The sequence below is a fragment of the Schistocerca gregaria genome, chromosome 3 (genome assembly GCF_023897955.1).
Source record: "Schistocerca gregaria isolate iqSchGreg1 chromosome 3, iqSchGreg1.2, whole genome shotgun sequence".
Classification (NCBI taxonomy): Eukaryota; Metazoa; Arthropoda; class Insecta; order Orthoptera; family Acrididae; genus Schistocerca; species Schistocerca gregaria.
The window spans coordinates 312,004,546-312,076,634 of NC_064922.1; the positions used below are offsets into that span (position 1 = coordinate 312,004,546).

General features: G+C 40.4%; 1 protein-coding gene across 1 annotated transcript; it reads left to right on the plus strand.

The window, feature by feature from the left end:
• Positions 1-7,299: 7,299 nt before the first annotated feature.
• On the plus strand, positions 7,300-46,134 carry LOC126354683 (ribosome biogenesis protein WDR12 homolog). The gene is made up of 9 exons (XM_050004486.1): positions 7,300-7,439; positions 7,539-7,624; positions 7,702-7,915; positions 14,569-14,709; positions 14,788-14,963; positions 16,808-16,887; positions 28,813-29,059; positions 44,058-44,190; positions 45,764-46,134. The coding sequence occupies exons 1-9, from the start codon at positions 7,390-7,392 to the stop codon at positions 45,909-45,911; spliced, it is 1,275 nt and encodes a 424-aa protein (XP_049860443.1). The 5' UTR covers positions 7,300-7,389; the 3' UTR covers positions 45,912-46,134.
• The last annotated feature ends 25,955 nt before the right edge of the window (positions 46,135-72,089 follow it).

Consider the following 72,089-nt stretch of genomic DNA (forward strand, 5'->3'; position numbering starts at 1 on the left):
GTGGAGCATAATGTTTGCTTGGAGGTGACATCTAACATATGAAAAGACATGTAGGATTATATTTTATGATAAGACAGTTGGGATTGACTGTTTAACGTGCATGACCTCCAATGGTACACAAAAAATTTAATTATGTTTATGTGCTTATTAAAGATTTCAATGATTTAAACTTTGAAAATACGCTGTTTTCCTCCTTTTTCAATGTTTTTGAGCATTTTGCAACATATGTACTCATTATAAAATTACTGGATTTGTCATGATAGACATGGCTGAATGCTATAGATACTGGTTCGGCCAGCCAATTCTACAACATCTGCTATCAACATCCAAGACTGCAGCACACCACCCTGATTACCTTGATATCTGATAACAGCAGCTCTTCCATTTCCAACTGGGTGTAGATGCCAATAAACAGCAAGAAGATGAAGAATGAAGATTGCAACCAGTCACGATATAGCAGCAGTAGGAAACCCAGAATGTGAAAAAAAATGGTTCTGAGCACTATGGGACTTAACTTCTGAGGTCATCAGTCCCCTAGAACTTAAAACTACTTAAACCTAACTAACCTAATGACATCACACACATCAATGACCGAGGCAGGATTCGAATCTGCACTGTAGCAGTCGTGTGGTTTCAGACTGTAGCGCCTAGAACCACTCGGTCACCATAGCCGGCTTCCTCAGTCTTGTGTGATCTGTACCTGTCTGTAACTTAGAGCTTAATGAATCACAGTCACCAGAAAGCACATTTGCTCTAGGGGTTACAGTGACTGATGTTCTGTGCGAAAAACATCAGCGTATCGTTCCCTAAGGAATGTGAAACAAAAATAAACCAACATCAGGAAAAGCCTCTGGGCTTCTCCAACAGAAATGAAGCTTTGCTATTTTCTATCTTGGTTAATTTTTTGTATACATGTGGAGGCTTTGCTGAAGAAGCTCAACAAAACAAGCAATACTAAACGGTTTTTAAAAAATTTGTGAACTAGAGCTAAATGTTTTATGTAACATTAGTGGATGAGATTACTTGAACACTAGATATGGAGAAAAAATTTGTGTGTAGCTCAATAAAGAGTTTAATATTATTTTGCTAAACAGATGTTTGCAACTACTGAGTGGGCTTGATTTTCAATTTTTTGAGGATGGAAGCATTAAACTGAAATACTAAAGGAAGAAGCACCATAGAGGAAATTCATGACACTGAATTCTTGACATAAATACTTCTTTTTTCTTCTTTGCTTCAAGTTGGTTATTTTATCTCTTAAGAATTCTTATTTTTCTAAAAGTGAGGTAAAACAGTAAAAAATGCTTAAAAAAGGCATGTTTTTTATTTTGGTAAAAATGTTTTTGTGGTATTTTTGCTTTATTTCTTCTCGATTTTGCTTGAACTTTGACAATTTTGCTCATTTTTGGAAAAGTGAGCTAGAATATACAAGTCATTTCAAAGATATTCCCCCTAAACCTATTATTCCAAATACCTTTTCGTCATGTCTTCACCCCAGAAACAATATGTATTACATTGCTTTGAGCACTCTACATATCTGCCAAGTTTGATCAAGATTGTTTACTTACACCTGTGAGTGTTTCCTTGTTAGTAGAGGAATCTTTTATGCAGTGATTTTGTATACTTGCTTCTAAGAAATCCCTTAACTGTCACAATTGCCAGAGACCAGGTGACTTTTTAGTTTTTGTTTGAATATAGACAGTGTTCTTAAGTTCTTGATGCTGCATGGCAGTTTGTTATAAAATATGCATCATGCCATTTCAGGATCTTTGTCACTTAAGTTTTTTTGGTTATCCTCAGTAATATCCTGAGTATATTTTTTCTGCAAAGCTGTAGAGTTTTTTTAAAATAACATAGTTTTTCACATGTCTACAGAATAGGCACCGTCAGTTGTTTGATTTCCTTAAAGTTATTTCTGTAGAACTGGTTTTTATAAATTTAAAGACATGAACTTCTCCTTTGAAAATGAAGTGTTTATCAATAGTTTTATAACCTGTCTCTTTGCAACTGCTGTTTGGGCAAATTTTTTGGTGAACTGTTGACATATTCTGCTACTGTTGTTTCGAATGATGTACAAGCTATATAACTGAACTCAGTCAAAATGTTGCATGGTTCCTGAACTGTGCTTGATATACTAGCAGCAGATAAAACAAACATTCCTTATATTATCACATTCTTGGACAGAAAAAAAATTGAGATGAACAAACTATATAAATAAAAATTTTATGTTTGTTGGTTCAAAAGCGTTAATTTGCAAAAGTTATAGACTAATTGCTTAGAAATTTTGACCAATGTTGCATTCTAAAACAGGGGTGTTTTTAGGATCTAGTTCTTTAATGTATGATGTGTACTGTACATAGACATAACTTTTGAGATTTTTTGTAACAACATTTCTTCATTATTAAATTTACATAAATATATGTGTTTAATATATTTAAAATATAGGTACATAAAAACGTGTGTATCCCAATAGACCACTGTGTCAAATGATAATTAAATCAAGAATCTATATTGCTGACAGGCGTTGATATACATCAAATGGGACAGTTGAAAATGTGTGCCCTGGCCAGTACCCGAATCTGGGATCTCCTGCTTACATGGGAGATGCTCCATCCGTCTGAGCCGCCAAGGGCACAGAGGACAGGACGATTGCAGGGACTTAACCCTGGCATGCACCACTTGAGACCCACATTCCAAATTTAATGTCCACACACTTCATTCGTAGCTCCTGTCCTTTACACTCATTACTCATGGCAGACAATCTTACCAAGTCGTGTAAGAGTTCGGGCAATACATGTGTATCTGCACAGAAGAAGAAGGTCAATGATCGATTAGCCTGATCTATATATGAAGATGGTATCTGTTCTTTCTGACATGTCCAAAAGAACAAATACCATTGGTGACCATGCACCACTCCAGATTGAAATGTCAATTAAATCAAGACCCTACACTGCCGACAGGTGTTGATACACATCAACGGGGACAGCTATTGGCTCTAACTACCCTTTAATGATAATGGTTATTCTTGTTCCAGGCCGAGCTGGCCCTAGTAGGTCACATCTGCGCAATGACTATCCATTACAACAGACGCTATGAACACACAGCAGCAGTAATGCACTATGACTACAATAAAGCCTTTACATTGAATGAACACAACCAAATGCACATTTGCAATCAATGCACAGGGTAATCGCTTATGTGAACCATCACTGATTTGTACCTGCAAATAATAATGTTCACTGGGGTAATATATATGGAATATACACTGAAGACCCAAAGAAACTGGTACACCTGCATAATATCATGTAGGGCCTCTATGAGCACACAGATGTGCCACAGCGACATGGCATGGACTAGACTAATGTCTGAAGTAGTGCTGGAGGGAATTTCCACCATGAATTCTGCAGGGCTGTACATAAATCCGTAAGAATACGAAGGGGTGGAGAGATCTCTTCTGAACAGCATGTTGCAAGGCATTCCAAATATGCTCAGTAATGTTCATGTCTGGTGAGTTTGGTGGCCAGCAGAAGTGTTTAAACTCAGAAGAGTGTTCCTTGAGCCACTCTGTAGCAGTTTTGGATGTGTGGGCTGTATCATTGTCCTGCTGGAATTGCCCAAGTCCGTCGAAATTCACAATGGGCATGAATGGATGCAGGGGCTCATACAGGATGCTTACATATGGATCAGAAAACCACTTTATACAATTTGAACGGAGACCCATCCTACCAAACAACATGTTTCCAGTCATCAACAGTCCAATGTCAGTGTTGCTTTGTATTGTGCAATCCTGAAGGGTACACAAGTAGGCCTTCAGCTCTGAAAACCATATTGATAATGTTTCGTTGAGTGGTTTGCGTGCTGATACTTTTTGATGGCCCAGCCTTGAAATATACAGCAATTTGCAGGGTTCACTTCTGTCACATTGAACGATTCTCTTCAGTCACTGTTGGTGCCATTCTAGCAGGATCTTTTTCTGGCCGCAGCGATGTTGCAGATTTGATGATTTACAGGATTCCTGACATTCACAGTACACTTGTGAAATGGTCATATGGCAAAATGTTCACTTCATTGCTACCTCGAAGATGCTGTGTCCCATCGCTCGTGTGACAAGTATAACACCACTTTCAATCTCACTTAAATCTTCATAAACAGCCGTTGTAGTAGCAGTAACTGATCTAACAACAGTGCCAGACGCTTGTTGTCTTATATAGGCGTTGCCGACCACAGCGCCATATTGTGCCTGTTTACATATCTGTCTATTTGAATATGCATGCCTATACCAGTTTCCTTGGTGGTTCAGTGTAAATATGTATGGATTGAGCTTTCAGGTGTACAGAAGGAGAATTTTGTTCACAAACATCTCCTGCGGTTCAAGTCAAGTGATTTTGGCATGGCGCACTTCAGTCCATATAGCGCTTGCCACATATTGAGCGTTATTACTTCACTATTAGAGATAGGTCACCTTCAGAAGTTCTGCAGAACTTTGTATACCTTTTTCATAAACATCTTAACAGTCTGATATGTGAAACTGAAGTCAGCTTAAAATATGATGGGCAAGATTGTTGTGTTTTATCACCACAATGTCTTAGCTTGGATTTCTCTTTATCTGTGTTTTTTTCAGTTACGGGAAGATTTAATATCCAACAACATTCTTTTATGTTGTTGTTGGACTTATTTATACTGCCAAATCTGTTTTCCTGAATCACCTTACAATGACACTGTACCAGACATCGAAATGGCACATAAAATGCATTTGTAACCATGAAATTGTTATCGAAAATAAGCTTATCACACTACGTGTTTATCCACTATTATTTTCAGATATTTGACTCTTTATTCATGCTTCAGGAAACTAGAACACAAGTAAACCATCTCATGCAGAACTTCTTATATACACATGCCTGCATAATTTGGAAGAAATTAATAAGACTATCATTTATAGAATAATAAATATAAACATAATAAAATAAATAAATTTTATCTACATATGAACAAAGCACAAATATGTATACACTTATTGGCAGTTTACTCAAACACATTTGAAAACTTTGTCTAGCGCTTGTCTCAGACATTAGCTCTACAGTACAAGACTTTATAGTAACATGTCTTGACATTTTTGCAACATACAAAGTGCATCACATCAGTGTAACATTTAGAGTTATGCGTTCGTTGTACATAGCTATGAATAGTAACTAGTCTTCTTTTCACATACTTGTATTTACATCCACTGCAACAACAATATTGCATCACAGCTGTCTCTAATAGTCAAAAGTGCAGTAACAGATATAAAATAAGGCGAATACATATAATATTAAAGTTTCGTGACTACCGCAAAATGTAGACAAACAGGCATGTCCCAAAATTACGTGGCCAGCACGGTTTGATGTTGAGACCATGTTTCAGCCAAGTAGTATATATATCTATGGCTTTAGCTTAGCCTACTGTGCTTGCTCTCAACATCAAACCAGGCTATTAACGTGATTCTGGGATGACACAGCTTGTCTACAGTTTGCAGTAATGTCGAATCTTGAATGTTAAATGCATTCTTCTTGTTTTATGTACGTTTCTGCATGTTTGGGTTTTAGTAACACCAATAGTACAGTACTGTTGTCGATATAGATGAAAAGTATGTGAAAGAAGGACCAGGTACTTTTCGTAGTTATGTATAACAGATATATATTTATGAATGTCATATTGATATGAGACATGTTTTTCGAAAAATATCGAGATATGGTACTATAAGGTCTTGTATTGTAGAGATTGTACTGTATTGTATGGAACTGGGGGCCTAGAAACGACGGAGAGGCTTCACCCCTGCTGTAGCCCTCAGTGGTTCACAACCCCACAACAGGCTACAGCAGACTACTCATCCCACCATCGCCCCACACCGAATCCAGGGTTATTGTGCGGGTCACTCCCCCCCCCCCTCCCCCCAAGGTATTTATCACACCAGATGAATGCAGCCCCAATGTTTGTGTGGTAGGATAATTTTGGTGTATGCATATGTGGAGAATGTGTTTGTGCAGCAATCGCCGACATAGTTTAACTGAGGGCTGAATAAGGGGAACCAGTTGCATTCGCCGAGGCAGATGGAAAACTGCCTTAAAAACCATACACAGACTGACCGGCACTCCAGATTTCGACACTAATCCGCCAGGCGAATTCATACTGATGATTGGCACACCTTCCCGGCCAGAAAGTAGTGCATTAGACTGCACAGCTAACCGGGTGGGCTATTGTAGAGATAATTTGTACTATTTTGTGGCCTTGTGTTTACGAGACTAGTGGTAGATAAAGTTGGAAGTGTGTTTGAGTAAACTACCAGTCATTGTATACATATCAGTGCAATGTTCATATGCATGTAAATTTACACAATGACATTCTAGTTTCCTCCAATTTATGTAGGTTCTCAAATTCTTGTGTCTCTAAGAAAGTTTCCTGTACAGTGTCATTGTAACATACCTGATTAGCACAGATTGTACAGTAGGAATCAGTGCAATAGCAAAAATTAAAAAAAAATGTTGGTTGTCACTTCTTTTATTACTCCAAAATGCCAGCACTGATCTTGTATTTTTTTATTTTTTTACATAGTATATGGTTTTACATTTCTGATGTGATGATGGAAAAATTTCATACGTATTTTACTTGTGTATAAAATAATATAATAACCGACAGTCACGTGGTGCAAATCGTTTACTATGTTTACTGTAACAATTTCTTTGTTCCAGATGCTTTGTTTTTTCCGTGACATTTCAGCGCCGTCTACAGTGTATTTGTAATGTAATTAATTACTACAGAGATTGGACGATATGAATAAATGCAACAGAAAACGTAACAAAAATATTGTTTACTGTCACTTCTTTTCCCGTTACCGAAAAAACGAAAATATAGCGAAACCTGCACTATATACTGTTGCAAAATAGAACAGTACCATTGTTCTTCACATCTGTAAGCCAACACCATTTCCCAGCATCAATTGTTAAGTTGACTGTAAAACGCATATACAAAGTTTCCCTGTACTTCCGAAGCTTATTTCTCTATAGCATCGAAGTAATAACATTCAAAATATGCTAAGCGCTGTAGGGCTAAAATGAGCCGTCCCGAAATCACGTGACTTGAGCTGCAGCAGATATTGCGGACAGAATTCTCGTTCTGGACATCTAAATGCTCCATGGAGGTATTTTTACCTCCATGAAATGCTCACTCCATAATTTTTTTCCTCTACGGTTGCAACCATAGAGTACGTTGCAATCAGAGATAATTGACGGCAACATTAGCTAACAATTTGGCTGGGGTATGTTTCTTAGCAAGTGTTTTGAAGTTCGTAGATTATTGAAGTAACTTGCGTTCTGAAATGAAAGTCTTTGGATTGGTTTGTTAGTGGTTTAAATGATGGCTGTGGCGGAGCTGCAAGTACGGTTGTTTACGAAACAAACTCAGTAAGTACAGGTGGTTTACAGGAAAAAAACATTTGTGATGTTAATATCAACTAATATTTACCGTTGTAAATGCTACTGACGCAATGACACATTGTGCAGGTATGCAGTTCCAGACACGCCGTTTTCTGTTGCTTCCAATGTAACGTGCGTCGAACTAAATGCATTGGTCAACGAGCTACTAAGAGGTTTGTAAAATATGCTTTGGATATCCTAGTAATGGCATGAAACAGTAATTAATTTTTCTGTATCCTTCGCGAAATAGAAAACAGGACGTCAGAGTGGCATGATGTAGAGTTCGATTTCTTGCTATCCGGAGAATTCCTTCGTGTTTCGCTTCTGGAACATCTTGAAGAAAGAGTTATATCTAGTGAAGGCACAGTTGACATAGAATATGTGGAACGCTTCCCAGCGCCAGAACCGAAGGACTGTCTTCTACACGACGACTGGGTTTCTGCTGTACAAATTAAAAATAAATGGTATGTCATAAACATGTAGGTCTAACTTCGTTATGCATAAGCCAGGAATCTCGTCGTTCAGATAATAAATTTTAATGTTAATTTCTTCCATTATAAATAATTTGTAATGCCCAGTACAGCATATAGGAAGAACCAAAACTCCACTGACAAGATTTCGAAAGTTGTTCAGGGATACTTTCTGAACGTTTTGGCTAAAGGACCCCTGGTAGTTTTTCATAGAGTAATTTCTTACTCATGTTATTCTGAGTCGCACTGGAAATATCTGCACAAAAGTGCATATGTCCATTTTATGCACTGTCTGTCTTGTGCGGAAGGAAAAAAAAAACAGTGTTCCATTCACGATTGATACTTGCTGTTAACAACAGCAATGTCCACTTTACTCTCAACTTGTATTCTGAGTTCTTTGGTTCCATCTTAAGTTTATTTTCTTGTCATTGTTAGTTAGTTGCTCATTAACAGTGTTTAAACTTCCTGTCATCTTAAAACTGCATGCTGGACTTGGGCTCAAAACTAGCATGTTTGCCTTTGACGGGCAAGTGCTGTACTGACTGAACTATCGAAGCACAACTTTTACATGTCCTCACTGCTTTAATTATAGTAAGCACCTCTTTTCCCACCTTCCAAGAGCACTAGTCTCACAAGTTTTGCAGGAAGATTATGAAATTTGGAAGGTATGAGATGAGGTACTACTGGAGGTAAAGCTTATAGGAAGGGTCATGAGCGTGCTTGGTTAGCCCGTGAAAGGCAAAGATCCCAGGGTCATGTCCAGATTCCATAAAAAATTTTAATCAGTCAGGAAGTTTCATAGCAATACACATTTCACTGCAGAAGGAAAAATTTATTCTGGTTAAATGTGTTACTTAATGGTATGAATAGATTTACAGTGAAGAGTTGACACATGTGCACCTTGTGATTAGGTTCACAGAATGCGTTGGAATAGCAGTGTAGTGACACAGTGCTGAGCTGTTCATGCAATCGCTGGAACATCATAGTACCTTCACGAATGAGGCTTGTTTAGTGTTGCAAATTTTGTTGATTGCATATTACAGGTTTTTTCACTGCTGTGAACATATTTCCACTGAAATAAATGTAATTGGGGATAGCAAACCAAGTAACTTCATAATAAGCCATAGGAGACCACAGTTTCTTATACCAAAACATTCTGGAAATATCCCTGACTAATCTTTTGAAATTTTGTTGACAGAGTCTGAGATCGTCTTGGGTTTCTCGAAAGAATTCGAACAATATGGATTAAATTTTGATATTTCTAGCAATTTGAAAGGACCTTGTTATTCTAGCAATTGTATAATATTCTGCTGCTCTCAAGTTGGGATGTGAGAAGTTACTAAACGGGTCACCTGTGCTCTAACTTTGTGGCATCTGTGGGGAGAGCGTAGGTATCGTCGTGGTAGATATTAGGCATCAGTTACCAGTTGTCCAATCACAAAGAAAACAGATGTCGACAGGTGTGAAATGTACCAAACTATTGGTTTAAAAGGTCATGGCTGCAAAATACTAACACAAATTCTGAACAGAAGAATGGAAAAACTGGTAGAAGCTTAACTTGGGGAAGAAAAGTTTGGATTCCATAGGAATGTTGGAACACTGGCAATACTGACCCAACAACTTATCTTAGAAGATACATTAAGGAAAGGTAAACCTATGTTTCTAGCATTTTTAGACTCGGAGAAAGCTATTGACAGTGTTGACTGGAATACTCTCTTTAAAATGCTGAAGGTGATGGATAAAATACAGGGAGCAAAAGGCTACTTTCAATTTGTACAAAAACAAGATGGCAGTTATAAGTCGAGGAGCATGAAATGAGAGCAGTGGTTGGGAAGGGAGTGAGCTAGGGTTGTAGCTTATACCCATTGTTATTCAATCTGAGCAAGTGGTAAAGGGAAAAAAAAGAAAAATTTGAAGTAGGAATTAAAATCCATATAGAAGAAATACTAACTTTGAGGTTTGCCAGTGACACTGTAATACTGTCAGACAGAAAAGAATTTGGAAGAGCAGGTGAATGGAATGGACAGTGCCTTGAAAGGATGATGAACATCAATAAAAGCAAAACGAGGATAATGGAATGCAGTCGAAATGAAGTCAGGTGGTGTCGAGGGAATTAGATTAGGAAATGAAACACTTATAGTAGTAGGTGAGTTTTGCTATTTGGGGAGCAATATAACTGATGATGGTTGAAGTAGAGGAGGATATAAAATGTAGACTAGCTTTAGCAAGGGAAGTGTTTCTGAAGAAGAGAGATTTGTTAACCCCGAGTATAGTTTTAGGTTTCAGGAAGTCTTTTCTGAAAGTATTTGTATGGAGTGCATGTAGCCACTTATTGAAGTGAACATGGATGATAAATAGTTTAGACAAGAAGAGAACAGAAGCTTTCAAAATGTGGTGCTGCTGAAGAATGCTGAAAATTAGATGGGTGGATCTTGTAACTAATGAGGTGGTACTGAATAGAACTGAGGAGAAGAGGAAATTGTGGCACAATCTGACTAAACGAAGGGACCGGTTGGTAGGACACGCTCTGAGGCCCCAAGGTATCACCAATTTAGAATTGGAGGGAATCGTGGAGGGTAAAAATCGTATAGGTACGCCAATACACTAAGCAGACTCAGAAGGATGTAGGTTGCAGTAGTTACTTGGAGTGAAGAAACTGGCACAGGATAGTGTAGCATGGAGAGCTGCAACAGACCAGTCTCAACTGAAGCCAACAACAACAGCGGGTGGCTGCAAGGTTCTGGCAATCTCTTCAGACAGACCACAATTCATTATAGACCCTAGGAACTTGGATTTGTTGCCACACTATGTGAGGAACACAAAACCATGCGACCAAGTGACTAGCAGACACTTTCTCCCTTCAATTCCTGGTTTGCACCTGACCGGATGGAGAGTCCTTTCTTTCTACTAAGCCTCTGTTCTTTGTGGAGAATATTGGCAATGTATTTGTGAACTCTCTTCCCTAAGTAAATTTGCGAAGTCTGTCTTAATTAAGACAGCGAATCCTATCCAGTCCCAGGCATTAATCTCTTATAAACACCTTGGTGATGTACCATTTACCATAACCTCACTTATAGGTACGTCCAGCTGATTTCTTTTTTCTGTTCAATGTTGTGCATGTGCAGACATATTTAACAGCAAAATTATGCGTATGCATTTGTTAAAGTGTAATTTCGCGGAAATGGAGGCTATAAGTAAATCCCATTGCTTTCCAGCTTCGGTTGGAAAACGGTTTAGGTGCATATTGTCCATTGACCCGACTGAAAGCCCACATACATTTACAACTGATTGCAGACAAAGAAAACTCTTATGGAGTGTCGTTTCTAAAGATTATAATAAAAATTTGATATGTAATGCTCTGGGTGTCAAGTGTTAGATAAAAAATCTCTGATCATATTACTGTAAGTTTCAGGGAACAGAGAATATGAAGCTAGAATTTTACGAGAATTGTATATTGAAATTGTGGGCGAAGATTCATGCTATGACGACTCAATAGCACAACAGCTGAGGAGCCTGAAATGTGTACAGAAGAAATGATGGGGATGAGTAACTCCTCAAAGAAAACACTAGAAGTATGAAGGAAGGACACTGATGATGCAAGAGATATGAAATTGGAAAACAACCTCCATTTTCTTTCATGATTAAAAGTTGTATAAACAACTATGTTTATAAAATAAAATACAAGTGAAATATTGAAAGTCAATTGGCCTTCACGTAACGACTAAGAACCCCCCTTAAGCATTTTGTAGTTTCAAAATTAATCACTGAAATGCTTTCATTTTGAAATATGAATTAAATAGTTAGAACTGATACCAGCATATAAATCACAGTCAGTAGCTAACGATATGTTATCATCAGTCTTGCTGCTGCAGTTTCATTGGCAGAAAGTCTAAAATCTCACTGTGACCTCCTAAAATTTGGAAGCAAAACATTGTTTCTATTTCTCATACCTCTGTTGTTTAGATACTTCTTTAACTACAATTGCTTTTGCGTTTCCTCTTTTTCTGTCACCTTTTCATTAAATAAATACAGCACGAGCGAAAAAGAGAATCCGTAACAGACAGCTTGTGCAACGAGGCATCATATAGACACGAGAACACTCGTACATGAATGCATTCTTTCTGCAAATTTTTGTGTGTGCTATTTCATTCCTTTTGTTCCTGTGCATCTGTGATTGCATACATAAAGACATACTTTAAGAACCTCAACATGGTCATATTATTTTATTACCATCGGTTGAACTGCTGTTCCCTTTCCAGCTGGAAGGCATTTTTAACTCAGTAAATGCCTTTGCCCTTATTTGGGTTAGTGGGAATCAGATGTTGGTGAGATTTCTAATGGCATAGATAAGCCCTGGAGGAGCCCTTCTCAGCTCTCTAACCTGCATAGCAGACCAACTCAAATACTTTTACCTCCCTTAATTACTTCTCAGCTGTAGCATCATTATTGCTTTTAATCCCTCAGTTCTTTAATGTTTTGATAAAAATTTCTGGCAGACATCATTAACTCCATGTGATCGCAGGGCTGATGATGTTGCTGTTTGGTCTCTTAAACCCTCCGCCACCATCTTTTTCAGCCTACCAACTGATGAATGACTTGTTATAGCTTTCCAAGCTAGCCAATCCTGTGCAAGCCTCTTCTCTGCACAACTATTGCAACCTACACCCACTTGAAACCTATCTACTGTTGTCAATTTTTGTCGCTTCATAACCAGATTTACTGTTTCTTTATGCCTCTGGGTGTTTTCTATTCTTTTAGTGATGTTGTGCCGTAATGCTCTCTTTTTTTTCCCAGTTTCCATGTAGTACCACTTCATCATTTATTTGATCTATTCATCTAACCTTCTGTAACATCACATTTCAAAAGCTTCTCTTGTCTGTATTGTGTATTGTCCATTTCACCTTGTTGTAAGGCTACAGTTGGGATAAATACTTCCACACAAGACTTCCTGACAGTTAAATTTAATTAGTTGTTAATAAAGCTCTATTTTTTTAGAAACACATTAATTACTAATATTCCCAGTGTGCATTTTACACACTTTCTGCCTTGTCTGTCATCAGTTATTTTGGTACCCAAATAACAAAGTTGCTCTATATTTTTTGGTGTGTCATTTCCTGATCTGTATCCCTCAGCATTGCCTGATTTGACTAAATTCCGTTGCCCTTGTTTTATTTTTGTTGATGTTCATTGTATAACCTTGCATTTGCATTCTCATCCAAGTTCTTTGGCACGTCGGACAGAACTACAATGTCATTGGCAATCGTTAAAGATTTAATTTCGTCTCCATGATCTTAAATCCCTCTTCCAAATTTCTCTTTGGTTTTTCTTTAGTGCTAGCACAACCTAAGTATTGAATAATGTGGAAGATATGCTACAACCAAACCTCACTCCCTTCTCAACTACTGAATTTCTTTCATGTCCTTTGCCTTTTATAACTGCAGCCTGGTTTCTGTAAAAGTTGCAGCTAATGTTGTGCTCCACACATTTTATCCCTGCTTCCTTCAGAATTCGAAGAGTTTTTCCAGTCAATCTTTTGAAGTTAAAAAAAAAATTCAAAATTTACAAATGATATAAATGTAGTTTGCCTTTCTTCTTTCTCCAGTCTTTCCTGTAAGATAGCTCATAGGGTCAGTATTGCCTCCCAGGTTCCTACAATTCGCCAGAACACCAAATGACCTTTTAAAATGTTGGCTTCTACCAGTCTTTCCATATTTCTATAAAAATTTGTATTTGTATCACTTTCAAGCTTTCAGTACTGCCTTCCTTCAAATTGGAATTATTGTAATTTCACCTATATCTTGCATAACAGCTAGAATAAGTTTTGTCTTGTGTATCTCTTCAAAGGATCTCAATAATTTTGAGGGAATGTTGTCTATTCCAGATGCCTTGTTTTAGCTTGGGACTTTCCATCTGCCAGATTCGTCCATTAACTTGTAGTGAGGAAGATAAGATGATCTGTAACCAAACCTTGCAGAGTACTATCTTAGCATTTTATCACTGTGCAAATCACCTGATTTGTGAATTATCCATGCAGTGTGGCACAGTGGTTGACATGTGACTCGCATTTGTTAGGATTGCTGTTCAGACCCCTGTCCACCTATTCAGATTTAAATTTCCTAAATAACTTAGGAAACATTTTTATATTTCATATGAGAAGGATATATGGCTAATATCTATTTCCAAATCTGAGCTTGTGCTCAGTCCCTGTTGACTCAGTGGCCAACAGTGTTCAGCTCTGTGTGCCCTTCCTTCCTTGTGTCAATTACTTGAACTATTTGATGTAACTTTTTACAATCTTTTTTGCCCAAAGATAAGTAAACGAATTATTTACTGAGTCACTGAATTCACTGAAAAGTAATTTGTCTTCCATAATGATTTCCTTTATTTGTTGGTAGATTAAAATGCCTTAGATCAGTTGCACAAAATCTCTCACACACATACATAAACAGTATTATAGTACTATTGCCAGTCCAAATTAGGTTTATGGTGTTAGTTAATTTAGGGCTCAGTGTTTTATAAAAAAAAAAAGTTTGTTTGATTTGCGTATAAAAGTTGTTTCAGCTGTTCTTTTCACCACTGAAGCACCTCCACCTCACTGTTTCAATGTTTGGATTGCTCAGTCATAAAATGTGTCTGTTTTCTGTTAGGATTCTCTCAGGTTGCTATGACAACACTTTGCACATATGGACGAGCAAAGGAAAACACAAATTAACAGTACCTGGGCACACAGGACCAGTAAAAGCTCTCTCATGGATTTCACTTGATGACAATCGAGCATCATTTGTCAGGTTAGTATGACAAGACATCAACACCTCTTGTGAAATTCTTTACATTCTGTAAATGCTGGTACTTGATCATTGTTGTAGTGCATCTCAAGATCAGACTGCTATGATATGGGAATGGAATGTCTCAAACAATTCTGTTGAATGTATTCACATTTGTCGCGGACATGAAAGGTCTGTGGAATGCATTGGAGTGAGCCCAAATGCTGTTCTTTTAGCAACTGGAGGTTGGGATGCAATGCTGAAGATCTGGTCAGCTTGTATGTATGAATTTCTATTAACTAACTTAGCTTTGGTTTCATATTATATGTTTATTATATTTAATGTGAAATATTATACTGTTGTGTTTCTTAATAGTTGACATTTGCTGCCATAGAAGCACTGGAGCATGTGTTTGGGGCTGGAGTGTGTCTCACAATTTAAATGGCACCATTATTACAAGCAGAGGTTAATAAGCACAGTAAACCCCCACAAATTCAGATTTGTGGTAATTCAGACTGGTTTCTTATTGCGAAGTGGAATGTTGCCATTCTGTAGAGGACATCTGCACTAAGCTCACTTGGTGAAAAATGTTGAATACATCCCCTCCCTTTGCATTCACTTCACCATGGCCATTAACGAGCAATTTTTGTATCATTGTTTGTCACACGCACACAGCAAGGATTACTTGCTGAAACCCATATGCCAAATCATATTAAATTCTATGTGTACTGTGGTCACCTAAAAGTGTATTACTGAAGTACAGTACAGTACAATACAATGCGCAAAGTGAGTGTTAGGAGACAAAATACAAGTCTGTAAGTTTTGAAGATAAAGGCAGACTTTTTGGTAACATTCAAGTTGGCACTTCTGCCCAGAATGGTTGACAAAATTTGGCATTGCTAAGATACGCAAATACGTGTTTTCTTCAAAGTGACTCACACTTCTTCTCTCTTTACAGGAACACATTAAAAGATTTTTAGGTTGAGAGAAAGTAGTTTGAATAGTGACAACTTATCATTCGATGTAGAAACATAGTAATAAAGTCTTATTCACTTATTGCAAGTATAATAACTATTTAGGAATGGAGAGATAATGAAAAGCTCCAGTTAGTAAAATTTAGCAATTTAGTAACTAATACAGGGGAAGCAAGCACTTTCAGTAAGAAAAAGTGAGTCTACCACATATGATAGACGTTCTTAGTATTTTTTGAACAGTTAAAGTATATAAGAAAGTGATTATATGCAAATGGTCAAGTATTTTTCTCTATTATAAATACTAATATCTATTTTCAACTACTGAGTCAAAGCAGTGAGCAGTTTTTTATTGTCATGGAATGCTGTATTAATTTACATTATATTCAGGTGCTAATGAAAATAATAGTATGGTAAGACAGCATCAATCAGTGTTCTTGGTGAAAATTTGTGCAAAAATAGGTGGGAGATGTGCTAAATGATAAGTCAAAGTGTGCTGGAGCAGTGTAGTTTCAGCCCTGTTACAATGCCATAAAGTAGTAGAGATTGAGCTGTGCTGAGGTATGTTTTACGATAACCACATTTCCTTTCTTATTTTTGTGAGAGGTTTAACTGGGAAATTAATGTGCTGTGATAAAAATCTGAGTTTCAGAAAGGCTTACACAATCCAGAAGGCAGTGCTTGATCTAGTCATTTTTTAACAAACCTTTCCATGAAGTATTTTTTGCTGTTTTACTGTAATCTTCTGACGTTTCCTTCAAGCTGGGTTGTTTAATTGCTCATTATGACAAAGTAAGCCCATTTAAGTTGTAATATACTGATGGAGCTACTAAATTACTGTGTCTTGTGGATTACTAGTGAGATGTGAATTTCAAATAGTGTTCTGATAATAAAATTAGGGTCTTTGGTACTAACAGGAAGTAGGAGTTCCACATTTTATGGCGCATACTTTCAATATTTTTATTCCCTCTGAAAATTAAAATGTTGTTACTAGAAACACTATTGCAATAAATAGAAGAAATAAATGTGGTTTACTGTGCTCCAACATAACTGTGATCAATATTGTTCATTTTGTAATCATTAAATGATTTTAGGTATCATTGTTAGGACCAATATTTGTTTTAACATGTTTGTAATATTTCTGTTTGAAGCACTGGAGGAGCAAACGCATACAGATGGCGTTTCATCCACTAAGAGGTTTAAAGGAGAACATGGAAAATCACAAATTAGGGTATGTGTATTCTGCTATAAAAATTTTCATAATAGTGAAGCAATAAAACAATCTCTCTCTCTCTCTCTCTCTCTCTCTCTCTCTCTCTCTCTCTCTCTCTCTCACACACACACACACACACACACACACACCAACTCTCTCCTCCCCTCCCTCCCCCTTTTCCTACCCCTCTCCTGCCTGTTCATCTCCACTTTCTCTCCCCATCCCTCCCTGTTCCTGTATCTCTATTCACTCTATCCTCTGTATTCCGTTCGTCTTGTCGTGAGGCTTTGAAGTCACCCCTTTAAAAAGATCTGCCTATTTCCTGCTATCCCTTCCTTACATTTTTCCCTATCCTCTCCGCACCTCCATCAGTTTGTGCAACTGCTTTCAATAATAGAGTATCAATAACCAGTCTCACTGTAGGCCAAGGAGTGTGCATCCAGCTGGCTGTGGGATGTGTCTGCTGTGTCAGTTTATGTACCTGTGCTAAGAAAAGAGCAACAGCTCGAAAGCCAGTGTGAATACTGATTCTTGTTAAATTTCTCTGTGCTCCATGCTTTGGTTCACTGCAGGTCAGTGGTTGTGTTTCCTTTATCTTATGTGTAAGGCAGTTATTGATATGTTTGCAGAAAATAGAAACAATCATTTCCGTATAAGATGAAGTGAGAAAATGGATTATTCGAGAGGAATTTGACCTACTTTCCTTCTTTTCATTTCCTTCCTTATACCTTTATGAATTACTCTAACAATGATCAAGACACTTCTCCCATGGGTTCACAAGCAGTTGAGTTAGCTATTGTGTTTGAGACTGAGCTGGAGCTATCCTGCCACCATGGCAAATGAAGTAATTTGATGTTTATGTCATTCGAATTGTGCCTTACATTATTCTGGCTGTTGGTGTGACATTTCAGCACAGGGAGGACAAGACAGTGCACGTGATAGTGAGTGGAATGTAGATGCCAGAAACAACTGTGAAGTAATTTTTATGTGATAAGTGATTATCTGCTTTATTGAAACCTCTTGGCAGATTAAAACTGTGTGTCAGATGAGGAGTCAAACCCAGAATCTTGCCTGTGATGGACAGTGCTTACTGAGTTATCCAGGTATGACTCGTGATCCATTAGACAGCTTCAATTTTGTCAGTACATCTTTCATACTTTCAAAATTTTATTCCCTATGCATAGTTTATTTTCCCAACCGAACATAGAATGTCACTAAATGAGATTTACAGCCTAAAACCATCAAATATGGGGAAATGGCACATTAATCAAATCAAACTGCAGAGGTTAGCACACTGAACTTGCATTCGGTTCAGGAGGGCGGCAGTTCAAATCCATGTCCAGCAATCCCGATTTAGATTTTCCATGATTTCCGTAAATTGCCTAAGGAAAATGCCAGAATGATTCCTTCAAAAGGGCACGGCTGCTTTCCTTCTCCATCCTTCCCTAATCCGAGCTTGTACTCCATCTCTAGTGATCTTGTTGTCAACGCGACGATGAACAATAATCCCCTCCACCTCTAATCAAATTGAAGTAAATCTCTCTTGAATGTGTAACTACAATGCTCAAAACAACTGAAGGACAAGAATTTGATTGAGTGTGCCACATAAGTAGTCTGTGATTAAGATATATTCTTTTGCTCTTAGTTTTAATGATAACAATCCTCTCAATACATTTGAAAGCCTTGGGTTAGTGCCATTATTCAAACGTATCATGCTATGCCTAACAGTGAAATGGATGAGCAGTCTCTCGCCCTGCCATCTAGTGAGTGTAAGTAACAGGTGAGTCTCTGAACTCTTTGTGCACATTTCACCAGCCAACATGAGGCATCTTACCGATGCAGAACATGTTTAGGCAATGGCATTACTAGAGGAAGGTTCAGACTATTTGTGCAGTGCCTACAGTGCTTAGTGTGGCTTTATCTTCTGTTGTGAGGGTTTGGAAACAATTTTGTGAAACTGATACATACTAAAGAAAGCAAGGGTAAGAGAGTAAATGGAAATTTTTTTTACAAGAGATGACCAATATGTGGTTAATTTTTCTTTCCATTGGTGCACTGTGGTTGCCTGTGACCTACAAAATTATCTAAGTGCAGCAGGTAGTTGCAGTGTCAGTGACCAAACAATATACAACAGACTCCAATAGGCCATTTTTAGACTAAGACCACCCCATCGTATATCTTGATTAACTGGTCAGCACATGAGAGATAGGCTTCGATTTGCTGTGTCCCTGGTGCACTGTATTGTTTACAGAGGAGTCCTGCTTTCATCTAACACAATATGGTGGATGTATATGTAATATCGTCACAGTAGCTAATGTTATACTGAAGGAGCAGTCCAGGAAATGGACAGATTTTGCTGCCGCACAGTTGTGGGGGCTCAGAAACCTTACCCCTCAAGGGCAAAGGATTCCTTATTTTGTTCCAGAACAGACAGGGAGACTTTCACTGCTGCCAAACCACTTGACTTGCGGAATATGTTGAAGATAAGTTTGGTGAAGCTGACTTACTCACTAACATGCGAACTGGCTCCCTACTGATCAAAACCTCTTCTGTCAGTCAGTCAGCTTCTGTTTGTGCTTGCAAGCATTTAGGAGGCATCCTGATGAGCATCACTCTTTACCAGTCCTTAATGATGACTCGGGGCATTATCTTTCATAGTGACTCTTTCAATCTGACGAGGAACTCAGGACTAATCTAGCATAGTACGGGGATCATATCGTCCTGAGGTCCTAAAAGTAATTGATTTGGGAGCTTCAATCCTGCCATTTCAAGGAGATACCCTTCTGGAAAAAGTCACAGTAATCGTATATCCCACTTTCCTTGCACTGTTTCCAGTGTCTCCGTTTTGGTCATATGTCTTTATGATGCGAGGCAAACTCTATTTGCGACAACTACAGCCACTCTCTTCATGTTGGTTCTCCTTACAGCTCACCGCCCAAGTGTGTGGACTGTTTGTTTGATGTATAAAAAGGAAAAGAAGATTAAAGAATTCAAAACACAACTGTCTACCCTACCTGACAAATTCGACAGTCTCCAACTGATACCTTTCAACATCTACCGTAGCTTAACATCTACCTTACCTCTGTCCTGTCCTCCATCCCTATCCTCCTCCCTGGTGATTCCCATTCTCTCCCCTCATGGAACCGCTTCTTCTTCTTGGCCAAAGAAGAAACCTTCTCTAACACCCACCAGAGGTGGGCTGAGATTCTCTCTAGGAACCTCCCTCCCTGGCATCTCCAGTACAAGAAGCATGTTACTTAGAGTTGAATGTGGGACTCACACACTTTGAGCCTCAATGCCGCTCATTCTCTTTTGTAGCCTGATATAGCTGCGACTTGTTCTCTTCCTGACCACATCTCCTTCTCGCCTTTCGAAAGAGGAGGGTATGTAAAATAGGAAGAGGTATCTCCCCTCCCCCCCAATCATCCCAGAACTGTCCCCACTCCCACTCAATCTGGTTCCAATCATATATTCATAGATGCCACTCCATTCTTACTGGCCACATACTTGACTCAGCACTATGACCGCTTCAGGCCCATTCGATGTTCATCCAGCCTATTGTACTACTCTCCTCCAGTAGAATTGTACTGATTTTCATGTTCTGGAAGTGCATCCTCTTCTTTCTCTCTACTTTTTATTGCAGAAATCTCATTTTGTTGGTTCTCATTCGTCGATACTTTGTGGTGTGTGTCCAAACCTTCTGGTGGATTCGGGTAAGCCCTTTGCGAGCATTCGGTGGTGTCCGCTCATCAGTCCACGTGGACACTGATAGTTCCTGGGTTCCTCTTCATACTGCACTGGAAGTGGTGGCCATTTATAACCATTTAGACTCTGCGGTAACAATATCCAATCTTTATCTCCCCCCAGACCAGCCTCCTATGCTTGCTGCTCTTCTTGCCCCCTTTCTCCTCAGTGCCTCCCTTCAGCCTTCTCTTTCAGGGTTTTAATTTCCATAGCCCTCATGGGGTGATATTGCTGCAACCGGCTGGGGCAGGATTGTTGAAGACTTGCTGGAAGGGCTCGACCTCTGCCTCCTCAATGCTGAAGCCCCCACACACTTTAGTGGGGCACACATCACATTCTCGGCCATTGGTCTTTCCCTCTGTTGCCTTGGATTCCTCATCTCTCTTCAGTGGGGAGTTCATGGCAATTTGTGTGACAGCACTCATTTTCTAATTGTCTTATCTTTTCTCTAACATCACTTGCCTGGACGCCCTCTCAGGTGAGCCTTTACTAATGTAGATTTGGATGCCTTTTCCTTGGTTGCCATTCTACCCACTCTACCACATGATGGCATTGATGAGTCTGTTTGGAGTTTGACTGACACGACCCTTTCAGCAGCTGCTTCAGTGAGTGCTTCTTCCTCAGGTTCTCCCCAACCGAAGACTGTCCCTGGTGGACTCCAAAACTGCTGTGGCTATTAAAGACACCCCCCCCCCCCCCCCCCAATTGTGTTTTCCAACTCTACAAATGGCATCCATTTCTTGACCACTTCTTGGCCTTTAAACAGCTGTATGTCCGGGCTGTTATTGTATTAAATTTGAAAAACGGATTTTTTTTATTCGCAGTTGTGGGCAAAGATGAGGCAAATTTTTGGCCGCTGTCCTCTTACATGGGTCCCGAAAATTTTCGTGAATGGTGTTACCCTCACCAGCCTGGACTCTGTTGCTGAGCAATTTGGTTGCCATTTCACACATGCCTCAGTGTCAATCCACTATCTGCCCACATTCCATTTTCTCACTGACCGAAATGTCTCCATTTATCTTTTGTTTCCCGCCACCTGGAGCTTTATGATGGCCCATTTAGTAAGTGGAAATTTGCCAGTGCCCTCGCTCTCTGCAACAACATGACTCCTGTACAGTACCAGCTGCACAACCAAATGCTTCAACACTCACTGGTGACTAACCAGTGTCACATACTTGTCCTTTTTAACGAAAGTGTCATTACTCCAGTTGTGAAATTGGGTAAACCATCACTTCAGCTTGACATTATCATTTGATAAATTTAACTGATTTCCTCTGCAAGTTACTTGACTGTATGGTGTGTCAAAGGCTGCATTGGATCCATGAAGCTCTGGACATTTTGACTTTCACCTAGGGTGGTTTTCGCCAAGGCCTCTTTATTGTAGATAATTTATTCCACCTGGAGTGTATTATCCGAATGACTTTTGCCCTGAGTCGACACCTCTTTGCAGTCTTATTTGATCTGCATAAAGTAAATACCACATAGTATCACAACGTCCTTGCCTTCTTACATGAGAGGGGCCTTGATGACCTGCTCCCGATTTTTATCCAGAACTTTCTTTCATGTTGCACTTTTGAGGTACAGGTTGGCACCCCCACTAGCACATTTTCTCTTCAGGAGAATAGTGTTCTGTTGGGTTCTGTTTTGAGTATCCCTTTCTTTTTAGTGGCTATCAATTGTCTTGTGACTGCAGGGCCTACAGCTTCTGCCTCTTTGTATGTTGATGATTTTAGCTTTCATTTTTATTTGTCCATGATGGGCATTGCTGGACACACTGCAGAGAGCGATACACAGAGTGCAGTCTTGGGCTCTCACTCATGGCTTCCATTGTTTAGCTGCCAATGCCTATATTATGCATATCTGTCATCACTGTACAGTCTGTTCCCATCCAAATCTATTCATTGATGGCCAGTACCTCAACATTGTGGACTCTGCTCGTTTTTTGCAATGGGTCTTTGATGCTAGCTCAGTTGACATGGCTACTCCACCTTATTCAACTGAAATGGACATGTTGGTTGCACCTCAATACTCTTTGATGCCTCAACAGTGCCATCTGTGGTGCGGACCCCTCTACTCTGATACGGCTCTACACAGCATTTATGTAATTCCATCTAGACTACAGGAGTCTAGCATAAAGCTGGGCATCATGTTCAATGGTGCAGATGCTGGACCCAATACATGTCCTCTTTCCCTCTCATCCTCGAAGGATCAGGATGCACAGAAAGGCTTACGGCGTTTGGGTCAAGAGCTGTCCTGAGTGTCATCAGATGTCATTCTTTCCAGTCTGACTTATGAGGAGGATATTGTGGAGTTATACACCTCATATCCAGGCAGCCCCTCCACTCCCCGTTGCTCTTAAGGTGCTTCACCTCCCCGGTTCAAAGGTAGGGGTAAATTAAAACTGCACCAGTGACACGGCTTCCATACTACAATGGAACATGAATGGGTTCAGGACTCATGTGGAGGCAAATGATACTACTTGGAGGCACTGTAGTCTCGCACAACTGCATCAATGGGACTTTCGTGGCCACCTCCCCATCTTCATACAGTCTTTCCTGTCTAAGTAGTTTTTTAGGATGCAAGTTGGTGACACGCTGTATGATCAATTTGAGCAGGAGAATGGTGTTCCTCAGGGCAGTGTTTTAAGTGTTACTCTTTTTGCCAAAGCCATCAACAGTATCACAGCTGTGGTAAGGAGTCATGTACAGTGTTCCTTATTTGTATATGATTTTGCAGTTTTCTGTTCCTCCTTCAGTGTTGCAACAGCAAGCCATTAGTTGCAACTTACATGGCGGGGGTTAGAGGAGTGGGCTGCAAAGACGGGTTGTCAGTTTTAACCCTGAAGGCACTGAACATTATCAAGTGCCTTAGCCACAGGTCTTGGGGAGTGGACAGGGCACATATCCTACAGTTTTATTGGTCTTTCGTGTGTTTGCGGCTGGACTATAGTTGCACGGTGTATGGGTCAGCAAGGCCCTATTACATGCGGCTCATTGTTGCGGTCCATCATGGGAGGATTCGGCCAGCCACATGTGTTTATCGGACCAGTCCCATACCTAGCATCTGTGCTGAGGTGGGGGGAACTCCCACTTACCATCTCGCACCAGTTCCTCATGGCGTGTCAGGCATGTAAGTTCCTTGCAGCTCCAACTTCAGCTGCTCATCCACCTCTGGGATGCCTTTCTTCCAACCATCCATGAGCCATGATGCCATTTGGGATCCGTGTGCAGCGTGTGCTGAAGTCACTCGGTGTGGAGATGGTACAAACCCAAATCCAGAGTTTTAACTGTCAGCTGCCCTGGTTACTGGAGAGGCCCAGAGTGATTTTAGATTTGGTGTGGTATAGGAGAGATAGCGCACTTGCTTTCATTTGTAATGCAATGTTCTCTGATATTTTATCTGAGTACCACGACCATGTAACTGTTTTAGCGGATGGGTCTAGGCAGGGGAACACTATTGGTTGCTCTGTCATTTTGCCGAATCATGTCCTCCAGGTCAGACTGCCTCCAGAATTAACCGTCTTTGATGCAGAATTATATGCAATCTTGCCAGCACTGGGGAAGAGGAGACATTTTCCCTGTGTTAGATTTCTCATCTGCTTCGATTCTCTGAGTGCCCTTTACTCTCTCCAGTGTTCGTAGCCAGCAGATACAGTAATCTAGAGAGTAATCCAGAATGTCCTCCTACAACTACAACTGAAGAAGTAGGTGTCTTTCTGCTGGGTACCTGGGCACATTGGAATTGCAGGGAATGAAAGGGTGGATCGAGCAGCCAAGGAGGCATGTCATGATCCTCTGGTATTTCAGTGTGCTACCCCACCACATGTTATCACCTCGTTGTTGAGGTATAAAGTCATGTGTCAATGGGAAGATGAGTGGCTGGCAGTGACTGGTAACAAGCTCCATGCTATTAAGCCCATAACTCAGCCATGGAGTCCTTCCTTCCAGCCCCGTCGGCGGTACGAGGTCCTTCTTTACTCGTCTTCTCATAGGCCACAGCCCCATGACACATGGATTCTTACTCTGATGAGAGGACCCTTCAATGTGTGGTGCTTGTGGTGTGCAGATCACGGTGCACCCCATTTTATTGGACTGCATTTTATTTGCCAGCCAGCAGATTGTGGATTTGCCAGTGCATCTGCCGTCTATTTTATGTAATGATCAAACGAATGTGGTTAGGGTCTTAAAGTTTTGTGAATTGTACAGCATTTTTAAGAAGATTTTAAGGAGATGTTCTTCATGTGTCAAAGGGTGGCTAGCTCACCCTAGTTTTTTGTAAGTGGTCAGCCAGTCACATTTCCCTGTGCTTTTCTTTTAGTTCTTCTGTGTTTTAATTTCTTGATTAGCTCTCTTCCCTTCTAATTGATTTTAGTGCATGTGAGAGTGCTTGTAATACAGAGTGACTATGCGGTCATTTCAAGTGCATCCTCTACAACACCTTTATCTCCACATTCGTTTGTTTTTATAAGTAAAAGGGCACTGATGACCATGCTGTTGGGCACCCATCATCTCTCTACACACACACACACACACACACACACACACACACACACACACACACACAACTTGGTGTTCTTCCTCTGTTTCTGTGTTCTGCTCTCACATGTCCTTGTTGCTAGTCTTTTCTGGTTATTGTTGGGTTAGGTGCTTCTTGTAATTGGTGAGGGGTGGGGTTGATATGTCAGCCATCACACTTTCTGCCTTTGGGGGCCTCCAGCTGCTATCTGGACGGGGCACCTCGCTTGCCTTTCTTCCTTTCCCCTTTTTCTATTTCCTTATTCCTTTCTCTAGGTTTTGTTGATCTTCGTTAGAGCTTGGGATTTTCTTTCCTTGGGTTTAGCACACTAGGCCATCCTTTGGTGTGTAGTTTCATTTGCTTGCCTGTTCCAGGCAGGAGGGGCTGGTGACCTCGTAATTTGGTCCCTTTAATCATTAAAGCAAACAACCAGCCAAATATAACACCAAACATGTGTGATGAGAAGGTGTATACATTTCTGTTAAATAAAGGTTTCATTTTCCAAAACAAAAGTTTGTTTCACTCCAGTAATTTCCTGAAAAAATAATGTGTGTTTAAAATGTCCTTTTTTTTTTTTTTTGCTGTGTATTTACTGTAAACTTTAATCAAAATTTAACTTACGGTGTTATTCAGTTTCCAGACTAATCAATGACGCCATTTGACTTTTGTCAAATCAAGTGAAAAATCTGGAAACATACCACAATCAGTCAGGTGTAAAGTATCTCAGAGATCATATTTCAATCTTTAATTTGCTGCACCTCTAAATACAACAGCAAACACAGTTGGCATTACATTCATATTGGCTTCTAATGTTTCAAGGAATTAAAAGTATCATGTCCTGTAATTGCTTGATGTTATGAAACTTACGCAAGACTACACTTAGAATGGGCCGGCTGGTGTGGCCGTGCGGTTCTAGGCACTTCAGTCTGGAACCGCGTGACCGTTACGGTCGCAGGTTTGAATCCTGCCTCGGGCATGGATGTGTGTGATGTCCTTAGGTTAGTTAGGTTTTAGTAGTTCTAAGTTCTAGGGGACTGATGACTACATATGTTAAGTCCCATACTGCTCAGAGCCATTTTTTACATTTAAAATAGTCTGTATATGATCCAGATTAATGCTGATTTGAATTCACACCAAAGTTATTGTGCACCCTAATGTATCAGTTGCTTTGCCAACTCTTTCATTTATGGGCAAAGGAAAGTCAAATAAGAAAACAATGAGTAATTTGCATCCTTTAGACCAGTGATTCCCACCCTTTTTACCCCTGACTGAAATCAGATACCAGCTTATAAACACTCCACCACCCCACTCTACCATCACCAACATTAGTTCCTAATTAAACTTTAACATGAAAAGAATTGTTTTTAAAACTTTTTTTAACTTTCAAAAGGTAAATGATGTTTGATTGGGTTGGTGTTTAACTAAACCAAAAGTAATTATTCAACGACACAATTGCTTACTCTATATTTCTAACTACCTTTTTTTATATTTATTTGTTGTCAGTCAAGGAGCATCATAAGTTGTGTTCAAAGTCCGTTCAGTTCCTTATTTTTGTTTTCATCGTTATCATAGTCGATAACCTATATTCACATCTGTAAATCTGGGATGCCACATTTCTTTCCAATGTGCTGTGTTATAGTAGTGTGTGTGTTTTAGAAAAGCAGTTCCTGGTGGATTGTGAATGCTACCTAAAATTCCTTCTGAGAAAAGAAAACTAACTATTGATAGTGACGGTAGACACTTGCTACAAAATGTACTTCCTCTGCACCACTTCTGTCCTCAGTGATACTTGTTTCACACACACCAAGCTCCTCCCCCCCACCCCTCCTTAAAATCAACAAATTTAAAATGCATGCAGTACACTAACCCTTTATAAATCACTTGATTGCTGGATCCCTTACTCCTGAATGGGCCAAAATTCCGGATGGATGGATAAGAACTCTTCCCAGGCCACTGGACCAAAGTAAGCCAAATTTGACACAAAAACTCCATGCTCTGAGACGATCAACATAAAGACTGTTTCAATGAAATAGCTCTTGCTATATAGGCTACCCTGCATGAAAGGTGGTTAGTGTGGGAACAGTATTCACCTGCTTTGCAGAGCAACCTACACACCAGGGGCAAGAAACTGTTTTCAATTCCACGGCAGGTATGCTGACCAGTGTTTTGTATTGAAGTAGTATTGGCCTGCTTTGCATGGCAGCCTACACGCTGTAGGATAGTGTTTCCAAGCCCTTGGCATGCAGGCTGTACTTAACAAGAGGCGTGTTGTGAGAGTGATGCCAGCCTACTTTATCAGTCTCTCTTGCTGGGGCTACACTTGTGGAAGGGCATGCCTTCGGGACAGGTTGAGAGGGGGGGGAGGGTTTGGTTAGGGGGAGAGGACCAGGAGGGGACAGGATGATATGTAAAAATGAAGAGGGAGGGGGAGGAGGAGATGGAAAGAGAGAGAGGGGGGGAGGAGATGAAAGGAGAGAGGGGGTTGAGGATTAGATGAACAAAGTAAGAGGAAGACAAGATGGACAGAAAGAGGGGAGGGCATGAATGGGGAGAGACGGGAGAATGAGATTGACAGATAGGGAGGCAATGGCTGCAGAGAGGGAGATGGGAAGGGCAAGAAGAGATGTGCACATTGTATGTTATATACACATATGCAGGCAAAATTGTAGGGAAATGGCTAATTATATCCTCCTAGGTCCAATAGGAGCAGTATATATGTTGAACATGTACACAAGTGAACCCACTGGGAAAACCTTAGTAACTATTAATTATAATAATACTGTATTTAGTATCGTGGAGCCATTATATCGTTAAAGTTGCATTGTACTGTCAATTAGTTCATTCGTATGCTTCAAAGTGAGTAATTTCTGTTCCATTGCAGGAATTACCAACAATTTGGAGGAGAAATTTTTATGAGATATTTAATATTCATTACATGCCTTACTTTTATTGTCATAGCTATATAGTACACAGTACAAAGTACATGTGTAGGGGTGTGGATATATGAACATTATTGTTCATGTGTTTGTTGCACTAACTGTAGCGTCCACTGCATCATGTCATGCATTAATGATAATATTTTAAAGAGTAATTATTGGGCATTTGTAAGGCTTCAGTTTTAATTAAGAACTGGGTTCCAAAAAATCTCGAAATTCAGCCCTATTGTGTTATGATTTTTCTGCAATCTCTAATCACGCCACTACAGTAAAAACTGGTCAAACTTCAACTAGTTAGTAATGAATGTAGTTTGGAAATACTCCCGCCCCAGTAAAGATTTGTACAGGCCATTAAAATGAACTTTACTGAAAGATAAAAGCCAAGTGTCACTCAGAAGCTAAAAATTGATAGGTTCCTTAGTATTTTGTTCATATTATGTATTTTTTTTTACTGAAGTAGGTTTGTGTTAGCACCATATTTCACTGTTGCACATTTGTAGTCCATACTAACTGCAACCACTGAGATAAAAACTTCATTTTGTGACCATTCATCCATCTTACCCAGATATGTGCTGTACATCATTTCATAGGAAGTAACCATCTCCACTAATTGTAAGACCATATGAAGGTGTTCTGATCCGCATATTCTTTCCCTTATAAGTTTTTACTGTATGGATATAGAAAGTATGTATTTTTTATGGCAGTTTATTTTGAAAAATGTTTCATTATACTGTTGATTCACTTTCAGACTCCTGTACTTACTTTAAAAGGCCATAAAGAGTGCGTTTCTTCTGCCTTGTGGATTGACACCAGTGAAATATGCACTTCCTCTTGGGATCACACATTAAGAACATGGGATGCTGAACTTGGTGGCATTAAAACTGAACTTGTTGGGAACAAGCCATTTTTTGATGCTGATTGGTCCCCACTGAACAGAACACTTGTAACAGCCTCAGCTGACAGGCATGTGCGTTTATACGACCCGAGGTCAAAAGGTGAGTATTGAACAATCTCAAACTATTATTTCATGAATGTTGATACAACTCAAAATGTTAAGTTATTTTTGCTTGTACCAACTTAGTGTGATATTAATACTTTAAAAGATTTTTGTCTCTTAACAAGTTTTTTAGGTAGATATCAAAAGTGATCTGTGGGCGAGGGGCAAAAAAAGAAAAACTTACGTTAAACGGATACCAGTCACATTATATATTTATTTTATCAACAAAGTAGGTAAAGGTAGAGTGCTGCCTACCATAAGAAATATATGTTACATTGCAGACAGGCACAATGAAAGACACGTACACAAAGCTTTCAGTCACAGCCTTCATGAGCAAAACAAACACACGCACACGCACACGCACGCACACACACGCACGCGCGCGCACACACACACACACACACACACACACACACACACACACACAGGCAAGCACATCCACACTCACATGAGTGCCTCGCTCCCAGGGAGCTCACCACTCTTCGGTGAGTTTGTGTTTGGCTACCACGGGCCCCCAGTCTTGAAGTACTCTTCCTTTCCGTGCTGCTTGTCTCTCCTTGTCCTCCTCCTTCTATTCTTTTTCCCCTCCCTTGGAGAACATGTCTTGTGTATTTTTGGAAGTGGATGTTGCAGTTTCAGTAGCCCAATATCAGAACAATCCCTCATGTTTTTCTATCTTTCTTCATCTCCATCTCCTCCTGTACCTCTGCTTCAGCATTTGAAGTTTCTTCTTCCTACCTTTGTGCTCGTGCATGCTGGTTCGCGCGTTTGACACGTAATAGGTGACTGGGTAACACACAATTCCCAGCCTAAGGTGTACCGGTACGCCTCACACAAACCCCCTGGTACAGTCCAGGCCCAGGGAGGGTTGATTACCTGAGCAGTCACCTACCCAATTGCTGATTGGTCCCTCGGTCAGGAGTTCTGGAGGCATGACCTGAGTTGTGAACGACCACCTAAGATGGGTGAGCCCCCACTCCCGTCTGAGAGTCCCAGTTGTGAGTTGGAAGAAACGAAACATGCCATTGGAGATTCTGGCAATCTTCAAGCAGAGTGTTGGATACAATATCATTTACGCTATTTACTGTTTTCCAGTCATTGGGATTATGTATTATTGTGGCGATCTCATTGTTGTTGTGTGTGTGACATGTTTTGGTGTCCCAGTTTCTCTGCATATGCATACTTCCTCGTTAGTTAGTCCCAGTCCGTCCCTCTTAAATCAGTAAAGTGCAGCTCTCTAACGTATTGTTACGTCTATAGAGCATTTCCCCATCACAACGCAATGTGCCTCTAATGTCGTGGTGTTGAAGGCTCCACTCATTCTCAGGAGTACACTACATTGACCTCATCGTGCAATTGTCTTGTTAGTCTGTATGTTCAGTCTGTGAGCTCAAGCACATGCGGCGAAGCATGCGATGGATTCAGATATTCTATGTGGTAGGTCCTTATCATCTTAATAGGTAAATTGTACTGAGTTGTGTTTAGTCTTGTTAGTTTGTGCATAATTTTGAAGGCTTTGTCAGTTGTCAATTTTATATGATGGTTGAAAGTCTGTTTTTCATCTAGATGCAGTCCGAGATAACATGTGGCTTGCTCGCTCTGTATGCTTGTATTGTCTCATTGGATTCCTCTTTCGTATCCCTCTGAGCAGTAAATATACAGTTTTCTTGGGAGCTACTTTTAATTTATTTTCTTTGCACCAACTGTTAATTTTCTGAAGCAGTTGCATACCTTTTCTCTCTAGTGCTGCTCTTGAGTTGGCTGACACCACTACCAGTAGGTCATCTGCATAAGCCACCAGACCACTTACCCTATCGTCACTGTCCAGGGTGTTCAACAAGGGCTCGATTGCGATATCCCAGAATATTGTTCCGCAGATCGAGTCCTGTGGACATCCCTTTGTTGTTCTCTTGACAACCTTCTGTGTACAAGCCCTCCACTCTGCCTCTGCAGTAGTCGAGGAGGCTATTGTAGAGGGAAGCTGATAGCCTCATTTCCCTTAACCTGGCAAAAAGGGACTGCCACCACAAGTTGTCAAAAGCCTCAGCTATGTTGATTAGAATGGTGACTGCGTATTTGTCACTGATGCTATTTGTAATTGCCATTGCTTGGTCAATGGCTTCTTCTATTGATCTACCTTCCCTGAAGCCAAATTGATGGGGTGTTAGGCCGAGGAGGCATCTGTGTGATTGTAAATGGTCGCACAGGAGCCTTTCCTGGAATTATGCCTGTTAGTAGTGCCTCGTAGAACGTGTTAGTACTAAAAGGTGTGATTCGTGTTACTGTTTGTTTTAATGTTTCCGAAAGTATTTTGTCTGGGCTGTATGCTTTTCGGTTTTTAAGCCTCTTGATTGCCGTAGCAACTTCTTGCGTGAATGGCTCAGTTACACTGTCACTTATGTATGGTTGCCTCATGCTCTCTCTTAGGTCAGCATGGTGTCGCTCGTCTTCTGTGGAGTCGTCATCTGGGAGGAGCCTGTTCAGAAGATATTCTGCTGTGCTTCTCCATCCTCTGGTCATTGTGCCATCAGCTTGTTTTAGTGTTAACAGAACTGTTGTTGTCTTAACTCATTCTGTTTCTATCTTGAATGGTTGCCCCCAGATGTCATTTTGTAGCTGGGTTTTTAAAAAATTGGTCCAGTAGTCTTGCCTTGTCGTCTTCAGTTGTTTTTGGTCTTTGTTTAGCGTCACGATACAGATTGTCTTATCTGTCTTTCAGGAGCTGTCTTTGCTTGTTATTAGTACTTTTTTTGTCCTGTGAATCCTTCCTTAGTCTTGCCAGTTCTGTTGACCACAGTTGTTTCTGTCCCCACCCAGTTTTTGCCTGTGGTATAGCTACTTCCTGTGCTCTTTGTAGGACCTTTGTCAGTATATGCAGTTTTGTAATCTATACTACATTGAACAGTGTGTAATGATGACACCTCAACAATATCTCGATGTGTGGAAAAGCTGCTTATGACACTGGGACTGACTGCCTGTCTCGAGTGATCTGCATCAACTGCTCTGGGGAACCACACAGTCTGGAGCCGAGACTGCCCTCTCCTTGCTGAAGAATGCAAAATACAGGAGATACATGACCAAGCAGATCCCCTATGCCGAAACCAAAAGAAGAATATAAGGTGACGAAACCCTCTGTCTTTGTCACCTGATGTTCTTCCATGGTGCAGAAATTTATTCCTAAGGCGAACACTTAGACATAGACGATGCCTAGTGTGCCTGTATCACCACAAGCACCTATACTTACGTGTGTACACATCGAGGGAAAAAGAGTAAGGACAGAGCAATCCAGCCAGCTTCACAATGAAATACCAACAGTTTCGCACGGAGCATACAGAAGGTACAAGAAAAGGAGAGTGCCTCTTAGCGTCTACTTTCACCTGATCTTCAAAGGGACAGCGTGCAGGGAAAGGCTCACGACATTGGGATCAAAAGCTGTCCCAAGTGCTGCTGAACGTCATTTTTTTCCCATCTGACTCATATGGGGGAATCGTGGAGTTAGATGCATTGTATCCAGGCAGCCCCTCCACTCCCCCTTGCTCTTCCAGTGCTTCACCTCCTCAATGCAAAGATAGGGGTTAATTAAAACTGCACCGATGACATGGCTTCCATACTGCAATGGAACATGAATGTTTAGGACTCATGTGGAGGAACTGAAACTCCTAGCACAGACACGTCCCTTGTGCTTTTGTTGTGCAAGAAACGCATTATAAAGATACTGATGTCCCTGTGCTACAGGGATATATGTTATACCACAAGGATGACCTATCAGGGGGAAAGGGCCAAGGGAGGTGTCGCAGTGTTTGTCACTACTCCTCTGCTCTCCCCGTGGCTACTGACCTACAAGCAGTTGCAGTTCAAATTCATGTGTGTCAAAGGATCACTGTTTGCTCGCTGTATTTCTCTCCGCAAGATGCACTAGACTGAGGCTCTCACAACTCCCACAACTATTCCTCTTCCTGCAAGACTTCAAAGCCCATCATGTCCTGGGGGCTCAACCAATACTTGCCCTCGGGGTCGGGTTTTAGAGGGCGTCATGACATGTCACGAGCTGTGCATCCTCAATATTGGTACTCGCACACATTTCTCTACTGCTACTGGGTCATTCTCAGCCATCGACCTCTCTTTCTGTTCTCCTGCCGTCACAGGCTCTGTTCAATGGGAGGTCATTTACAACCTTCATTCCAGTGACCACTTCTCAATCCATCTTCACCTACTAAATGGCTCGCCACCTGAAGTTAAGCCCCCAAAATGGGTGGTCAGCAGGGCTAACTGGAGGCATTCGAGCCAGCTGGCTGTGTTCGAACACAACGACAAGGTCCAAGGATGGGTGGACCACATCACATGAGTGACCCATCATGCCACTGACTTCTCTGTCCCACAGTCCTCAGATCACCTTTGGAGGTGACCAGTACTTTGGCGGACAGATGAGTGCCGTTCCGCGATCCTGGAAAGCCGTGCAGCTTGTCATCAATTTAAGTGCCGACTGACAGCATACAGCCTTAGGGCCTTTAGAGTCACAAGGCCCAAGGTTTGCATGTTGTTAGGGAGAGTAAGAAAAGACAATGGTAAGCGTTCCTGGATTCTATCAATCATTCCACTTCTTCTATAAAAGTATGGGAAGCCATCCAGAGGATTTCTGGTAAATGGAGCCTTCCCTGATCCGACGAGACCGATGACCTCGCAGTTCGGTCTCTTCCCACAGACAACCCAACCCAACCAACTCGTGTAGGGAGACAATTCTGACTGCACATATCCCAGTAGTTACGGAGTATCGCCTCAACGAGCTGTGTAGGAAAGACCCGGGAACAAATGGTTAACCGTCCTCTGGTCTGGTTGTTAGAGACCAGGCAACTCCTTAGCTGCTCTGTGTGGATTCCGAAGAGTTCAGTCCACTGTTGACAATCTGACCCTCATAGAGGCGGCTATTCAGCAGGCTTTCCTCCATAAGCATCACTGTATCGGCCTGTTCTTCGATATAAGTAAGGCATACGATACTACTTGGAGACACTGTATTCTCACACAACTGCATCAATGGAGCTTTCATGATCACCTCCCCATCTTCATATGGTCTTTCCTTCCTGTCCCAGCAGTTTTTTAAGACCCGAGTTGGTGACACGACACACTGTCTGATCGATTTGAGCAGGAGAATGGTGTTCCTCAGGGCAGTGTTTTTAGTGTTACCCTCTTTGCCATAGCTACCAACAGTATCACATCTATAGTAGGGAGTCCTGTACAGTGCTCCTTATTTGTAGATGATTTTGCTGTTTTGTGTTCCTTCTCCAGTGTTGTAACGGCGAGCCGTCGATTGCAACTTACAGTGCGGAGGTTAGAGGAGTGGACTGCAAAGACGGGTTTTCAGTTTTCTGCAGATAAGTATGTGGGCGCAGGTGCGAGACACAATGTGGTTTCTGGGCCTCATGTTTTACTCCCAATTGTCATGGTTACCACAGCTGTGAAACCTGAAAGCCAGAACCCTAAAGGCACTGATCATCATCAAGTGCCTTAGCCACAGGTCTTGTGGAGCAGACAGCGTGCGTCTCTGTCAGTTTTATTGGCCTTTGTGTGTTTGCAGCTGAACTGCGGTTGCACGGTGTGTAGGTCATAAAGGCCCCACTTACTTGCGGGTCATTGTCACAGTCCATCATGGGGGGATTCGGCTGGCCACATGTGCTTATCGAACCATTCCAATACCTAGCATCTGTGCTGATGTGAGGGAACTGCCACTCACCGTCCGGCGCGAGCTCCTCATGGTATATCAGGTGTGTAAGTTCCTTGCAGCTCCATGCATGTACAACACTTGTAGTTCATCTCCGCATTTGTTTGTTTTTGTAAGTGTAAGTGTGCTGATGACACACACACACACACACACACACACACACACACACAGAGAGAGAGAGAGAGAGAGAGAGAGAGAGAGAGAGAGAGAGAGAGAGAGAGAGAGGGGGGGGGGGGGGGGGCTCCCTGCAGTCCTCAGGTAACGAAAAAGGTTGAGGCCACCTTAGTCCTTTGCACATTATTTTTCTCTTGTTTGATCAAGTAGTACTTCCATTGCAGATGAAGTTCTCACAGCTGGACCCAATGCATTTCAACCACACTCGCATGTCCTGTCAAAACATGACCAAATGTGTTACTTGTGGTAGGGATGCTCATGAGGATGAATGCCCATATCCTTTCCGTGCTATATCAGTTGTAATCGCAACCATGCTGCCCCATCCAGTGAATGTCCCCTGTATCTTGAAGAGTGGGTCATCCAGGAGATCCAGGCGAAGGGAAAAAGTACCTCATCCTATTGCTCGGAAGTTGTTGGCTTGTTGAAAGCCCTGCATTTTACCATATTGCACCTGTAGTGGCATTCTTGCTATGTGTTGCTCCATGAAGGACATGGCGATGCAGACTTGTGGTCTCCAATTCAGCACTGCAGTTGCAAAATTGCCCAGTATTGCGGTAACACCCCTGTCTTCCCTCCTACAGGGTTTGCTTTCAGATGCTGTTCCGGCAGCTTAACTTCACGTTCCCATGTTCCCGATGGGTGTGAACCCTTCACCATCTTGGCTTCATGCAGTGACCCGTGTTCATCTTGGACTTCATTTACTTCCCAAGGAAACTACTCTGGATTTGATGTATCACTGTAAGTTTCTCACTTTGCACAAAACTTAGTGTTAGCACCTTTGTGTATACTGATGGCTCTAAGACTGACTGACTGGTGTCGGGTATTGACTTCTAGAACACTGCTCAGTATTCACAACAAAGTTCTTCGCCGCTATCAGGCCACCCAGTACCTACAAACACACAGTGTTTTTAATTGTGTCATACCATCAGATTCTTTCAGCAGCCTTCAGAGCCTCTGTGTGCTGGCCACAGTCCATCCCTTAGTGAAAGTGGTCCAAGAAAACTTCCAGTTGTTCGCTCTTACGGGGCCCCTACGATGATCATGTGGGTTCCTGGTCACATAGGTCTGATGGAAAATTAGGCTGCTGACGCCGCTGCCAAGGCTGCAGTCCTCCTACCTTAGCCTGGTAACTCTTCCATCCCTCTGGATGGTCTCCATATCACCATCTGTCAGCAGGTGGTGTCACTTTGGCCTCACCAATGATCCCCTCACGGGAACAACCTCCAGGAAATCAAACCTCTCCCAAGAGCTTGGCCGACCTGCTCATGTTGCATGGAGATCATTTTAACTAGGTTGTGTATTGGATACTGTCTTTTTAGCCATCACATTCGTTAAGTGGTAATCCCCCACCACTTTGTGCTATTTGTCATCAACCTTTGACAATTTGCCATACCCCACTGAATGCTCTCTCCCCCCCCCCCCCCCTCCCTTTAACCAGTTATGCTCTAATGTATGTTTGTGTCTGAGTTATTGGCCATTTTAGCGAACAATGCGTTGGCTGTCAACTGTGTTTTCTTTTTATCCTTTGTAGCAATGTTTCAAAGAACATTTAATCTTTGGTCTGGAACCTCTGCTGTCTCTGACATTTTCTAGACCTTTCTCCTAGTGGAAGTCCTTGTTTTTAGCTCTCTTTTTCCCACTGATAGGGCTTAATGTGTAGTTGCTTTTAACATATTTTTCTTAATAGTGTTCTAAGGTTATGACATGGGCACTAACTGTTGTGTCTGTTAAACACGCTGCTCCCCAAAACAACAAGACAGATATTCATGAAGTTTTCACACATAATTGGAGCATAGCTCAGAGCAGCACGCAATTTTTATATCATCAAAATTGGATTGGTTGGTGGGAGGGGGAAGATGTCATGATTTATATACAACCTTCTGCTCAGCATAGTAATTTAGATGTTTTAATCATCCTGTTGTTATACACCAAACACCCTCTGTTTCTTATGTAGGAAAAACAAATTAAGTAAATTTGCTTTGTGATTTGGGTGCCTACTCATTACATTTAGATTTTGTTCTGTTTACAAATAAAATAAACCTATAAAATGGTAATCTTATTGAATATACCAGAATGGCTAAAACATCGAGGGATATGCAGTCTGGAGAGTTCCATGAAGATTGTGAGTGAAACTTGTTGCAGCTCGAGACCATCAGGCTTTAACTCGCTCTTTGGAAACGCTTGATTGAGAGGACCATACGTTATCTCACTCCTCAGAACCCTTCACTCACAGAGCCTTAAAGTTACTTCCCTCCAAAGTAACATAGAAGAAGAAATTTTGATGGGAAGTGCCGCAGGCACCTGAGTTTTTATGTTCCTAGTCACACTTATTCCAAACCTCTCCCCAGGGTGCTCACGGTCCTTTCGTGAGCACGTGCGTGGCGAGCACGGGGCCCTGAGCTATTGCAGCTTTCCTTCTTTCCCAGGCTGCATTTCCTTTCCCTTCCCCTTCTTTCCTGTCCTTGCTCTTTCCCCCTCCACCCTCTCCTCTCCCTCTCTTGGTGTCCTTGTTTATGTTGGCCCCGCTAGCCTCCTGGTTATGTTGACTATACGATTTGGATTTGTTGTGTGATTACCTCATCCTTTTGGCCTCCTCTGGGGTTTGACCCTCATTACTAAATTTCTATTCCGTAGTGTGAGCCATTTGGGGAAGAGCACCTTACCTAGTTTCTCCAAAGTGTGTCCTCCTAGTTCCTTAACGTCGTTTTCTGGTGCTAGGGTACATAGCCAGCACGGTAGCCAGCCCATGTGGTGTGGTTTCCATGTACCCGTTTGGCTGAGCCCCCCGAAACCACGGGGATCACACTTCTGATACCTGAGCTGTGACCTTCTCATGTAAGCCTAGGAGTGGTTGCTTGTCATCGTGGAGCGTTGGAACTCCCGGCAATGGCCGCTGTGCCAGGTGGCCCTTTGCTGTGGCTGGGTGGCGCTCGTGTGGAGAGCCCCTGATCGGAGTGGATGGTATCAGGGCGGACACTGTGCAAATGAAATGTATAAGGGTTCAGAACTCTGGCCGTTCTTCTACGGCCATCTCTTTAAATGGAACTGATTCTTTTAGTGCCGCTTCTTCTGCCCCTTCAGCCATCCCTTCCATGGCTACCCCTGGTAGGCTGGTCGGCTAGTGTGAATCCTTTCCTCTGCTATCTGGTTTGCACCAGGACTGATGGGGATGTTTCACCAATACTAAATCTTTATTTTTTGTGGAACACATTGAAGACAAGTTTGGCGAAGTGGACTCTCTGAGCAAGATGCGGTTGGGTTCATTGTTGATCAAAACTGCTTCAGCTGCCAAGTCTGTAGCCCTTTGTGCCTGTGACAATCTTGGCACAATTCCTGTGTCCATTACCCCCCACCCCCCACCCCCACCCACCAGTCTTTGAATATGGTACAAGGAGTAATTTTTCACAGGGACATCATCCTTCAAATTGATCAGGAACTTGGGGAGAATCTAGGACAGTGGGGTGTTCACTGTGTTCGGCATGTTCAGAAGGGCCTGAAGGACAATCACATTGATATTGGTGTCTTGTTCGCAGACCCCTCTCTGTGGTGACTTTAAACATCCACTCCATACAGGAGTATAAGTCCCTTGATCATTTAACCTACACTGAGGATCGTAAGAAGTACGCAGGTCTTCATCCTGTGTCAATGACTTCTAGCTAGGCTTTAGTTACATTTTCACCCCTTTCTCCCCCCAGTCATGAACCCCTCGCCTTCCCCTCCTCCCCTGCAGTTCCCACACCCTCCCCTCCTGGTGCTGCTCCTCCTTCCCAGCTGGAGAAGTGTCCCACTTCTTCACAGCATCTGCCGGTCAAGGGCGCCCCTCCTGCCCCCCCCCCCCCCCCCCTTCCCGGCACCTTCCAGGCCAAAGATCTGCTGCCACAGGACAACCACGAGAAACACAGTCTGTGGGCCCTCAGGTCACCCCGTTCTCATTCTGTTCCACATCTTGCTCCAGCTGGCTCCCTTTTGCAGCACAGCCCTCCTTGAACTCTAACAGAAAAGAACAACAAACATAAGTCCCGGGACAAGGAGCCTTTGATGTCGCCAGAGGTCCTGCCCCCACCTTTGCAACCTGACTCTGACCTGCTGTTCATGGATGTCGCCCCCTCCTTGTCGGTGACAGATGGTGACTGGCTTTACCCTGTTAACCCCCTATTTGAATCATCGTTCTGTGGTTCTCCAATGGAATTGTAGAGGATACCATCATTTTCCGGAGTTGAAATCCCTTATTTCGTTTTACTCTGCAGCTTGTGTGGTTCTACAGGAATCTCATTTTACTGATGATCACTCGCCGGCCCTCCGTGGGTTGCGTGCTTTCTGTCGCAATCAAGTCCTCCCCCTGCAGGCCTCTGGTGGCGTTTGTATTTTGGTCCATACGTACATTGCTAGCATATGGATTCCTCTTCAAACTACATTGGAAGAAGCGGTTGCTGTTACGGTCCACCTGGACTCTGGGGTCACAGTTAGCAATCTTTATCTCTCTCCTGACAGGGCTCATACACCTGCTGCCTTAACTGCCATTCTTCAGCAACTTCCTCCTCCCTACCTCCTTCTCGGGGATTTTAATGCTCATCATTCCTTGTGGGGCAGTGCATTTCCATCTAGTCGGGGTCTTCTCATAGACCAGTTTCTTGCAGACTACGACTTATGCGTTCTTAATTATGGCTCCCCTACCATTTCAGTGCTGGTCATTGTACCTTTTCTGCCATTGATCTTTTTCTTTCTTTTCCCCTCCCTCCTCCCTTCATTATACTGGTCGCCGCACGACCACCTTCGCGATAGTGACCACTTCTTGTTTATTCTCTCGCTCCCTTCCCACTCCCCGATGTACAGGTTACCTTGTTGGTCTTTCCAATACGCCAGTTGGCCTTTGTACACTGCACAGGTCATTTTTTCTCCCTCTTTGTTGGGTTGTATTGATGACGTCCTAAGTGACGTGTCTGATGTGATTGTTTGAGCTGCTAGCCTTGCTATCCCATGCTCATTTGGACCATTTCGCTGCCGACCAGTCTCGTGGTGGAGTACGGCCATTGCCATTGCCATCTATGATCGCGGTCGAGCTTTGCAACACCTTAAAAGGCGCACATCAACTGCCAATCTTATTACCTTTAAACACTTCCGCGCCAAAGACCATTATTTATTCAGATGGAGCAAATGGGTGTGTTGGGAACGGTTTGTTCCTTCCCTCGGTTCTACTGTCCCTATGTTGAGGGTATGGGCTACACTTTGTTCTCTCCAAGATTGCCATCGGCCGTCTACCCTCCCGGGCCTTCCCCTCCCAGATGGTCTTTGCGCAGACCCGTTGATTCTCGCAGAACATCTTGCGACCCATTTTGCAACAGCATCAGCATCAACCTCGTATCCGGCTGCTTTCCTTTACCAGGAACAGCGGGCCAAAGCTTCCACCTTACGTTTTACCCCTTGTCAGTCAGAATCTTACAATGAACCTTCTACTGAATGGGAACTTCTTTCCGCACTTTCTTCTTCTCATGATACGAACCCTGGCTCAGACTCCATTCATAACCAGTTGCTTCAGCATCTCAGTGCTCCACAATGACAGCATCATCTCTGGGTGTTTAACCATATTTTGCTCCAATGTGACTTTCCTTCTCAATAGAGGGATAGCATCGTGGTTCCTGTCCTTAAACCTGGTAAGAGACCACCGTTTGTTGAAAGCTATCAGCCAATTAGGCTGACAAACGTTGTTTGCAAGTTACTTGAACAGATGGTAGTCCGTCAGCTCAATTGGGTCCTTGAATCTCAGGCTCTATTGTCCCCTTGCCAGTGTGGCTTCCGAGAGGGACAGTCTCCGATCAATCATTTACTTCCCTTGGAATCCACAGTGTGACAGGCTTTTTCCCAACACCGCCATTTCGTTGCAGTATTTTTCGACCTTCCCAAAGCCTATGACTCGGTTTGGAGCCATCCTATCTTATACTTCATGAGTGGGGTCTTTGGGGCCCACTCCTGATTTTTATCCGCCAGTTCATGTTCCATCGCTCATTCACGGTCCGTGTTTTTAGTTCTCCAATGACCCAGGAGTATGGCATCCCATCAGGTCCCATATTTAGTGTACTTCTTTTCCTCATTACTATAGATGGACTTGTGGCCTCTGTCCGTCCTCTGGCCACCCCTGCTCTGTATGTGGATGATTTCTGCATTTGGATTGATTCCTCTTTCATGGCCTCTGCAGTGCAGCAGTTCCAGTGTGCTATACAGTGTGCCTCTTCATGGACCCTCTCACACGGGTTTCAGTTCTCTCCTTTAAAATCGTAGATGGTCCACTTCTGTTGCTGTACTATGGTCCACCCCGATCTAGAGCTCTACCTCAATGCGTGATTACCTGTGGTCCCACAGTTTCGTTTCCTGGGTCTTCTTTTCAACAACAAGCTCACTTGGCTGCCTCATATCAGACTTCTGAAGATAGGACGTTTTCGTAAACTCAATGCCGTTCATTTCTTTGCCCACACCTCATGGGGTGCGGATTGTTTCACTCTCCTCCGCCTTTATTGGGCTTTAGTGCTGTCTCGCTTGGACTCTGGTTGTCAAGTTTATGGTTCAGCTGCTCCTTCCAAACTGCGCCTCCTGGATCCGGTCCACCATCGTGGTATCTGTTTAGCCACCAGTGCCTTCACTACTAGCCCTGTTTATAGTCTCTTGGTTGAAGCTGGGAATCCCCCCTCCCCCCTTTCTGTTCGGTGGTCCCAGCTTCTGGTTTATTATGCAATCGCTGTCCATTCCTCTCCCACTCATCATTCCTATTCTATCCTGTTCCCAGACCAAGAACATTGCCCACCTGACTCCTGCCCTCTGGCGGGTTTAACGGTTGGGCTCCGCCTTGTGTCTTTTCACTGTGATTTTCAGCTTCCTTCTTTGTCCTGCCTCTTACGTTCCCTCCCCAACACCCCCACCCCCCTCCTGGTTAGTTCCTTGGCTGCGAATTTGGAATGATCTCTGCCAAGGCCCGAAAGAATCCATTCCCCCGATGGTGTTCCGTTGTTTTTTCTGCCGAATTTTGTGGGAGTTTCGGTATGCTGTTGTTTTTTACACCGATGGCTCTAAATCTGCTGATCGAGTGGATTATGCCTTCACGTGCTCTGTAGGTGTGGAAAATCATCTCCTGCAAACTGCATGTGTGTTGTTTACTGCGGAATTGATGGCAATTTCCCAGGCCCTTACCTTTATTAATCGGTCCCAACTCAACTTCATTTTTTTAATTTATGGGCTCAATGAGTAGCCTTCAGCCTATTCAACATTGCTTTTCCCACCATCCCTTGGTCTTCACCATTCATGACCGTCTCGCTGATCTTCACCATGCTGCTTGTTCTGTTGACTTCCTTTGGGTCCCTGGCCTTGTGGGTATCCCAGGTAATGTGCTTGCTGATTATTTGGCTGGGGGAGCAGTCAGTTACCCACCTTCTTCTGTAATCCATGCTGCGGTGGATATACAGCTTCATATCAAATCCCACTTCGCACAATCATGGGCCAACTCTTGGGAGGCTACCTCACTGTCTAATAAACTTCATGCGATTAAGGTGACCCATGTCCCGTGGAGTTCTTCCTTCTGCCTCTCTCAAAAGGACTTTACCACCCTATGTCGTCTCCACATCAGCCATATCAGGCTGATCCATGGTTTTCTTTTGCATAATGAGCCACCTCCACTTTGTGGTTGTGGAGCCTTCCAGTCAGTAGCCCACATTTTGGTGGAATGCCCCCTTCTTTTGCCTCTGCATACTAATTACAGACTTCCCCGCACTTTACCCTTAATAGTGGCAGACGATTCCCAGACAGTTGAACAGGTTCTCTGTTTCCTCTGTGAACGTGGTTTTTATTTCCAGTTCTAAGGTTTTTAATCTCCCTCTGGAGTAGGGGCAGGGTGGTGAAGGTTGGGGTCTCTCTCACTGTAAGCTGTATTTGGAGATTCCTGACTCCCCTCCCTGGCCAACATTCTCTTTTCTCTCCCTTTTACTCTGTTTTTATTGCTTTTTAGATTCGGTTAGTCTCCTTTTACAAGACGCACTTTTACATTCTAGTGGTTGAACACTTTTGAATAGCAGGTGGTCTTGCCTGTGCTGCATCAGAGGTGGGATATTTCTTGCTTATAGCATAGCCTTGGGGTTGCCCACTTGCTGACTTACCTCCTTTTCTTTTCACCATTGACAACACAACTGCACTTTTACATTTTTTAGCCGTTTACCTTTTATTGTTATGACTCCTTTGAGATGTAAATCCGTCCGACACAAGGGACTGATAACCTTGTTGTTTGGTCCCTTAGACCCCAGTCAGCCAAGCAACTTATTCCCAACAATTTACCATTTCATTTTAAATGTTTACAATTTCCCATGACCATAAACAAAAACAAGGCCTGGTGCTGCATGTAGCAGGTGAGGACCTTAGTGTCAGTTGCTTTTTGGACAGCCAGCTCTAGAGGGCCCTCCCCTGTGTAAGTGAAGCAAACCATCTCTTCATTCATGTCCCCCAGTCACACTACTTCAAATGTTTTGTACAAAGAAACCTTATAAGTCAGAAATAAAATCCACAAGTTTGAAGTCCCAAACACAGCTATAGATAAATAAATAAATAAATACCTGAGAAAAGTTGGGTTTCTTAGTCTTTCATATGCCTCAAAACAGTATGGTATAAACGTAACCTATTGTATGTGTAAAAATTATTGATGGGGTTTTTTCTCATATGTGTAGATAATGTTGCCTGCATAAATTATGGTTGCAATTTGTTGAGGCTATCAAGAACGATTGCTAATAATTTTTAGTGTTGATGAGTTTGTATAGAAATGTCCTCATGTAAGGAAGATGTTAAAATGACAACAATACTCTGATTTTGAGATTAACATTCATTATTCTGTCAGTTGACATTTTTCTGATAATCATATACCAATTTGTTTGTTACGCAAATGGCATGTGTACTTTAACAATTGAAATTCCTCCAGGAAAAAAAGAAAAACTGAAAATTTTTCAGGCTAATTTTCGTCAGGAATCATGTTGACTCTTTAGCTGGAATTACTTCATTATATATTTTTCTTGCGCATACAAAAATGTAGCTAAAAAAGTGAATTAATATTGATTTATGCTTCCTGTCCATGTTACAGAGGGCTCCTTAATCAAAAACACATTTACCTCACACACACAATGGGTGCAGAGTGTATGTTGGTCTAAAACTGATGAACACCTTTTTGTATCTGGAAGCTATGATCAGGATATGAAGCTTTGGGACACAAGAAGGTAAGCGTGGGTCTTTCACTGTTCTGTTGTGGTAGGAAAGTAATATTAAACATAAACTATCATTATGTAATGCATTTGGTAGGTATCCTTTTACAATTGTGGGTGGCAGAGAGGTACATTTTTCCTTGTAAGTGGGGCAAACATTTGTAACTCAAATCGAGCCTGTGTAAAATCCCATCAGCATCAACAAATAAATTAAAGAAAATACCATGTTATGGAATACTGCAGTATATCAACTTTAATGACTGCCTTGTTCATTGAACAATGCTATCATGTTAGTTATAGGTGTTTGGGAGAAAAAGGATTCACTATTATTTGGTCAAGGAACTTTTAGATTCTCATTTGTTAAATATCTAATAGTATATTTATGAAGTGTTGTAAAGTGAAGCATATTCATAAAATCTGTTATGTAGAGGTTAAATGGAGGTCCAGAGTTTGTCAAGATGAACCTGGGAAAACAAGTCTGTGTTTTATTGGCAGGACACTTAGAACATGTAACAGATCTACTAAGGAGACTGCCTACATTGTGCTTGTCCGTCCTCGTTTAAAATACTGCTACGAGGCTTGGGATCCTTACCAGGTAGGACTGACGGAGTACATTGAAAAAGTTCAAAGAAGGGCAGCATGTTTTGTATTATTGTGAAATATGGGGGAGAGTGTCACAGAAATGATACAGAATTTGGGGGTGGACATAATTAAAAGATAGGCATTTTTCGTTGCGATGGAATCATTTCACGAAATTCCAATCACCAACTTTTTCCTCCGAATGTGAAAATATTTTGTAGACACTGACCTACATAGGGAGAAACGATCACAACGATAAAATAAGGGAAATCAGAGCTCATACAGAAAGATATAGGTGTTCGTTCTTTCCGCACACTACACGAGATTGGAAAAATATAGAATTGTGAAGGTGGTTCAATGAACCCTCTGCCAGACACTTACATGTGATTTGCAGAGTATCCATGTAGATGCAGAGGTCAGATATTCCAAGTAATCAAAATTTTTTGCAACATGTCTATTACTGCAATTCTTGAGATACTGCCCAGACGTTAACATGAAATAATTCGAAGTCATACTGACAAAGTATCAGTTGGTTTTGTCATTCGTAAATTTTTTGGCTGATGCTTCAAGTTATTTGATTCTGTACAGTTGGCAAAGGATACTGTTATACCATTAAATATTATTTAGTAAATTTTGAGAACCAATATTTAACATTTAATTCCATGACTTTCGTAATGCATCTCACAAAAGTATGGCAACGACCAAATGAGAGAGATCCTGTGCAGACAGTGTGTGTGGATGAAAGTGAGTAAACAAATGTGATAAATGTGTATTTTGCACTATGCACTGTCCAGTAGACTCTGACATTTATATTTGGAAATGGTACTTTTCTACAGCATGTGAGTGTACAGTTATTTTTCTCATTTTCTCCATTTCTTTGTGTGTGAAAAGTCATTGACTGGTCGTAGTTTCCATTCCATTTTTATGACCTTATGTACTAATGAAAATGCATGTAATTCTAATAATGTTGTTGTTTTTGCTGAAGCTGTAGACATACTTTTTGTTGCAGTCCAAAGGCACCTTTGTATGATATGAGTGGACATGAAGACCAGGTGCTATGCTGTGATTGGTCAAGACCTGATCTTGTGGTGTCAGGTGGTGCAGATAACACTGTCCGTATTTTTAAAACAAAACATATCAAGGTAGAAGAGATGTAAGAAGTAACAGATCTTACAGTACTAATAATGTGCAAAAGACAACACTACACAGTAGGTGTATAACGAAGATGAGCTACGGTAATTACATTACCATGCAATAACAAATGTATATAGTTAAAGATGAAACCAGCATACATCTCAGTTGAAGTACAGTAAATTTAATTTCAAAACATGTATTGAACCATGAATATAGTATTGTGTAGTGAAATGATTTTAAATTTTATACTGTTTTAATCACATGAGAGAGAGAGAGAGAGAGAGAGAGAGAGAGAGAGAGAGAGAATATCCTTGTTCCATTATTTACCTGTCTCTTGTGTTAGATCACAAAATGTGAACTGGGCATTATATATTTCTTGTTATGTTCCCATCTTTACATTTTTACATCAATTTGAGAATTTGCCTGCCAGCACTTGAGCTGAATAAAAGTGTTCCATATTTGACAGTTAAGATTTGTATCTGTCAGTAGTTCACAAGTTATTGGCCTTCAGTGAAGTGTATTTGCTTGGAAAAACTTTTAAAAATGGTGTGCGTGTGGCCACAAAATATTCATTTGTTTTTATACTGGCTAGAAGTATTTTGAGTGTAATAACACCATTTAAGCATGGAGTTAACGGAAGCGAATGAGCTAATGTGGACAACTTGTCATTGTTCACTACCATTCGCTTGTATCTGCGAACAAGCATATACAGTAAACTTAATGGAAGAGAACATTGTTAGTGTCTTTTGGCACTAATAATTGGCACACAGGGTACAGCACTGTAGTTACTGCCATAATGTAAAACTTAAGTATTCAGAGAGGATTATTATGCATGGAAATCACACTGTTTTTGATGAAGTAATCAAAATTGCACAGAAAAGAATACACGTGTCTGAATTTGTACATGAAGCATGTGGAACTAAGGCACTTAACATTGAATTGTAGCTCCCGCTTTCCTTAACAGTATCCTAACCACACACTCATCAGTTGCAGCCTCGTTGGTGAAACTGTATTACTCTGCCGTCTGTTGATGATAAACGATACTACTTCATCAGCTAACCATAAACTTATCTGCTGACCTAAGTTTATGATCTTTTTCAGGAAGTGAGGGAGTCTGATGAAATCGCGTGTTGTATTTCTCAGTCTGATAGGCGCTCTTGAACGTAAAACGATGCAGCAAACGTCATCACTTGGTCTGTCTTCAGAGCAAATTTTTGCGATTCTCAGTGGACCAATGGACAAATAAATTAGTATAAATGACAGTGGAAGTGATCTGTGTAGTGATAAAGACAATGATACTGACTGTTTCTAAAAAATGCCGGAAGAAAGTGAAGAGGAAATGGCTGGTTGAAAGGATGAACTAAGATGAGTTTCATCAGTGAAACATGCACAATGCGGAGAAGGCTGGAAATGGGAAGAAATTGACAGCTGCATTGTGGTGAAATAGTTGTATAATCAATTGGTTGTGAAGCTAACTGCTGTGCTGCAGACTTCATTCAGTAACAGACTGTTCTACAACCGCAATCTAGGCTTCTCAACTGGGTAGATATTGATACAGATGAGCTTTTTTTCCCATTGTAGTTGTTGGAAATTTTTCAGAAGCCATCCATAAAATCTTATTTCAGCAAGCACCTGCTTTTGAACACACCAATTTTTTTTACAAGACTACACAGTGAGACAGATTTAAGCTACACTATGTGATCAAAAGTATCCGGACACCGCGAAAACACATGTTTTTCATTTTAGGTGCATTGTGCTGCCACCTACTACCAGATACTCCAGATCAGTGACTTCAGTAGTCATTATACATCGTGAGAGAGCAGAATGGGGTGCTCCGTGGAGCTCGTGGACATCAAATGTGATCAGGTGATTCGGTGTCATTTGTGTCATATGTCTGTACGTGAGATTTCCACGCCCCTCAACATCCCTAGGTCCACTGTTTGCGATGTGATAGTGAAGTGGAAACTTGAAGGAACACATACAGCACAAAAGTGTACAGGCCGACCTCATCTGTTGACTGACAGAGACAGCCAACAGTTGAAGAGGTTCGTAATGTGTAATAGGCAAACATTTATCCAGACAGTCACACAGAAATTCCAAACTGCATCAGGGTCCACTGCAAGTACTATGACAGTTACTCGGGAGGTGAGAAAACTTGGATTTCAGGTCGAGTAGCAGCTTGTAAGCCACACATCACGCCAGTAAATGCCAAACGATTCCTCGCTTGGTGTAGGGAGTGTAAACATTGGACAATTGAATAGTGTAAGAACGTTGTGCGGAGTGACGAATCATGGTACACAATGTGGCGATCCGATGACAGGGTATGGGTATGGCAAATGTCCAGTGACATCATCTGTCAGTGCATGTAGTGCCAACAGTAAAATTCGGAGGCGGTGGTGCTATGGTTTCATTTTGTTTTTCATGGAGGAGTCTTGCACCCCTTGTTGTTTTTTTGCCACTATCACAGCACAGGCCTACATTGATGTTTTAAGCACCTTTTTGCTTCCCACCGTTGAAGAGCAATTTAGGGATAGCGATTGGATGTTTCAACACTGTCGAGCACCTGCTTGTAATGCACGGCCTGTGTAGGAGTGGTTGGACAATAACATGCTTGTTATGGACTGGACTGCACAGAGTCCTGACTTGAATCCTGTAGAACACCTTTGGGATGTTTTATAAAGCCGACTTCATGCCAGGCGACGTCAACAGACATTGATACCTCTCCTCAGTGCAGCAGTCCATGAAGAATGGACTGCCATTCCCCAAGAAACCTTCCAGCACCTTACTGAATGTATGCCTGCGAGAGTGGAACCTGTCATCAAGGCTAAGGATGAGCCAACACCATATTAAATTCCAGCATTACCAATGGAGTGGCTGGATACTACTGGCCATTAAAATTGCTACACCAAGAAGAAATTCAGATGATAAATGGGTATTCATTGGACAAATATATTATACTAGAATTGACATGTGATTACATTTTACGCAGTTTGGGTGCCTAGATCCTGAGAAATCAGTACCCAGAACAACCACCTCTGGCTGTAATAACGGCCTTGATACGCCTCAGCATTGAGTCAGACAGAGCTTGGATGGCGTGTACAGGTACAGCTGCCCATGCAGCTTTCAACGCGATACCACAGTTCATCAAGAGTAGTGACTGGCATATTGTGACGTGCCAGTTGCTCGGCCACCATTGACGAGACGTTTTCAATTGGTGAGAGGTCTGGAGAATGTGCTGGCCAGGGCAGCAGTCGCATTTTCTGTATCCAGAAAGGCCCGTACATTACCTGCAACATGTGGTTGTGCATTATCCTGCTAAAATGTAGGATTTCGCAAGGATCGAATGAAGGGTAGAGGCACGGGTCGCAACACATCTGAAATGTAACGTCCACTGTTCAAAGTGCTGTCAGTGAGAATAAGAGTTGACTGAGGCGTGTAACCAATGGCACCCCATACCCATACGGGTGATATGCCAGAATGGCGATGACAAATACCGCTTCCAATGTGCGTTTACTGCGATGTCGCCAAACACAGATGCAACCATTATGATGCTGTAAACAGAATCTGGATTCATCCGAAAAAATGACATTTTGCCATTCGTGCACCCAGGTTCGTCGTTGAGTACACGATCGCAGATACTCCTGACTGTGATTCAGCGTCAAGGGTAACAGCAATGGTCTCCGAGCTGATAGTCCGTGCTGCTGCAAACGTCGTAGAACTGTTCATGAAAATGGTTGTTGTCTTGCAAACGTCCCCATCTGTTGACTCGGGGATTGAGACGTGGCTGCACGATCCTTTACAGCCGTGCGGATAAGATGCCTGTAATCACGACTGCTAGTGATATCAGGCCGTTGGGATCCAGCACAACATTCCGTATTACCTTCCTGAATCAACCGATTCCATATTCTGCTAACAGTCATTGGATCTCAACCAAAGCGAGCAGCAATGTCGTAATACGATAAACTGCAATCACGGTATGCTAGAATCCGACCTTTATCAAAGTCGGTAATGTGATGGTACGCATTTCTCCTCCTTACACGAGGCATCACAACATCGTTTCAACAGGCAACGATGGTCAACTGCTGTTTGTGTATGAGAAATCGGTTGGAAACTTTCCTCATGTCAGAACTTTGTAGGTGTCGCCACTGGCGCCAACCTTGTATGAATGCTCTGAAACGCTAATCATTTGCATATCACAGCATCTTCTTCCTGTCGGTTAAATTTCGCGTCTGTCATCTTTGTAGTGTAGCAATTTTAATGGCCAGTAGTGTAGATAATGGTGCTGGTACAGGTTGGACTGTTTACCCCCTCCCCTCCCCCTAGCAGGAGCTATTGCATACGGGGGCACATCAGTAGACCTAACTTTTTTCTCATTACACTTAGCAGGTGTTTCATCTATTCTTGGTGCAGAAAAATTTATTACAACAGCAACCAATATACGATCAGAAAGTATAACTCAAGAACAAGCACCCCTATTTGCTCGATCTGTTGCAGTTACAGCCCTTCTTCTTCTTCTTCTTCTTCTTCTTCTTCTTCCACTTCCTGTTTTAACAGGAGCTATTACTGTACTGTTAACAGACCAAAGCCTAAATTCATTGTTCTTTGACCCTGCAAGATGAGGAGACGCAATTCTATATGAACACTTATGATTATTTGTACACCCAGAGGTTAACATTTTAATTCTACCAGGATTTTGAATTATCTCACATTGTGTGTCAAGAAAGAGGAACAATTGAATCATTTGGAACATTAGGTATAATTTATGCCACATTATCAATTGGATTAATAGGATTTATTGTATGAACACATCATATATTCACAGTAGGAATGGCTGTTGATACACAAGCATATTCCACATCAGCCATAATAATTATTGCTGTACAAACTGGTATTAAGGTATTTAGATGATTAGCTAAATTTTATGGAACTAAATTAAAGTTCAACCCAATGTTATTATGAGGTCAAAGATTAATTTTTATTCACAATTGGTGGATTAACAGGTCTGATATTAGCAAATTCATCCCTTGATATTGTACTCCATGATACATATTATGTAGTAGCACATTTCCACTATGTATTACCCATAGGAGAAGTATTTGCAATTATAGCTGGTGTTATCCAATGATACCCATTATTTACCGGACTAACCATGAACAATACATGATTAAAAATTGAATTTACAATTATAGTTATTGCAGTAAATTTAACCTTTTTCCCCTCAACACTTCCTAGGTCTAGCAGGAATACCACGAAGATAGTCAGACTACCCAGACACACATACATCATGACATGTAGTCTCAAGAATTGGACCAACAATCTCCATGGTAGGAATCATCATATCTATTGTAATTATATGAGAAAGAATGGTTACAAATTGAACAATTATATTTAGTGCTAATATAAGCAGATCAACAGAATGGTTACAAAATAACCCCCCCCCCCTGCAGAACAGTTATTCAGAATTATCATTAATTTCTAGATTCTAATCTGGCAGAGTAGTGCTGTAGAATTAAGCTCTACAAATAAATGTTTGACCTTTTATTAGAAATACATAATGGCAACATGATCAAATTTATCACTTCAATATGGAGCTTCACAACTAATGGAGCCATTATCATTTTTCCATGACCATACTATATTTGTATTGTTACTAATCACAGGTTATACCCTAAGATATGTACTATTTATTGCCTACGCAAACTGAAATATACTTCATGGACATCTAATTGAAACTATTTGAAGAGCATTGCCAGCAGTTACTCTACTCTTTATTCCATTTTCCTCATTACAACTATTATATTAACTTGATGATTCAGTAGACGCAATAATTACAATTAAAATAATTGGCTAACAATAATACTGAAGATAAGAATATTGATACTTCCTAGACGTAGAATTTGATACATACATAACACCACAACAATACCTAGAAAATGAAGCATTTCAATTATTAGATGTAGACAATCGCACAATTCTACCCATAAATACAGAAGTATGAGTATTAACAAGAGCTTCCGATGTTCTTCACTCATGAGCAGTACCTGCTCTAAGAGTTAAAACTGATGCTATACCTGGTGGACTAAATCGAGGAACATTTACAATAAATTGACCTGGACTATTCTTTGGTCAATGCTCAGAAATTTGTGGAGCAAACCACAGATTCTTAACAATGGTATTTGAAAGAACTTTGGTAAATCTCTTTATCAAGTAATTATCTAAGATAATTTAAGGAGTTAGTTAATATATATAACATTAGTGTTAATCTAAAATAACTAAACAATTAGTACACCATGAAGTATCAGATGACTGAAAGTAAGTAATGGTCTCTTAAACCAAGTAATAGAAAATTAACACCTACTACTGATGAGGAATTTTTAGTTCATATCCCTCAAATATCACCACTCATGTGATTCTCTCTATTCATTATATTTTCAGCCATTTTAATTTTATTCAATCAAATAACTTTTCCTCTTTTAAACCTAATCTTATTTTTAAAAAAAGTCTGAAAATAAAAAAATTGAGATAAAAAATCTAACCTGAAAATGAAAACAAATCTATTCTCAACATTTGATCTACATCTACATACATACTCCGCAATCCACCGTATGGTGCATGGCGGAGGGTTCCTCATACCACAACTAGCATATTCTCTCCCTGTTCCACTCCCAAACAGAACGAGGGAAAAGTGACTGCCTATATACATCTGTATGAGCCCTAATCTCTTATCTTATCTATGTGGTCTTTCCGTGAAATGTAAGTTGGCGGCAGTAAAATTGTACTGCAGTCAGCCTCAAGTGCTGGTTCTCTAAATTTCCTCAGTAGTGACTCACGAAAATAACGCCTCCTTTCCTCTAGAGACTCCCACCCGAGTTCCTGAAGCATTTCCGTAACACTCGCGTGATGATCAAACCTACCAGTAACAAATCTAGCAGCCTGCCTATGAATTGCTTCTGTGTCCTCCCTCAATCCGACCTGATAAGGATCCCAAACGCTCGAACAAATCTGCCAATGTACCGAAGACGACTATCCGCCTTCCCCACAACTGCCATTACATGCTTGTCCCACTTCATATCGCTCTGCAAATGTTACGCCCAAATATTTAACTGACCTGACTGTGTCAAGTGCTACACTACTAATGGAGTATTCAAACATTATAGGATTCTTTTTCCTATTCATTTGCATTAATTTACATTTATCTATATTTAGAGTTAGCTGCCATTCTTTACACCAGTCACAAATCCTGTCCAAGTCATCTTGTATCCTCCTACAGTCACTCAACGATGACACCTTCCCGTACACCACAGCATCATCAGCCAACAGCGGACCTACCACACTTCCCTGGGGCACTCCAGATGATACCCTCACCTCCCATGAACACTCGCCATAGAGGACAACGTACTGGGTTCTATTACTTAAGAAGTCTTCGAGCCACTGACATACTTGGGAACCAATCCCACATGCTCATACCTTAGGAGTCTGCAGTGGGGCACCGAGTCAAATGCTTTCCAGAAGTCAAAGAATATGGCATCTGTCTGATACCCTTCATCCATGGTTCGCAAGATATCATGTGAAAAAAGAGCGAGTTGCGTTTCGCAGGGGCGATGCTTTCTAAAGCCGTGCTGATGCATGGATAGCAACTTCTCTGTCTCAAGGAAATTCATTATATTCAAACTGAGAATATGTTTGAAAATCCTGCAACAAACCGATGTTAAGGATATTGATCTGCAATTTTGAGGATCCGTCCTTCTACCCTTCTTGTACAAAGGGGTCAACTGCGGTTTTTGCAGTTGGGGAAGAGATTCACGATAAATGCATGCTAAGTAAGGAGCCAATGCAGTAGAATACTCTCTGTAAAACAGTTTTGGAATCCCATCAGGACCTGGCGATTTATTTATTTTCAACCCATTCAGCTGCTTCACAACTTCAGGGATGTCTATCACTATGCCCTCCATATGGGAATCTGTACGAGACTCAAATGGCGGTATGTTTGTACGATTGTCCTGCGTGAATGATTTCTCAAATGCTAAATTTAAAATTTCAGCTTTTGCTTTGCTGTCTTCTGTTGCCAGGCCAGACTGATCAATGAGTGACTGGATGGAAGCCTTCGACCCACTTACTGATTTTACGTAAGACCAGAATTTCCTTGGGTTTTCAGCAAGATCTTTTGCTAAGGCATGACGGTGGTAGTGTTTGAATGCTTCGCGCATTGCTCTTTTTACAGCAGCACGAATCTCTACTAACTTTTGCATGCCCTTATTCTCCTGATCTCTCTTGCACTGTGAGTGCAACTGCCTTTGCTTTCTGAGCATTCTTTGAATTGCGCTGTTAAATTGAACTAGAACATTCTTAGGACTATTATTAATCCTATTATTATTTTGACTTAACAGCATCACAAATTAACATTATCTGAAATAAATTAAATTTAACCTTCCATAATGAATTTCAAGCATTATTAGGCCCAAAATCATTTTATATTATTTAATAATTTCATAGGACTATTCCCTTATATCTTCACTAGATCAAGACATCTAGAACTAACATTTGCAATAGCCTTACCTATATGACTAAGATTTATATTATGTGGATGAATCAGCCACACTAATCATATATTTACACACCTTGTCCCTCAAGGTACACCACCTGAACTAATATCGTTTATAGTAGTAATTGAAAAAATTAGAAATGTTATTCAGCCAGGTACACTAGCAGTACAACTAGCAGTAAATATAATTGCTGGACACTTATTAACATTATTAGGGAACACAGTACCATCTATAGCTAAAAATTTAATCTCATTATTAATTATTGGACAAATACTTCTGTTAATTCTAGAGTCAGCAGTAGATCTAATTTAGGTTATGTTCTCTCAATTTTAAGAACTTTATATTCTAGAGAAGTATAATAAAGTTATGTTAACACTCACCCAAACCACCTATTCCACTTACTAGATTATAGACCTTGACCACTAACAGGAGCAATTGAAGCAATAGTTTTAGTATCACGATTAGCAAAATGGCTTCATCTATTTAATATTAACCTATTCATAATTGGATTTGAAATTATTGGGTTAACAATAATTTAATGATATGTAGTTTTTGAAGGAACATATCAAGGATTACATACAGGATTTATATCTGCCAGATTTCAATGAGGAACAGTTTTATTTATTGCATCAGAAGTTTTATTCTCTGTATCTTTCTTCTGAGCCTTCTTCAGCAGAAGACTGGCCCCAACAATTGAATTAGGAATATTATGACCACCAATATGAATCCAACCCTTCAATTTTATACAATTCTTTTAGCTTCATGAGTAACTGTAACATGAACACACCACAGACTTACAAAATCTAATCACACACAAGCACTACGAGGACTATACTGTACAGTATTATTAGGGTTATATTTCGCAATGCTTCAAGCATGCGAATATTGAGAAGCACCGTTCACTATTGCTGTCATGGTATACGGATCAGCTTTCATTGTTACAACGGGCTTTCATGCACATTGTGTAATTATTGGAACCATCTTCTTAACTACATTTACTTTGGCATTCAATAAATCAATTCTCACCAAGACACCACTTTGGATTTGAAGCAGCAGCATGATATTGACACTTCGTAGATGTAGTACAATTATTTCTATATATCTCAGTTTATTGATGAGGTAGATAAATATTTCTCCAGTGTAAATAGTACATTTGACTTCCAAACAGAAAGATTGATATAAATCAAGAAAAACAATCCTAGTGATTCCCTGCAAGAATTTTTATTAGATCTATTATCCCAGTAAGTGTTATAATCCTCTCCACAACACTAACAAAAAAATGAATTAATGACCGAGGAAAAAGATCACAATTTGAATGTGGATTTGATCCGAAAAGATCAGCACGAATACTGTTCTCCGTTCGATTCTTTCTAATTGCAGTAATTTTTTTAATCTTTGATGTATAAATTGCATTAATTGTATCACTTGTAATTATTATAAAAACATCAGACATTATATTATGAACAACATCATCATATTCTTCATCCTAGTCCTATTAGGAGGGCTATACCATGAATGAAATCGAGGGGCTTTACAATGAGCAGAATTTGGGTTGCATTAAAAAAGTATTGATATAATCAATCAACCTTAAACAGAATGAGAAGCGAAATATTGCAGTCAGTTTTGATCTGAAAGGTCGGTAAATAATTACCCTTATTCTTCATTGACTGAAGCCAAAAAGTGGTGTATTACTGTTAATAATATAACTGTATTATAAAGATCCAATTAAGGAAATGTAAATCCAACATAAAAGCTGCAGACATTTATATTAGCAGTCAAACTCCGTTAACATTTATATAGTTTAAATAAAACATTACATTTTCACTGTAAAAATAATATAATTATATTTATAAATATCTAAAACAATCTCCATCTTAAGTGTCATGCTCTAATTATAAGCTATTTAGGAATAAGGAAAACAACTCTACTAAAATAAATATTCAAAAAATAAAAGATAAATCTTAAAATTTGAATCATACAAATCTTGAATATAATTAATTGAATAAATAAACAAGCTATATAAACTTTGACCACCTAATTTAAAGTGTATATCTAACAAACTTACTTGAAAGGAAAGGTATAAATCGTACAGAACCAGCAAAACTAAGAGAACACAATATATTTAAAGAAAATAAATTATGAGAAAAATCAAACAATAAAGCAAAGCAATCATATGAGGAATAGGAAAAAATCAATCAAGCCAAAAGGCTACCACCAAAAACAGCAACAAATAATAAATCAGTTATACCAAATGAAATATTATAACCCCTATCATTTAAAGAAAATCTACAATAAAAATTATCATCACCAAATATTGAATAATAAAATAAATTAAAACAGTAAGGAGTTAAAAGTGTAGAAAAAAGATAAGGAAAAAGTCAAACAATTAATTCATCTTCAACAAACCATCTCAAGAATTAAATCCTTTGAATAAAAGCCTGCCAAAAAGGCATACCACACAAAGACAAACTAGAAACATTAAAACAAACAGAAGTTAAACGTATAAAATCAACAATAGAGCCCATAAAATGAATATCTGGAGACTCCTTTAAATTATGAATTATTGAACCTGTGCAGATAGATATTAAAGCCTTAAACAGAGCGTGAACTAATAAATGAAGGAAAGAAAGCTCTGGGTAGCCTATAGCCAAAATTCTCACTCATTAACTAACAAGGGGAGGCCGCCAATTGTGAAATTCAGATTCGATTCATACTGCGCGTAATAGAAGATCATGGCCAGAGGTGTAATCTGGCAAAGCACCAAGATGCACTTCTCAGCCATTGTTGAGAAAATTGACAATTAAAAGAACCCGTTGCAGTGAAATACTCTCTACGATTAATAATTCTCTGCAGTGTCATATATATATATTAAAAACAAAGATTCCAAGACTTACCAAGCGGGAAAGCGCCGGTAGATAGGCACAATGAATAAAACACACACGCACACACACACACAGAATTTCGAGCTTTCGCAACCGGCGGCTGCTTCGTCAGGAAAGAGGGAAGGAAAAGGAAAGATGAAAGGATGTGGGTTTTAAGGGAGAGGATAAGGAGTCATTCCAATCCCGGGAGCGGGAAGACTTACCTTAGGGGGAAAAAAGGATAGGTATATACTCACGCACACACACATACACGCATATCCATCCATACATACACAGACACAAGCAGACATATTTAAAGGCAAAGAGTATGGGCAGAGATGTATGTCAAGGCGGAAGTGTGGAGGCAAAGATGATGTTGAATGACAGGTGAGGTATGAGTGGCGGCAACTTGAAATTAGCGGAGATTGAGGCCTGGTGGATAATGAGAAGAGAGGATATATTGAAGGGCAAGTTCCCATCTCCGGAGTTCGGATATGTTGGTGTTGGTGGGCAGTATCCAGATAACTCGGACAGTGTAACACTGTGCCAAGATGTGCTGGCCGTGCACCAAGGCATGTTTAGCCACAGGGTGATCCTCATTACCAACAAACACTGTCTGCCTGTGTCCATTCATGCGAATGGACAGTTTGTTGCTGGTCATTCCCACGTAGAAAGCGTCACACTGTAGGCAGGTCAGTTGGTAAATCACGTGGGTGCTTTCACACGTGGCTCTGCCTTTGATCGTGTACACCTTCCGGGTTACAGGACTGGTGTAGGTGGTGGTGGGAGGGTGCATAGGACAGGTTTTACACCAGGGGCGGTTGCAAGGGTAGGAGCCAGAGGGTAGGGAAGGTGGTTTGGGGATTTCATAGGGATGAACCAAGAGGTTACGAAGGTTAGGTGGACGGCAGAAAGACACTCTTGGTGGAGTGGGGAGGATTTCATGAAGGATGGATCTCATTTCAGGGCAGGATTTTAGGAAGTCGTATCCCTGCTGGAGAGCCACATTCAGAGTCTGATCCAGTCCCGGGAAGTATCCTGTCACAAGAGGGGCACTTTTAGGGTTCTTCTGTGTGAGGATCTGGGTTTGAGGGGATGATCAAGTAGCTCTGGTTATCTGCTTCTGTACCAGGTCGGGAGGGTAGTTGTGGGATGCGAAAGCTGTTTTCAGGTTGTTGGTGTAATGGTCCAGGGATTCAGGACTGGAGCAGATTCGTTTGCCACGAAGGCCTAGGCTGTAGGGAAGGGACCGTTTGATATGGAATGGGTGGCAGCTGTCACAATGGAGGTACTGTTGCTTGTTGGTGGGTTTGATGTGGACGGATGTGTGAAGCTGGCCATTGGACAGATGGAGGTCAGCGTCAAGGAAAGTGGCATGGGATTTGGAGTAGGACCAGGTGAATCTTATGGAACCAAAGGAGTTGAGGTTGGATAGGAAATTCTGGAGTTGTTGTTCACTGTGAGTCCAGATCATGAAGATGAAGATGTCATCAATAAATCTGTACCAAACTTTGGGTTGGCAGGCTTGGGTAACCAAGAAGGCTTCCTCTAAGCGACCCATAAATAGGTTAGCATACGAGGGGGCCATCCTGGTACCCATGGCTGTTCCCTTTAATTGTTGGTATGTCTGGCCTTCAAAAGTGAAGAAATTGTGGGTCAGGATGAAGCTGGCTAAGGTGACGAGGAAAGAGGTTTTAGGTAGGGTGGCAAGGCTTCGCTGCAATGGAGCACTTCCTTTCACGCCAATCACCTTTCCTTGGCGTTGACCTCCATCTTGGCACTGTGTTACACCGTCAGAGTTATCTGGATACTTCCCACCAACACCAACCTATCCGAACTCCGGAGATGGGAACTTGCCCTTCAATATATCCTCTCTTCTCGTTATCCACCAGGCCTCAATCTCTGCTAATTTCAAGTTGCCGCCACTCATACCTCACCTGTCTTTCAACAACATCTTTGTCTCCACACTTCCGCCTCGACTTAAATCTCTGCCTTACTCTTTGCCTTTAAATATGTCTGCTGTGTCTGTGTGTGTATGTATGGATGGATGGGTGTGTGTGTGTGTGTGTGTGTGTGTGTGTGTGTGTGTGTGTGTGTGTGTGTGTGTGTGTGTGTGTGGAGTATATACCTATCCTTTTTCCCCCCCTAAGGTAAGTCTTTCTGCTCCTGGGATTGGAATGACTCCTTACCCTCTCCCTTAAAACCTACATCCTTTCATCTTTCCTTTTCCTTCCCTCTTTCCTGACGAAGCAGACTCCGGTTGCGAAAGCTCGAAATTCTGTGTGTGTGTGTGTGTGTGTGTGTGTGTGTGTGTTTTATTCATTGTGCCTATCTACCGGCGCTTTCCTGCTTGGTAAGTCTTGGAATCTACCTTCTTTCGAAGTTAGCAGGCAACTACGCTGTTATGCGCCAGCTCGATTCGGCCCATTCAACATCTGTCCTTCAAGTGTAACAAGCGAGTAACGGAGTTTATATTTCATACCTGCCACAGCAAATTTGTGTTCGTGGGGTCTCTATTCTAATTCAAACATTTGACTTACGCTATACGTATTCATTCCAGAATATCGTTTCTACGTCTTCCGTTAACTATACGTGGTTAACATTATGAAGACAATTAATAACATTTGTTAAATACAACTTTGTTTGCGGAAAACATAATGATGTTCGAAGTCACCAGTTTTTCCACGACAAACCTCTTTCAACAACTTATTATATGCATAATTGTTGCAACTGCTTGCCGGGGATTATATACATGAATTACCAAAAACAAATACTAAAAAAAAAAAGTTGCATGGGGAGAGATTCGATCCGGCGACCTTCGGATTACGAAGTCGAGCGCTTACCGCTGCGCCACGACGCATTAATCGTAGAGAGTATTTCACCGCAACGGTTTCTTTTAACTGTCGATTTTCTCGACAACGGCTGAGAAGTGCATCTTGGTGCTTTGCCACATTACAACTCTGGCCATGAGCTATTATTATGTGCAGTATGAGTCGAATCAAAATTTCACAATTGGCAGCCTCCCTTGTAAGTTGTCCTAAAGTAGAAAGAGCAATAATCTTTTTTAAATCAAATTCAAAATTAGCCCCGAAGCCTGCCATAAATATAGTTAACAAACCAATCAAAAGTAAAAACCAACCACAATTATAAGTCTAATATTGGACTAAACCAAATTAATAAATATACTCCAGCAGTAACAAGAGTAGAAGAATGAATCAAAGCAGAAACAGGAGTAGGAACAGCCACAGCAGCAGGAAGTCAAGAAGAAAAGGTAAACTGAGCTCTCTTAGTTATAGCAGCTAGAACAATTAATATGGTAACCTGTTGTTGTTGTCGTCGTCGTCGTCGTCGTCGTCTTCAGTCCTGAGACTGGTTTGATGCAGCTCTCCATGCTACTCTATCCTGTGCAAGCATCTTCATCTCCCAGTACCTACTGCAACCTACATCCTTCTGAATCTGCTTAGTGTATTCATCTCTTGGTCTCCCTCTATGATTTTTACCCTCCACGCTGCCCTCCAATACTAAATTGGTGATCCCTTGATGCCTCAGAACAAGTCCTACCAACCGATCCCTTCTTCTGGTCAAGTTGTGCCACAAACTCCTCTTCTCCCCAATTGTGTTCAATACCTCCTCATTAGTTATGTGATCTACCCTTCTAATCTTCAGCATTCTTCTGTAGCACCACATTTTGAAAGCTTCTTTTCTCTTCTTGTCCAAACTATTTATCGTCCATGTTTCACTTCCATACTTGGCTACACTCCAGACAAATACTTTCAGAAACGACTTCCTGATACATAACTCTATATTCGATGTTAACAAATTTCTCTTATTCAGAAACGATTTCCTTGCCATTGCCAGTCTACATTTGATATCCTCTCTACTTCAACCATCATCAGTTATTTTACTCCCTAAATAGCAAAACTCCTTTACTACTTTAAGTGTCTCATTTCCTAATCTAATACCCTCAGCATCACCTGATTTAATTTGACTGCATTCCATTATCCTCGTTTTGCTTTTGTTGATGTTCATCTTATATCCTCCTTTCAAGACACTGTCCATTCCGTTCAACTGCTCTTCAAAGTCCTTTGCCGTCTCTGACAGAATTACAATGTCATCGGCAAACCTCAAAGTTTTTACTTCTTCCCCATGAATTTTAATACCTACTCTGAATTTTTCTTTTGTTTCCTTTACTGCTTGTTCAATACACAGATTGAATAACACCGGGGAGAGGCTACAACCCTGTCTCACTCCTTTCCCAACCACTGCTTCCCTTTCGTACCCCTCGTCTCTTATGACTGCCATCTGGTTTCTGTATAAATTGTAAATAGCCTTTCGCTCCCTGTACTTTACCCCTGCCACCTTCAGAATTTGAAAGAGAGTTTTCCAGTCAACATTGTCAAAAGCTTTCTCCAAGTCTACAAATGCTAGAAACGTAGGTTTGCCTTTTCTTAAGCTTTCTTCTAAAATAAGTCGTAAGGTCAGTATTGCCTCACGTGTTCCAACATTTCTACGGAATCCAAACTGATCCTCCCCAAGGTCCGCATCTAACAGTTTTTCCATTCGTCTGTAAAGAATTTGCGTTAATAATTTGCAGCTGTGATATATTAAACTGATAGTTCAGTAATTTTCACATCTGTCAGCACCTACTTTCTTTGGGATTGGAATTATTATATTCTTCATGAAGTCTGAGGGTATTTCGCCTGTCTCGTACCTCTTGCTCACCAGCTGGTAGAGTTTTGTTATGACTGGCTCTCCCAAGGCCGTCAGTAGTTCTAATGGAATGTTGTCTATTCCAGGGGCCCTGTTTCAACTCAGGTCTTTCAGTGCTCTGTCAAACTCTTCAAGCAGTATTTTATCTCCCATTTCGTCTTCATCTACATGCTCTTCCATTTCCATAATATTGTCCTCAATACATCGCTCCTGTATAAACCTTCTATATACTCCTTCCACCTTTCTGCCTTCCCTTCTTTGCTTAGAACTGGGTTTCCATCTGAGCTCTTGATACAAGTGGTTCTCTTCTCTCCAAAGGTCTCTTTAATTTTCCTATTGGCAGTATCTGTCTTACCCCTAGTGAGATAAGCTTCTATATCCTTACATTTGTCCTCTAGCCATCCCTGCTTAGCCATTTTGCACTTCCTGTCGATCTCATTTTTGAGACATTTGTATTCCTTTTTGCCTGCTTCATTTACTGCATTTTTATATTTTCTCCTTTCCTCAATTAAATTCAGTATTTCTTCTGTTACCCAAGGATTTCTAGCAGCCCTCGTCTTTTTACCCACTTTATTCTCTTCTGCCTTCACTACTTCATCCCTCAGAGCTACCCATTCTTCTTCTACTGTGTTTCTTTCCCCCATTCCTGTTAATTGTTCCCTTATGCTCTCCTTGAAACTCTGTACAACCTCTGGTTCTTTCAGCTTATCCAGATCCCATGTCCTTAAATTCCCACCTTTTTGCAGTTTCTTCAGTTTTAACCTACAGGTCATAACCAAGAGATTGTGGTCAGAGTCCACATCTGCCCCTGGAAATGTCTTACAACTTAAAACCTGGTTCCTAAATCTCTGTCTTACCATTATATAATCTATCTGATACCTTTTAGTATCTCCAGGATTCTTCCATGTATACAACCTGCTTTTATGATTCTTGAACCAAGTGTTAGCTATGATTAAGTTATGCTCTGTGCAAAATTCTACCAGACGGCTTCCTCTTTCATTTCTTAGCCCCAATCCATAATCACCTACTATGTTTCCTTCTCTCCGTTTTCCTACTGACGAATTCCAGTCACCCATGACTATTAAATTTTCGTCTCCCTTCACTTTTATCTCATCATACATTTCTTCAATTTCTTCGTCATCTGCAGAGCTAGTTGGCATATAAACTTGTACTACTGTAGTAGGCATGGGCTTTGTGTCTATCTTGGCCACAATAATGCGTTCACTATGCTGTTTGTAGTAGCTTACCCGCACTCCTAGATGTTTTTTTTTTTTTTTTTTTTTTTTTTTTTCCCCGCCTTATTAAACCTACTCCTGCATTACCCCTATTTGATTTTGTATTTATAACCCTGTATTCACCTGACCAAAAGTCTTGTTCCTCCTGCCACCGAACCTCACTAATTCCCATTATATCTAACTTTAACCTATCCATTTCCCTTTTTAAATTTTCTAACCTACCTGCCCGAGTATGGGATCTGACAGTCCACGCTCCGATCCGTAGAATGCCAGTTTTCTTTCTCCTGATAACGACATCCTCTTGAGTAGTCCCCGCCCGGAGATCTGAATGGGGGACTATTTTACCTCCGGAATATTTTACCCAAGAGGACGCCATCATCATTTAATCATACAGTAAAGCTGCATGTCCTCGGGAAAAATTACGGCTGTAGTTTCCCCTTGCTTTCAGCCATTCACAGTACCAGCACAGCAAGGCCGTTTTGGTTAATGTTGCAAGGCCAGATCAGTCAATCATCCAGACTGTTGCCCCTGCAACTACTGAAAAGGCTGCTGCCCCTCTTCAGGAACCACATGTTTGTCTGGCCTCTCAACAGATACCTCTCTGTTTGGTTGCACCTACGGTACGGCCATCTGTATCGCTGAGACACGCAAGCCTCCCCACCAACGGCAAGTCCATGGTTCATGGGGGGAGGGTGATCAAATTAGGGCAAATAATTAAAAACCCTATTGAAAGAATAAAGGTTAAAACAATAATAATAAAGTGTCTTATATTCTTCTCACTTGATATGTAATCCTCTCTATAATAAATTACCGAAGAAGAAATATATATATAACAAAATACATAAAAATAAGATATATTCAATCCAAAATTAGTCATTGCAACCATAGAACCATTTAAATTAAAAAGTTCTCATTCAACAAAAATTCTATAATCAACTATCAAATAAATACCCAAAATAAAAAATTAAAGAGAAAATACCTCAAAGAACAAATACAAAATAAATACACTGTCTAAAACGAAAAACTTCTGCTCCCACAAAAGAATATTTTTAATTGGAATTTATTAAAATTTAAAATTAATTAATACTTAAACAAAGAATATTCAAAGGCAATCAGTGTAAAAGATGATATTCCCAAAACTAACCAAGAGAACTAGTATAAACCCCAGAATAATAATTACCATCTTGAGAATAAGAATATATATAAAGTATAAATAGCTCAAAAAAAAAAAAAAAGAAGATAAAGGAAAAAAACAAGAACCAAAAGTCTAAAAGCAGATCAAGATATAATCCTATTTAATAATCTCAACCCACCTACCAAATGTAATGGAGGGGCAGCAGCCATATTTGATCATCTCAAAAGGAATCACCACAAAGCCATTCTAGATATTTAATTAATTATACCACTATTAATTAATGATCTTCTTCTACCGAACGTCTCATAATTAATATTAGACAAAATAAACCAGAAGAACATAATCCATGACAACCATTAAAGAAAGTGAACCTATACAACCTCATGAATTTATAGTCATTAAACAACCAATAACCATTCTCCTATGAGCAACAGAAGAGTAAGCAATTAAAGACTTTAAAACAGCCAGACAAAAATAAATAAATCTAACAATAACACCACCAGACAAATCTAAAATTTCCAGAAATAATCAAACTTTAAAACCAAATAAGGAATAACCTTTATCACCTGAAAAATACTGTAAGCATCTAACTTAAAACACCTGCAAAAATTATTCTGCCAGAAATAGGGGCCTCCACATGAGCCTTAGGAAGTATAAAAGAACCAAAAACATAGATATCTTAACAAACAAAGCCAAAATTATAAAAACATAAAATAATAAGAACCAAAATCAAACAATAAAGGATAGTATAAAGTATTAGAAAATTCATAAACCTTAAATAAAACCAATAATAAAGACAGTCTAGCAACCAAAGTATAAATAATCAAATAAACTCCAGCCTTTAAACACTCGGGTTGGTAACACCAACCCAAAATTTAAAGTAAAGTAGAGACCAATCTACCCTCAAAAAATATATAAAGAAAGAAGACTTAATCTAGCAAATGAACAATAAAGTATAATTATTAAAATCAAAGCCACAAAAATTAAAAAAAAATTAGAATGGTATGAATAAACTGAACCTCTGGCAGTAATTATTAAGGAACAAATCGAAAAACTTAATAAAATTAAACTAAAAGAAAAACAATCAACACCAAAATAATATCTAACTATATTAATATCAGCATATTATAAAAACAACTTGACAGAAACATCAAAGAATGAACCGGCCATCAACAATGATCTAATAAACAAAGAGGGATCAAAAAACAGTCATGAATAAATATTTTGACATAAAGAAAAAAAAAGAATTAAAAAAAAAATTATTACCATGAGATCGAATTGTCGAAACCAACATAGAATGACTAAAGCTCCCTCACAAACAGAAAAAACTAAAAAATAACAGGAAAAAATATCATCATAAAATTCAATAACAACAACAATAAGTATAAATAAAGAAAGAACAATACACTCTAATCTCAACAAAACCATCAATAAATGTTTACATTTACAAGACAAAACATAAACACTAGCAAAATAAATCAATAAAGAAGTAAAAACAGAGAAAAAAAATGCCGGTCTTGTAAACCAGAAGTAAGTCTAGTCTTACTTTCAAAACTTCAAGGGTGGCAGAGCTATCCATTATCGGTCCTCAAAACCGATACCTTAATAAATTAACTCCTGAAATGACTAAAATAATAATTATGTCACTGTCAAATGTAATAAATATTAATTTTATTAAATTAAGACTAAACAATGATGAACATCGTGCATGTGATGGGAATAAAAGTGTATCCAACTTTGGACTTGGTCATTCAACTCTTGAATGATACATTTAAAAATTTCTGTGGGCAAATCGCTTATTTTATTGAAAGGAAGGCTGGCAATAAAAAAATCTACCTTGCTTCAAATGCAGCTCAACTTGGAATAAAGTCATATGAAATCTGAATGATCCATAGGACATGAATGGCAGTTCATTATGCATAGGAAGCTCCACCGAAACAGAAATGAAATTTCTTTCTACAGATACCCTGAAAATAAGACAGATTGTATTAAACCTTGTGGAGCCTCTTCTCAACTTAGTCCATAATCTCTTGGTGGACAATTGCTGCAGCAGGGTGTATTTGTGTCAGTTCATGAAGGAAAGAGATACGAATGTAGCTGGAACGCATAGACTAAATACACTACTGGCCATTAAAATTGCTACACCAAGAAAAAATGCAGATGATAAACTGGTATTCATTGGACAAATATATTATACTAGAACTGATGTGTGATTACATTTTCACACAGTTTGGGTGCATAGATCATGAGAAATCAGTACCCAGAACAACCTCCTCTGGCCGTAATTGCGGCCTTGATTCGCCTGGGCACAGTCAAACATTTTCTTATCCAGAAAGGCCCGTACAGGACCTGCAACATCTGGTTGTGCATTATCCTCCTGAAATGTAGGATTTCGCAGGGATCAAATGAACGGTAGAGCCGCAGGTTATAACATATCTAAAATGTAACGTCCACTGTTCAAAATGAGGTGACCGAGACGTGTAACCAATGCACCCCATACAATCATTACGCGTGATACGCCAGTACGGCGATGACGAATACAAGCTTCCAATGTGCGTTCACTGCAATGTCGCCAAACACGGATGCAACCATCATGATGCTGTAAACAGAACCTGGATTCATTCAAAAAATGACATTTTGCCGTTCGTGCTCCCAGGTTCGTCGTTGAGTACACCATCGCAGACACTCCTGTCTGTGATGCAGCGTCAAGGGTAACCGGAGCCACGGTCTCCGAGCTGATAGTCATTGCTGCTGCAAACATTGTCGAACTGTTCATGCACATGGCTGTTGTCTTGCAAACATTCCCATCTGTTGACTCAGGGATCGAGACGTGGCAGCACGATCTGTTACAGCCATGTGTTATCTCGACTGCTAGTGATCCGAGGCCGTTGAGATCCAGCACGACGTTCCGTTTTACCCTCCTGAACGCACCGATTCCATATTCTGCTGACAGTCATTGGATCTCGACCAACGCGAGCAGCAATGTCGCGATACGATAAACCACAACCTTGATAGGCTACAATCCAACCTTCATCAAAGTCGGAAACGTGATGGTATGCGTTTCTTCTCCTTACATGAGGCATCACGACAATGTTTCACCAGGCAAGGCCGGTTAACGCCTGTTTGCATCTGAGAAATCGGTTGGAAACGTTCCTCATGTCAGCATGTTATAGGTGTCGCCAATGGCGCCAGCCTTGTGTGAATGCTCTGAAAAGCTAATCATTTGCATATCACGACATCATCTTCCTGTTGGTTAAATTTCGCGCATGTAGCACGTCATCTTCGTGGTGTAGCAACTTTAATGACCAGTAGTGTAGGAAGAATGTACCAGATGTGTTGAAAAGTGCAAGACTCAAGAAAGATGAGCTCATAGCATATCGTTAACAGGACATTATAGTGCAAAAATGGATATATAAAAAAACAAGTGGTATTCATTTCAGCATTCAATAATGATGCAGTTGTTACAGCAACCAAAGGGCCTATATATATATATATATATATATATATATATATATATATATATATACAACTCAGTGGAGTGCAGAGTGCAATTTGTATATGGGTGGTGTATATTTGAAGGTTCTGAAACTGCAGCATTTTCTCATGGAAAGGAAAAAAAGTGTTAAATGGTACATAAAAATGTTTAGAGGGCTAGTGCACAAAGCTTGTATTTTTTGTAAAGCCAGTGAGAGGACACGGGAGGAAATGCACACAAATTTCAGGCTTCTTTCATTCTGTAACTGCTGAAAATTCACAGAAAGAGTGTAGTTCCACCTCAATGTGGGTGGTCTTCAGAAACTCCTACACCTGAACAGCTAATAGCAAAGCATTTCATTGAGAAAATCCCACCTGCAAAGAAGAAGAGCAAGCCCAAAAAGAGAGGCACAGATGCTGGAAGATGACATGAAAACAAAGGGGAACATCATTCTCGTGCAGAGACTATGGTGTAAGTGTTTGTTTTGAGGATTGCTTCAAGATATACAATACTGAAACTTCATTTTGGGTGATAATGCATGTTTTATTCATAATAAAGATATAATATTAACAATTCCTGAAAAATTCATTACTATGGAACGAATAATTTCTGCATTGGAGTTATTTGACTGAAACACTGCAATTTGTGTACCATCAGCAGGCTAGGCATGTGTATGGAAACTATCAATCAGAAGGATTAAAACGACATATAAAAATGAAGACAATGCCCATAAAATACTATTAATGAAATGCGAAATATACATATTGTAACAGAGTAAGTTGGGCTTTTAACTTATCCTATTTGTTATACCACTCGTGATGTCAGTTTTCTTTTATGATCTTGTTTCATTACAAGTATGTATAATGTAGTTACAGAAAATAATTAATTCCTCATTCATGCAATATTTCCATGCATAATTTAATGATTGCTAATGAAAATAGTGTATTTAGGCCTTATGGAAACATTCAAGAAATATTCATGATTTACTGTACCTGCAAATCATGTGAATACAAATTTCATTGATGCTGAAAGTTATTTGTTTTAAGAGTGACCTAGAACATCTGAAAGCCCCTGTTCTCCTCTTTCAAACAAACGTTGTAATATTCCTGAAAAATTTCAAAAATTACTTCTATTTAAAAATTTTCTGTTCCATAGTATTCCAATCTCAGAATGTTATTCTTTCCAAAATCCAGTGCCTTAGTCTTGTACCCTTAGTTTTTTTTTTTTATTTCTAAAAGTATATACTTCACTTAAACAACCTGTTAGCTTGTTAATTATTCCAGCAAGAAAATTTCACTTTCTCATATCTTTTTTTGGGAAACTTTGCTTATCCTCATGCACATTAGCATTGCTCTTCCATAAAACAGTTCTGACAGTTGTCATTTTGGTATTATACAGCTAGTAGTTAACACTTTCACTGTGACTGAACAAGCCACAAGCCAGTGTGGCTGACGCTTATAAGCATCCGCGTTCACTGTCGGATTACACAGTCTAGTTGCAGTGTCTAAGCTGGCATCAAAGCGTGTAAACTTTTGTTTTGTGTAATCAGTTATTGAACATATATTGTTCGTAATGGCGGCTGATGAACTGACACCTGGATCTTCCAATGTGAAAAGGAGCAGGAAAAGTGTCAAATTGACAGAGGAACAGTTACTTAGTGAACTAGACGACAGTGATTTTCTGTATATTGAGGACGAGACATACCACGGAGGTTGTCATTTAGAGGCTGCAGAAGAATTGCAGAGTGATGATAGCATGGAAGCCCAGCTTTCGAATCTGTTTCGTGACAGTTCCCAATCTGACAATACAAATCGTGACGATTGTGTGGAAATCGACGACGAAAAAGAGCCCGACCTGTCACACGGAGATAATGTAGACGAGTCCTGGCGTAAAGAATCACGTAATATGCAGTATCACCCATTTACGAAGGAAGAAGTTTTGCAAATCCATCCTGCTGGCATTTCTCCTATGAATTTCTTCAGATTATTGGTAACAGGCTAATTGTTGCAACTTGTAGTTGACGAAACGAACGATAACGCAGTCAAAGTATTGCTGAGCGAAAATACAAAAGAGGGATCTAGGATCTGTAAATGGAAATCTCTAAGCATAGGCGAATTATTAGTTTTCCTGGGTGTTTCGTTACATATGGGTAATGTTAAATATCCGCGATTACAAGATTACTGGAAGAAATAACCGCTGTTTGAGAATAGAGGAATAGCAATGAGTATAAGCAGAGACCGGTATTTGACCATTTTCCAAAAAAATCCACTTCCAGGAAACCCGAAACCAGACGATCGTTTATACAAGATACGATCTATATTGGATTATTTTAACATGAGAATGTCTCAAGTGTATTACCCGGGAAGAGATTCATCAATAGATGAATCAATGATTCTTTGGAGGGGAAGATTGTCATTTAGACAATACATAAAAAGCAAATGTAATAAATATGGCAATCCAGACGGTTTCATAAATAAGTGTGCTGTGTACACGAGAAGTAGTGTAGATATGGGGGAAAAGGTCATGCTGGAAAGGTCGTTTTGCATTTGATGGCATCTTGGTCATCACATTTACTTGGACAATTATTATAACAGTTTTCATTTAGCTACAACTCTGTTGAACCTAAAAACAGTTTCCACTGGTACTTTGAAATTAAATTGGAAGTATATCCCCGAAGACATTGTATCGGCAAAACTTGGGAGAGGAGAGAGAACTGAGCGGTATTCTAATGGAGTTATGAATAGAAAATGGAAGGGTCGACGAGAGGTTTCCTACATTTCCACAGAACATCTAAATTTTATGGAGCAAGTGACGAATGCGCGCCAGCAAATAGTCACGAAACCTTTGCCTATTACTAGGTGCAATGCTTGTATGTCTGGGACTGTTAAACAAGATCAGATGTTATCATATTATTTATGTGAACGAAAGATTATCCACTGGCCGAAAAAACTATTCTTTCATGTCATAGACATGCTAGTTTTCAATTCTCTATATCTGTACAACAAATACCGTACTCAGTAAATGAAATGATGATGTACGGTTACAGAATGAACATTCACAGGCCTTCTTCCACCAATGGAGGTTCCACGGAATGTGAGCAAGAAACATCACAAAAAAGAACATGTTGTGCAAAAGCGGGAAGCTACTGCAGGAAAGAAGCAAATTATGATGAAGCAGTGTAAGAAGTGCGCGGAACAAGGCAAGTGCACTGACACACCATAAGAGTGTACAACCTACACAAACCTGGATACTGCTTGAACTGCTGTATAATTCCCCACAAGTGGCAAAAATGCGATAATATTGGGGAAATTCCAATTATCAAAGACAACTTCTTTTATTTCTTTTGACATTGCAAGTTTTCTTTTTATGACGTGAAACATTGGAACTTTTTTCATGAGTTCTCAGAAAATGAGGTTTTCTTTTGTGTTAAGTTGACTTACTTCTTATTGCGTTGTAAAATGTTCGCTTCAGTTTTTTGTGAAAGAATTTGTTGTGCTAAATTTGTTTTAATAGCATCGCAATTAATCTGATGACCTCTATCAGAATCAATCTTAAAAATTTGCATTTGAAGTAAATATAATTTCAAATGAATCCAGTTTCCTTTTCCTTTTTTTCCTTCTTAAGAATTTGCGTTTTGGAATACAAATTTTTCCTGAGTGCAGTGTATTTGTTCCTTGTTTGAATTTTTTATTTTTATTTTTTAAACCTTATCAACAAATCACAAACATTTGAATGACACCTGTGGCCCCTACAGGTGTCAGACAGTAAGCAGACTTTAAAGCATGACCACAATACAGTCGAAGCTTATTTGAAGTAATGCACCTAAGGTGTCGTCATTAAGTCATTATGGAACATGATCCTACAGATCTTACAAGGCTGTAGTTTAGGTGGGCTTAGGGGCGTCGGCTACGAGCGGTACCTGCCGTTTCACAGTGTTTCCGGCCCGCACTCGCACGTTGCCGGACCGCACTGGAGAGTTGCGCACCTGCACCGACACCGCAGCGAAAATGTTAAACATCATTCAGTGCCTATTATATTTTTCCCTTTTAATTTTTCTTTCTTTTGTATTCATATCAAAAATGGAACAGCTTAGTATTTTACCGATTTGTAGTAGGCATTGACGTATTGTATCAGTGAGTCTGCAGTTGGTATTCAGTCAGTATAGTCACTGTTCAGCAAGTTCTCACATGCTAGTTAAATAGTATAGTCACTAAGTCATTCAGAGCATTGCAGTTAGAGAGT

Excerpts from the sequence above, each read along its gene's own strand:
- LOC126354683 (XM_050004486.1), top strand. The coding sequence starts at position 7,390 with ATGATGGCTGTGGCGGAGCTGCAAGTACGGTTGTTTACGAAACAAACT. Across the intron at positions 7,440-7,538 it reads TTGTTTACGAAACAAACTCA|GTATGCAGTTCCAGACACGC; the intron begins GTAAGTACAGGT and ends CACATTGTGCAG. Across the intron at positions 16,888-28,812 it reads ATGGAAAATCACAAATTAGG|ACTCCTGTACTTACTTTAAA; the intron begins GTATGTGTATTC and ends ATTCACTTTCAG.